We start from the raw sequence: 70641 nt of genomic DNA, 5'->3' as shown, positions 1-70641 counted from the left end.
GCGCTGCCGCCCAGGCCTCTAATAGACGCTTAATGTTTGCAATTTAAAGACGGCAAAATAGCTGCCAGACGCCCGGCGCTGTTTATAGCACGCCAGGCTCATCACGGCTGCGTTTGGCCTATTTATTACATGGCCTTTTAATGCTAGGTCCTGAGAGACACCTGGGGGTGCCGGCCATTCACTCAGCCCGGCTGGATGGGAGGAGGGAGAGGCAAACAAGACGCGGGTTCGAATCCCCAGAGGTTCTGTCGGGAGATGCCTCTCTGGGACCGAACGCAGACGTGCACGGGAGAAGGTTTGCCGAGCAGCCAATAAAACGAAAGAAGAGAAAATGGCTTGGTTGTGGCTTTGGAGCCTGTGTGTGTGTGTGTGTGTGTGTGAGTGTTTGTGTGTGTGTGTGTGTGTGAAAGAGAGAGAGTAAGGGATCAGGCCATTTCAAAGCAGCAATTTCATCCTCTGCTTTAGGCTGGGCGAAAACCAGTCGGTCCCACCCACAGAATCAATTTGAGCCTCTCATAGAATCATAGAATAGCAGAGTTGGAAGGGGCCTACAAGGCCATCGAGTCCAACCCCCTGCTCAATGCAGGAATCCACCCTAAAGCATCCCTGACAGAGGGTTGTCCAGCTGCCTCTTGAAGGCCTCCAGTGTGGGAGAGCCCACAACCTCACCAGGCAACTGATTCCATTGTCATACTGCTCTAACAGTCAGGACGTTTTTCCTGATGTCCAGCCGGAATCTGGCTTCCTTTAACTTGAGCCCGTTATTCCGTGTCCTGCACTCTGGGAGGATCGAGAAGAGATCCTGGCCCTCTTCTGCGTGACAACCTTTTAAGTATTTGAAGAGTGCTGTCACGTCTCCCCTCAATCTTCTCTTCTCCAGGCTAAACATGCCCAGTTCCTTCAGTCTCTCTTCATAGGGCTTTGTTTCCAGACCCCTGATCATCCTGGTTGCTCTCCTCTGAACACGCTCCAGCTTGTCTGCGTCCTTCTTGAATTGTGGAGCCCAGAACTGGACGCAATACTCTAGATGAGGCCTAACCAGGGCCGAATAGAGGGGAACCAGTACCTCACGTGATTTGGAAGCTATACTGGCGCGGCGACTTTCGCACCCGACTCCCTCAAATGCGTGGCGGTTTAGCTCGTCTTTCCCTCTAATTGATTTGGGAAACTGTGCCGAAAGCCTTCAGGGGGGGAAAACTACTTAGAAATATAAATAGAATTTCTTTAAAATGAAAATAAACAAATACTGGGCGAGATGGAACTCCGTGATACGCCTTGTTCCAAAGCGCTTTCTACTGAGAGCTCATAGTCTGGTGGTGCAACAGAAGCCTTTTATGTAGAAGGCTCTGGGTTCAATTCCTGGCATCTCCAAGGAGGGCTTCGCAGCTTGCTATGTTCACATTTAAAGTCAGCCCTTTGTCCGGTACCATGAGGACTGGAACCTTTATTTTTAGAGGAAGGATGACAGCTCAGTGGTCGAGGCCCTGTGTTGCACACAGAAGCCTCCGATTTTCAACTCCCTGACTGGCCTTCTTCAGACTGGCGCTCTCCAGCTGATTTGAACTGCAATCCCCATCATCCCTGACTTTTGGCCTAGGACTGATGGGAGTTGTAGTCTGACAACATTTGAAGGGCACTAGGTTGAAGGAAGGCTGACGTGGGGAGGGCAGCTGTTCAATGATGATAATGATAATGATGATGAGAAAGTGCTCTGCATAGGCTGAGAGGTACCACACTTCCCATATTGCAAGACTCAGCACTGCTATTGAAAAGACTCCTCCTCTGCCTTTGTCCCTGGAGTAGACAATATCTAGGTTAGTTGGACCAGTGCAGTAGAAGGCAGCTTTTTCCACATTGCTCATGCTTGGGTGGCTTAGGCCATGGGTTCTATCAATGCTCTACACTGTAGCTTGGGTAGCCACTTTCTGCTGTGGGTCAGATCTTTAGCAGTTTTCTCAGGGAAGCATGGCAGGAAGAGATAAGCACTACGGAAAGCTTCGAGTGGGACTGCAGGCCAGACAGGGTTGTTGTGCACATTGCTCCAACAGGGAGCCGCTTAAGACTGAGCCTTAAAAAAGAGTTTGGCTGCTTTTAGGCTGTTTGGCTACACCTCCACACTGACTGGGGCTTTTTCTCTTAAAGGGACCTGGCTTCGTTTAGCAATCACAAGCTGCGACAACATGAGGTCGGCTGTGGCATGGGAGTGTTCTCATGGCCAGGGGTTCTCAGAGTCTGAAGAAGCAACCTCCTCTGGACACAGAGGAGCCAGCATCTGGGATCTCTCCAGGGAGATGTATTTTGGGTAGGAGGAAACCTTTCTGGGACTGAATTCTCTTCCTGAACTGTTCTTCTGAGAAGGAAGGTTTGGGGTGAATGCATTGGTAACCTCAAGGCTGGATTACTGCAATGTGCTCTATGTGGGGCTGCCCTTGAAGCTGCTCCGGAAGCTGGAGCTAGGGCAGAATGCTGCAGCTCGGCTGTTGTCTGGAGCTGCCCTTTTCCAGCATGTAACTCCTCTGCTGAGGGAACTGCACTCGCTGCCTATTCGCTACCGGGCCAGGTTGACGGTTCTTGTACTTGTGTACAAAGCCCTAAACAACTTGGGACCAGGATACCTGAGAGAGCGCCTTCTCCCTTACCAACCTGCCCGGTCACTGAGGTCATCCGAGGACCTGCTCCTGGTGGTTTCACATAGATCCATCCTCCGACTGGCGTCCACCAGGGGAAGAGCCTTCAGCGAGGTGGCCCCCCTCCTGTGGAACTCCCTGCCTCTGGAGGTCAGGCAGGCACCAACTTTGTATTCCTTTCGGCGCCTCCTGAAAACGTCATCGTTCCGGAAGCCTTCCCTTAATGACCAGACCACGGTTCACTGTACATTTTGCTTCTTTTAAAATCTGTTTGAAAGTGTTTTATTCCGTGTTTAGTTTATTTGGTCTTCCGCACCGCTCTGAAATTTTGGAACGGGGAGCAGTATATAAATATTGTAAATAAAATAAATAAATAAATAAATAAAGATGCTTCCAGCTTCCATTGGCTCAACTCAGGCAGTCACTGCAAAATACAGCTTGGAAGGAAAACATCAACCCAGAAAGAGGCGGGTTTGAGTCTGCACGACGAAACCCCGGTTGGCTGCGTTTCTATTACCGTATTTCTTCGATTCTAAGGCGCACTTCCCCCCCCCCCATAAACATCTCTAAAAACGGGATGCGTCTTAGAATCGCGGGTGCGTTTATCATTTCTAAGAATCAACGCTTTTTTTCTGTTGGTGGTACTGAAATGAGTGTGCGTCTTACAATCGATGGCGTCTTCGAATCGAAGGAATACGGTAGTTAGCTGTCAGGGTGCCGGCTAGGCTTGCTCATTTTTAGCACCGTTTGAGGCAGATGAGCGCGGAGAGAAAAGAACAATTGTATCACCCACCCCTCTGCCTCCTTTTTCTTTCTCATCCTTTTGCGATTTGCTAATTGACAGCTTGGGGAAATAAAATAAATCAAATCCCAGGAGGTATTTTCGGTTTGCCATTGTGTGTGTCTGTGTGGTTGGTTTTTTTTAAAAAAAGAAACACCAATTATTCTTTCTTCCAGCGTATGCATAACACACACCCCACTCTCTCTTTCTCTTTAAAAATTATGATTATTTAAGTTTATCTCTTGAGGTGTACCTCATCTAAAGCCTAACCCTAGATCTTTTGGACAGGCTTTGTTGCAGCTAAGTTTTAAACCGAAGAATTTTAAGATGCTGTGATTGTTATTTTAATATTGTTTTGGTTTTATATGCTCTTTTAATTAATTTTATGTATTATATTATATTTGGTGTTGTTTTCTGCCTCGATCCAGAGGGAGAGGCAGGTAATAAATTGATGAGTATGATGATGATGATGTTAATTGGCCATTTTGAAAGGCAGAAAAGAAAATAAAGGAAGAAATAGGAAAAAATATAGAATCATAGAATCATAGAATAGCAGAGTTGGAAGGGGCCTATAAGGCCATCTAGTCCAACCCCCTGCTCAATGCAGGAATCCACCCTAAAGCATCCCTGACAGATGGTTGTCCAGCTGCCTCTTGAAGGCCTCTGGGGTGGGAGAGACCACACCTGGGTCACTGGTTCCATTGTCGCACTGCTCTAACAGTCAGGAAGTTTTTCCTGATGTCCAGCTGGAATCTGGCTTCCTTTAACTTGAGCCCGTTATTCCGTGTCCTGCACTCTGGGAGAGCCCACAACCTCCCTAGGTCACTGGTTCTACCGTCGCACTGCTCTAACAGTCAAGAACACCCCTAAAATTTTTCTATTTTAAAGTTACTTTACAGCGATGGTGGGCAAACCACACGGCCTGCAAAAAAAAATCAGCGGTTTGGTGGAAAAGAATAAAATTTCCAGCAAACTTGCTGCTGGAATTCAATGGCAAGCTCTCTATGGGGGCTGGTGACTCTGATTTTGGTGGGTCTCTGAATCCATCCTGAGTTTCAGTCAGAACCGGCCAGAATTCTAAAGGACCCATCTGGACTATTTTTGGGCTATGGTTCATCAGCATGGATCGCTCCTTTAGGGTTCTGGCCAGTTCTGACTGAAACCCAGAATGGCTCCAGAGCCATGCCAAATTCAGGGTCACCAGCCTCCACTGCAAACCAACTTTTGATTTGTTTTGTGCCACCAACTTCCAGTGGAGTGTGGCAAGTGGACAACGGAGCTTCCAAAGTGGCTCACCCCTGTTTTTAAGCAATAAGGGTTGGTGCATAATGGGCATGTTTTATGTTGGGTTGCCAACTTATCAAGGGGAAAAAACCTCAGCCTGGCGTGATCTTTTGCCTTTAATGGCAGATTTGTATACCAGAAAAAAAAATCCAGATGGGAAAGTTTTTTGCTGCCTAGAGAGAAACATGGCTTAATCACCTGCTAATTTTGGCCCATCAAAGCACAGTTACAGTGGCTGTCTGAATAGTTGGCAACTCTTAGGCTTAAGCTTGGCTGTGCCCCAAGCATAGAAACGTTGTCTGGATCCAGAGTTTGGTATCAAGCCCAGCTAAGATACTAGTGCTGTAGAGATAGAATTCCTGGGACCACCCTGGAGATAATTGATGAAAGGTCAGTATTTACATTTACAGTGCAATCCTATGCATGCCCGTACTGGGGAACATGGATCATAGAATCATAGAATCATAGAATAGTAGAGTTGGAAGGGTCCTATAAGGCCATCCAGTCCAACCCCCTGCTCAATGCAGGAATCCACCCTAAAGCATCCCTGACAGATGGTTGTCCAGCTGCCTCTAGTGTGGGAGAGCCCACAACCTCCCTAGGTCACTGATTCCATTGTCATACTGCTCTAAGAGTCAGGAAGTTTTTCCTGATGTCCAGCTGGAATCTGGCTTCCTGTCACTTGAGCCCGTTATTCCGTCTCCTGCACTCTGGGAGGATCGAGAAGAGATCCTGGACCTCCTCTGTGTGACAACCTTTTAAGTATTTGAAGATAGCTCTCATCTCTCCCCTCAATCTTCTCTTCTCCAGGCTAAACATGTCTGCACCGGGTGGACATTTTCATCAAACATGTGTAGGGTTACACTCTAATCTTAGAAGGGGTGGTGGAGAAATGCTTTTTCCAGTGGTGCGAATGGACACTCTGGGTTCTTGCCGCTAGATTTGAGCTACAGGCGAAGGTGGGGGAGGAAAAAAAGCCGGAGAATGGAGCCCCCCCTTCGTTGTAAACAAAGGTTTATTGAAAAGGAGATAATCCTTGTTTCTCCAGAGTGATACAGAGAAGTTTGTACTGCTGTAGCATGCAGGAGACGCGCATATTTAAAAGATGAAAGGTCACGGGAAGAGGAGGCGCGTAGGTCACGGGAGAATTCATCATTCCAGCCTGCTTCTCACCCCGATGGCCTCGTGTTTCCCACACTCTTATTTACAGTGTGCTTATTTTATTTTATTTTTCTCCGTGGGGAGGAGGCGTAGACCCGGGGAGCAGGAAGGAGGCGGTGGGGTGGAGGCGGGGAAGCCAACTGGTGTGCATCAATCTCCCTGGCTCTCCCTGAATCACACCCCACCACCATACGCCGGCTAAATTCACAGCTTCCGGTGGTGAAGGCCTGTGGCTCCGATTTCAGTAGAGCCGTGAATCCATTGCTGGTTTCGGTCAGAGCCACCCGGAATTCTAAAGCATCTCTCCAAGGTGCTGAGCTACATTTGGGGACACATTTGGGGACACTCCTTTAGAATTCCGGCTGGTTCTGACCCAAACCCGGAATGGAGTTGCAGCCCCAGCGAAATCGGAGGCACCAGCCGCCACTGGCTCCACCGCCTTCTCCCCTCCCCCACCCCCAATGCATACATCGGGGACAAAGCAGGACACTGAAATGTGTGACTCCCCCCACGGCATAATAAAATATAGAATATAATCTGGATCGGACACCGGCTAGTTTCCAAGGTGAGCCCTGTGTCGCAATACGCCCATTGAAATCCCCATTCAGTCCAATGGGTTGACTCTATGTAGGACTTGCATTGGATACGATCCCAGAGCTCTGTCTAGTCCAGCCTTCTGTTCACACAGCGGCCGACCAAATGTCCCAATGAGAAGCCCACAAGCAGGAGATGAAGGCGTTGGTCATCAACCTTTTTTTTTTTTTTTAGTCCTCTGAGATACACTGCCTGTGACCAAGGAGGCTCCATTTGGCAAGGATAAAATCAATGCACCGCTAGGTGAGGCCTAAACAGAGGCCGAAGAAAATGGTTCCGTTGACCAAAGTGCTCATTTCAACCCTCGGGGGGTGCCACCCACAGGAGAGGTTGAAACCGTTTTTGGTCTGGTCGAACTGCCATGGCCTTCTCTCTCCTTTGACCCCCCCCAACCTGTTTTTGCCCAAATAATTATCTCGAGAGCTCCTCCCTCTGCTCCCTCCATAGGTCAAGTTTGAAACCAGCTTTGAAACTGAGCCCTCCAGGTGGTGTCGGACTACAGTTCCCATCAGCACAGATGCCTGGCCCTGTTGGCTGGGGCAGATGGGAGTTGGATTCCTCCACGTTGGCTCAGAAGTAAGCCCCAGCGAGTTCAACGGGTCATAGTCCCAAGTCTACGCAGTCTACATAACCGCCCTCGTTTTGATCGCACCGTCTTATTTCGTGCTTACAATAACCCTGAAAGTTAGGCCTGAATGATCCCACCGACGAACCTGCCCCTGTTGAATTTATGCCTGCCCAGAACGACCATTGGGAAAAAGTAGTGAACCAAGATAAGACTGTAAGTTTGCAACTCCAAAAGCCCTGAATTTGGCTGCTGGAACAATATTGTCATCACTGCTTTCCACGTTTCTCCGATCTGTACGCAAAAGCACCGAGATCAGGTTCTACGCCTGTTGTCCCTTCCAGGACTTTTGAAGAACTGCTGGCAGAAATCCAAGTAGGGCAGCTTTCCCTGTTGAATTTCTGCCTGCATGAAAAGTCGCATGGGGCATTTTTGTGGTGGGGGCAGCGGGGTGGTGTCCACTCCGACGTGAGGAAACTTCGAAGAGGGCGTGCAGCCTGAGAGCGTGGGCAACCTAGTTAAAATCATTGGTGCAGGAAGAATCCAAAACAGGGACCTCACCTGTTGCTCTTCCACCTGCACGAAACCGATTTGGGACATTGACGGAGGGAGGGAGATAAAGTTGGCATGCCATTGCTTGCCATCAGCTACAATCCATTCCATCACCACCACCCAGCCATTTCACGAAACTTGACTCAACGTCTAAGAATGGGGGAAGAACGTTATACTATTCTTTTGCGGGGATGGGCAGCCATTTTCACCCCACTAGGCTCCAAAAGTTGAGAGATCTTCCATTCTCAAAAACAAAGATGTCCCCTTCCTGGAACCGAGGGTCCAAGGCATATATTCATGATGGGCCCTGTTGGGGCCCTGATGGGGCCCCAAGCGTGCCACCTGCTGGCACCGTGGCTAATGGCCCGGCTCTACCCTTAGACAGTAGATTCCGGGTTGTATTTTTTTTACTGCCAGAAAGCGGGAGAGGTACTTAGGAGGGGTTTTTCCCCTTTCTTTTTGGGCCTCAGTTGGCAAAATAATTTGAGCGGCCTAAGCCAGCATGCGCCATGACTTGTGTGTGTGTGTGTGTGTGTGTGTGTGTGTGTGTGTGCTGGGTGAGGCGATGCGCCATTTGCACAATGTTTTGGCCAGTGGAAGCTGGTGGCCCCGATTTTGATGGGGCTGTGAATCCTCCCTGGATTTCAGTCCTTAACCAGCCAAAACTCTAAAGGAGCTGAGACCCAGCATCCAAATATCTTCCGCACCTCGGACAGCTCATTTGTGGCGTTCTGGCTGGTACTGACTGAATGGATTCACAGCCCCACCGAAATCAGAGACACCAGCCTCTACTGGTTTGGGGCGATCAACTCCGCCCACTCCTGCTTCATTGACATGCTGGCACAATTTTCAAAGGGGATAACTGCTGGAGAGCGCAGGTTTAACTCTTTCTGATTCACAGGCTGCAATACCCCCACCCCGCAAGACATTTCCCCTGCATGGCAATTAATTAAGTGGGGTTCCTCTAGGGTGGCCGTATGAAAAGGAGGACCGGGCTCCTGTCTCTTTAACAGTTGCATTGAAAAGGAAATTTCAGCAGGTGTCATTTGTATATATGGAGAACCTGGTGAAATTCCCTCTTCACCACAACAGTTAAAGCTGCCCTCTTTTAAATCTGGTCACTCTAGTATAGCTCCTGCAGCTTTAATTGTTGTAATGAAGAGGGAATTTCACCAGGTTCTCCATCTCTTCAAATACTTAAAAGTATTTCACTCTTCAAATACTTAAAAGGTTGTCCCACAGAGGAGGGCCAGGATCTCTTCTCGATCCTCCCAGAGTGCAGGACATGGAATAACGGGCTCAAGTTAAAGGAAGCCAGATTCCAGCTGGACATCAGGAAAAAGTTCCTGACTGTTAGAGCAGTATGACAATTGAACCAGTGACCTAGGGAGGTGGTGGGCTCTCTCACACTAGAGGCCTTCAAGAGGCAGCTGGACAACCATCTGTCAGGGATGCTTTAGGGTGGATTCCTGCATTGAGCAGGGGGTTGGACTTGATGGCCTTGTAGGCCCCTTCCAACTCTGCTATTCTATTCTATGACACCTGCTGAAATTCCCTTTTCTTTGCAACCGTTAAAGATACAGGAGCTCTGTCCTCCTTTTCATAGTGTCACCCTAGGTTTCCACCCCCCAAAAAAAGGTTTGGGTCAAGGTGCAAACCAATGAATTTATTTCAGTCGAGATGATTTGGGTGCGAAATTAATTGGTTGTGTTTCTTTGCCTCCTGTGAAATGCAAGTAAACCCTAGTCATTATTTCTAAATTCCCATCTGTAGACACAAATTCGCATGGGGAAGGTTGCATGCAGATTTGTGACCGGTGGGCCTGGAATCTTCCAGGCACCAGGCTATGCCCCTGCTTGAAGGATCAGGCCTCATGAATCAGAGAACAGCTGCTGTTCTCTGATTCCAGCAGGGGCTTCCCAGGTGACGGCTTGGAAAACCCGCAAGGAGAAAGGACGGGCCTCTCTGGTTGTTTGTTCCCCGCACTGAATGTAAAGAGGAAGACTGCGGCAGGACACAGAAGCTCCATCTTGCTGTTGTAGCTCATGGGGGTGGGGGAAGCTCAGAGAATCGGCACGCAACCTGATATGAAGGCGCTAACGGGAGCTGGGCAGGGTGAGCGGCTTAAAAGAAAAGGAAGACGTTGTGCTTGTCACTGGTATGGGAACAGCAGCGTTACTGTCTGTCACACACCCATTGCCGTGCGACTCCACAGCGTCTCACCGACTGGAACAAAAGCTCTAGTTCTCAGTAGCAGGAAAGCCCCCTCTTCCTTTTTAGTGGTTAACATTTTTTGACACCATTTTTGGTTAAAAAAAATGTGCAGTTCATCCATCTTATTAGGCACAGCTGATGCGATGCTTCAGGGTTTCAAGTAGGGCTGTGCTCCGCTTCTTCTCGGACCGGAGAAGCGGAAGCGGATTGGGAGTGCTTCGCCTCCTCTTCAGGCGGAGGCGAAGAGGATCGGGGGAGCAGCAGAGCGTCGCGGAGCGGAGCGTGGTGAAGGCGGATCCTTTGCCTTGATCCGGAGCGCCGCAAAAAAGGTAAGGGGGGGTTTACTTGGCCCTGCTGCTTCCGCCGCCGCCCATGCGGTGACAATGGCAGAGCCAGGTAAGGGGGCAAGGGGGAAGGGGGGTCTTACCTGCATCTGTCTGTGGCCCCGCGGCTGCTTCAACTAAACCCGAGGACTCAGACAGGAAGTCCAGGCCGCTGCGGCCTGGTCTTCCTGTTTGAGTCCTCAGGCTCAGTTGAAGCAGCCGCAGGCCGTGGACGGACGCAGGTAAGGGGGAGGAAGGAGGGGGTGGTTACCTGGCCCTGCTGCTGCCGCCGCCTGTGCGGCAACAGCGGCAGAGCCAGGTAAGGGGGCAAGAGTTCTTACCTGCATCCGTCCGCAGCCCGTCGCCGGCTTCACTAGAGCACGCGGCTCAACCTGGAAGTGTAGGCCGCAAGTGGGGCCTACAGTTCCTGGTTGAGCCGTGGGCTCTAGTGAAGCTGGCGGCTGGTCGGGACAGAAGCAGGTAAGGGGGAGGAGGGAGGGGGACTTAGCTGGCGCCGCCCCCCACCGCTGCAGAGCTCCGATTCGGAGGTCGAGCTCCGCAGCGGAGCGGATCCTAGGCAGATCAAGGCAGGGCGGAGCGGGCCCGATCCGCAATTTGCAGATCGGGAGCGGGGCGGAGCAGGGGGCCCGTGCACAGCCCTAGTTTCAAGGGGTGCAAAAAGGGAAACCCGGAACGGCGAAGAAAAGAAGCTGTTTGTCCAGCATCACATATGCGGTGCTGTCTTTTTCAAACCAGTGCCTGCCAGGGGTTTGGATTACAACTCCCATCATCCCTGACCATTGGGCAGGCTGGCTGGGGCTGGCGGGTACCAGGTTGGAGAAGGCTGATTAGGTGTTTGTGGGTGTGCATGCCCCCCAATGTGCTGGACTACAGCTCCCATAAGTCCCAGTCAGAATGCCTGAGGGTTGGAGATGATGGGAACTGTAATGCCAAAGAACTAGAGGGCACCGGCTTGAACATATGTGAGTTGAGGATATTGAATGGCAGGGATTTTGAATTCCATTCCGGTGGTGGGAGGGGCCAAAGTTAAAATGATACCGGCACATTTTCACTTCAAGCTGCCAATAGCGAAGACTTAGAAGGATTTCGACCATTTAGAATCGCCAGGAAATAATGAAAGGACTGGTGGTTGGGGGGGGATAGAGGGGGGGGGTTAGGGGAAGGGGCATGGCCTGTGGTTTGACCTGCCCCCCCAATTTTACATCCTCTGGTGTCAAATATTTGGGCACAGCTCAGAATTGTGAGGTGATTGGTGAAAGTGGTTGTCAATCCTGGTTTAAAGGATAGTTTAGGCTAGGATTGTCCAAACCTAGTTTCCCCTAAGTGTAGAGAGCCTCGTGTGGCGCAGAGCGGTAAATCAGCAGTTTCTGCAGCCGAAACTCTCCCCACGGCCTGAGTTCGATCCCAGCGGAAGCTGGTTTCAGGCAGCCGGCTCGGGTTGACTCAGCCTTCCATCCTCCCGAGGTCGGTAAAATGAGAACCCAGTTAGCTGGGGGAAAGGGAATCACGGCCGGGGAAGGCAACGGCGAACCACCCCGCTATAAGGCCTGCCAAGAAAAAGTCAGCGAAAGCTGGCGTCCCTCCAAGAGTCAGTAATGACTCAGTGCTTGCACGAGGGGTTCCTTTCCCTTTCCCTTTCCTAAGTGTAGACAAAACTCATTCTTAGAAAGTCATTCACTCTGGGTTTATCTGCCCTTAAAGTGACCTAACAGCCCGGGAAACCGGAGAGGCCTCAGTTTCCTTGTTCGGGGAGCCATGGAATTGTCCTTTTGACCCCATTTATAACAGCACTTAGCATTCCTGCCATAGTTTAGAGTGTCCAGGGCAATTTACAACAACCCTATGAGTTGTTGAGGGTGTGTGGGTGGTGAAATTCGGACTCGGATCAGGGTTCCATTCTGGTGCAAAGGATTCTTCCATCTGATCACGCCACTGTTCCTGATGCAACCCTTGCTTGCCCCAAATCTATCCGCCCCCAAAGGAGGGCACCCATCACATCTCTGCGTGAGTCACAACGCCCGGGGCTTTCATTCCCCACCTCAGAAGAAATGCTGACTTCAAAGAGCTAATGAAGACCTGAAAAAGGTGGCATGGTTCTAATGAAAGAAGAAGTAACCTTTTCGCCTCATCCGTAGTTAAGGACAAATCTGTCTGTTCTGGGTTCCCTCTGGGTCTCGTTTTTCCAATCTTAGGAAAAAATTTCTGTCTCCGTTTGTGAATTATCTTTTAAAAAAAAGTATCTGGGAGAAAAATTCATGCACGTCTACTTATGTTTCTATGCCATCGGGCCTGATATATGCGCTTTTGCAAGCTGTTTTTGTGCATACGTTTCTCTCACAGAGGCAATCATAGAATCATAGAATAGCAGAGTTGGAAGGGGCCTACAAGGCCATCAAGTCCAACCCCCTGCTCAATGCAGGAATCCACCCTAAAGCATCCCCGACAGATGGTTGTCCAGCTGCCTCTCGAAGGCCTCTAGTGTGGGAGAGCCCATAACCTCCCTAGGTCACTAGCTCCATTGTCATACTGCTCTAACAGTCAGGAAGTTTTTCCTGATGTCCAGCCGGAATCTGGCTTCCGTAACTTGAGCCCGTTATTCCGTGTTCTGCAGTCTGGGAGGATCCAGAAGAGATCCTGGCCCTCCTCTGTGTGACAACCTTTCAAGTATTTGAAGAGGGCTCTCATCTCTCCCCTCAATCTTCTCTTCTCCAGGCTAAACATGCCCAGTTCTTTCAGTCTCTCTTCATAGGGCTTTGTTTCCAGACCCCTGATCCTCCTGGTTGCCCTCCTCTGAACATGCTCCAGCTTGTCTGCATCCTTCTTGAATTGTGGAGCCCAGAACTGGACGCAATACTCTCGATGAGGCCTAACCAGGGCCGAATAGAGAGGAACCAGGACCTCACGAGATTTGGAAGCTATACTTCTGTTAATGCAGCCCAAAATAGCATTTGCCTTTCTTGCAGCCCTATCACACTGTTGGCTCCTATTCAGCTTGCGATCTACAACAATTCCAAGATCCTTCTCGTTTGTAGTATTGCTGAGCCAAGTATCCCCCATCTTGTAACTGTGCATTGGATTTCTATTTCCCAAATGTAGAACTTGGCATATATCCCTATTAAATTTCATTGCCTTTTTACACCCGTCTTCACCAACCTAGTGACTTGTAGGTGCGTTGCACTACGACTCCCAGAATCCCCCTGCCAGCATGGACGGAGCTGAAGCAATCATGACAGGCTAGAAACGGCGTTTCCCCCTTAACTCTGTCCTTCACCACATCAGCCAGACGGAAGAACAAAAACGCAGAGGAGAAAGGCAGGAAGGAAATGGGAAAATGCTCCCTTCCTTCCTTCAGTCCCAGCCTAGAAGTGCGCCATGACTGGATCAGCCCCGCCTGTTTACACTGCAAATTAAACTGGTTCAGAACCGGGTTGATCCACCGCAGGTCGGAACCGAACGCCCCCAATGGGAGCTCGGATTCGTTTCCCAGAATTCTTTGCTGGGGTGTATGTGTGTCAGAGCATGGAAATCGGGGAGGGGTAGAAGGGGACACTTTTTCAGCCTGTGGGCCATGTTCTGGTGGCAGGAGAAGCCCAAAGAGGAAAGGGGGAGGGCCTAAGGCAGAAAGAGGTGGAGCCAAAACGAGCTCCCCAAAATAGACCAGCATGAAAGCTCAAAGTGCCGGTAACGCAGCCTCAGGAGAGGCATTCCAGCCAATCAGAAGGGTTGCAGAAAAGCCAGGCGATTGGCGGTTGGGGGAAAAGGGGGAGGGGCCAAAGAAAAAGGGTGTGGCCATCTGAGTAACCCAATTGCATCTCCAGCTGGGCTGGATTTTGCCCTGGGCCTGAGGTTTCTCACCTCTCTCTTAAACTGAAGCTGAAACCTCACTGTCCGTGGGAATCCTGAAAAGGGGGTACCCCAGGCCCCATTTTGCTTGATTTCCCAGCTGCTAGCACCGTTTGAAAGGCCTCGACAGCCCACGTCAGGAGGCAGAGGACCTTCCGAGCCAGCTTTCCTTCCTGGGGTAGCCCAGGATATGAGGATACGACGACAGGACGTTTTGCCTGTGTGCGCCCGGTGGGTGCGCAACTGCGCACGTGCGTATGAGTAAGGAACACATTAGAACTTCACCCCAAAAGGAGAGGGCATCAGAAGGGGAAAGCAGAATGGAGCCTGGTTGTTATTTGTTTCCCAAAAACAGGCGCCACGCTCCAAACGCCCCAAAAGAAATAAAAATGGGAGGGGGAGGGGGAAGGAGGGAGAACCACCAGTCAGGATCTCCGAATCCCTTGTGCGCGCCTTTCCGGAGCTCTCCTAGCAGCTGACGCTTCTCTCTCTCGTTTATTTTGCGATCGCCGTTCCATCCGGTCCCTTAACAATAATAATTATAATAATCGCTTTGCCGGAGTGGGCGGAGCAACATCCGTGCCGGCTCCGCCCACCCCCTGTCAGAAAGGAGGGGGGAAGCCTCGCCAAGGCAAGGGAGAGTCCGATGAGGAAGCGCCAGGATGAAGTAAAACCCCAAACACGCACACACACACGCAAACGCACACGCACGCACACACAGAAGAGGTCCCCCCCTTTTTGCGCCAAACAGTATCTCCCCGGTGACCCGCTCACCCCGACAATCCGTAGGCCCTGGAGGGGGGAACGCGCCTCCTCCTCCTCCTCCTCCTCCTCCTCCTGACGTCCCTCCCCAAGCGGGAGCAAGGGTCTCTCGTTGTCGGTTTTTTCCTGATCCGCCCCTCCTCCTCTCCGCCATGAAACCCCGCCCCCTTTTCCCACGAGGAGGGAGGTTACCAAACCAAGCCACGCCCCCCTGGGATGGCTCCTTATTTGACAGAGGAGGGAGTCCGTTCGATGCCCGTGTACTTCAGCAGGTGGCTCAAGTCCGCCAGGGTGTGTTGAGGTGCCAGCGTGGGCGCCCGCTGAGACCGGGCGTACGCCGCCGGGCCTTCCCCGCTGTTAAACGTGTGGGTGCGCTTCAGGTGTGCGCTCGCCTTGCTGGCGGCGTTGTTGGGATTCGAGTTCAGCTTGTCAGGGTTCCACTGAGCGGGGTCCCCCGTCTCCCCGCCCGGGGCTGATACCACCCGCCGCCGGTCCGGGCTGTCGTGCGGCGTGATGGGCAGCTCGCCGCCGTAGGAGCTCCGCGTCCCACAGGGCCGGTGCAACGGTGCTTGCTGCTGCTGGACACTCCTGGGGCCGTCGCCCCCGCTGACTGGCAGGTAGCGCATGTCCAACGAGAGGTCCGGCCCCTCGCCCTCCAGTTCTTGGTCCATCAACATGGAGTGGCAGGAGATGGGGATGACCCGGCCGGAGCTCAGGTGGTGCGGAGGCATCGGGGTATGGCCGGCGTGGAGCAGGATCACCGAGGACGGGGTCTCCCCGCCTCGCAGGGAGGCGTTGATGAGGTTGTGGCTGTACTCCCAGGTGCAGGCCTTGGGGCATCGCTTCTGTTGCAGAGGGGTCTGCTCCGGGGTCGGGAGGACCCCCGAATCCAGGTCGTGCTGGCTCACCTTGAGGAGACCCTTGGGCCACCCGTTCTGCATCAGCGGGGCCAGCAGGTTCTCCGGCTGCCCACCGCCGGGGCCGCCCCGGGAACGCCGTTCGCCCAACCGGCTGACGCTCACCACCGACTCGCTGTGCGACAGGATGTTCTCCTTGTCTTTGCGGCGGGCCATCTCCTTGCGGTCCCGGTGGCCGATGAACCAGCAGACGCTGAAGCCCGAGATCACGGCGCCGATGACGAAGGCGGCCACGGAGGAGATCACCAGGAGGTTCACTGACACCAGACCGTCCGGCTCATCCACAAAGCTTTCGGTCACCAGCCCTGGGAGAAGGGAGAAGGCGGTTAGGGCTCTGGCAGGAACTTACCGGCTGTCGAAATGTCGACTGAAGGGCCAGGCTTGGGGTCAGGTTAGCTGAAGGATCGCCTAGTCTTGTAGGTATCTGCCCAGACTCTAAGAGTATCTTCCCTAGGAGGGAGGGTTACAACACCTGGGATTGTTTAGCTTGGGGAAAAGGAGGCATAACAGAGGTGTACAAAATGATGCCTAGTGTGGAGAATGCAGACAGGGAGACATTTTTCTCCCTCTCTCATAATACCCTCCCTTCTCGATCCTCCCAGAGTGCAGGACGCGGAATAACGGGCTCGAGTTAAAGGAAGCCAGATTCCGGCTGGACATCAGGAAAAACTTCCTGACTGTTAGAGCAGTACGACAATGGAATCAGTGACCTAGGGAGGTGGCGGGCTCTCCCACCCTAGAGGCCTTCAAGAGGCAGCTGGACAAGCATGTGTCAGGAAAGCTTTAGGGTGGATTCTTGCATTGAGCAGGGGGTTGGACTCAATGGCCTTGTAGGCCCCTTCCAACTCTGCTATTCTATGATTCTATGATTCCTGTGGGCGGGGGCAGCAGCTTAGCATTGTCCCGAAGCGCTCCGAAGCACTTCAGGATGATTTGCACCCGAAGTGGCGCAAAGCCCTAATGGAAATAAGGCATGGTTAGGGTTGGGGCGGGCCAGTGACATTTCCTAAGAGGTTTAGGGACCTTACTGGTGGCAGATAGTAGCGGTCCTTCTGAGTCCCTTTCTAAAAACGTATTTCTGTATTTATTTATTGCTGATGTTGGAGCAGACACCATTTCCCCCGCCCCCCTTGCAACGGACATGGACGCAGCGGGGAGAGCTGGCAGATCCTTTCCGGAGCGCCATCACCCGAATCAAAACAGCGTGGAAAAATCAGAACAGGCGAAGAGAAGTGTCATCACGCGAATCAATTTGGTTTGCGGAAATTCATGCAGGCCGAGAAGGTTCCGCTTCTCCTGGTGCGGAAAGCAGATCGGGGAGTTTATTTCTGCATGGCAGGCCTAAGTGGCGTTCGTGGCAAAATCTGGATTTTCCCAGTTCATGAGCCCGGTGCTTGGCTGCCGTGCGACGCTTGACCTGCAGGAGCAGGAGTGATGGACCTACCTTCACAGTCGCCAAGGTGGGAAGTCTTGACCCCGCTGATGTCTTGCACAAACGCAGCCCTGTAAGTAGATCAAGAAAGTAGAGCGGGATGACCAGCATTCAACAAAGCGGAGGAAAGGTTTAACGGCCTCGATCCGCAAGGCCGTAGCAGCAGGAGCTCAAAGAACCTAGGAAGGGTTTGCTTTGTTAAATGGTTTGGAAAGGAAAGGAACCTCTCGTGCAAGCACTGAGTCATTACTGACTCTTGGTGGGACGCCAGCTTTCGCTGACGTTTTCTTGGCAGGCCTTATAGCGGGGTGGTTTGCCGTTGCCTTCCCCGGCCGTGATTACCTTTCCCCCAGCTAACTGGGTACTCATTTTACCGACCTCGGGAGGATGGAAGGCTGAGTCGACCCAAGCCGGCTGCCTGAACCCAGCTTCCGCTGGGATCGAACTCAGGCCGTGGGGAGAGTTTCGGCTGCAGAAACTGCTGCTTTACCACTCTTCTAGATTTTCATAGCTCCTCCTCCTTGGTTTTCTCCCCTCCCACACATTTTTTCTCCTGGTCTCAGTCCATTTCAGGGGTCCTTTAACAAAACAAAAAACTGGAGGACTCTGGATTGTCCTGAGAAATTCTGGAACCAAAAGCCACCCTACCCGGCATTAACCAAACACTTTAAAAAGTCACTCTGGCCTTTTCTGGAACCAAAAGCCACCCTACCCCGCATTAACCAAACACTTTAAAAAGTCACTCTGGCCTTAGTAACACAGAATTGTAGGGTTGGATGGGAAGTCAGAGGTCATCCAGTCCAACCCCCTGGAAATTATGGAACTGCAGTATCCCTGAGTTATGGAGGTCGGGCTTCTGCCTGAAGACCTCCAGCGAAGGAGAGTCCACCACCGCTTCCCAATGCAGACAGCTCATGCCGTCAGGAAGTTGCTTGTAATGTTCTGCCGAAATCTGCTTTCCCGCCATTTCCACCTATTGATTCTAGTCCCGTCCACCGAGGCAACGGCGGACCAACCCCCTCTGTCTTCTGCGTGATGGCCCTTCAGATATTTATTTGAATGTCGTGTCTCCCCTTCATCTTCTCTTCTTCGGGCTAAACCAGCCTTCTCCAATGTGGCACGCTACAGATGTTTTGGATTTCAACTCCAGTCAGCCTCAGTCAGCATGGTCAGGACTCCTAGAGGTTGTAGTCCAAAGTATCAGGAGGGCTCCCAGTTGAGGAGCCTGGGCTTAATATACCCACACAGAGGAGGGCCAGGATCTCTTCTCGATCCTCCCAGAGTGCAGGACACGGAATAACGGGCTCAAGTTAAAGGAAGCCAGATTCCAGCTGGACATCAGGAAAAACTTCCTGACTGTTAGAGCAGTGCGGCAATGGAATCAGTGACCTAGGGAGGTTGTGGGCTCTCCCACACTAGAGGCCTTCAAGAGGCAGCTGGACAAGCATCTGTCGGGGATGCTTTAGGGTGGATTCCTGCCTTGAGCAGGGGGTTGGACTCGATGGCCTTGCAGGCCCCTTCCAACTCTGCTATTCTATGAGTCTATAATTCAACTACTCTTCACAGGACTTGGTTTTCAAACCCCTCATCATTCTGGAGAAGGGCTGTAGCTTGGTTGGTAGAGAGTATGCTTTGCATCCAGAAGATTCTGGGTTCGATTCCCGGCAATTTCACATAGGGTTGGAAAAACCGCTGCCTGAGCCTCTGCTGCCAGTCAGTGCCTGAAATACAGAGCTAGGTGGACTGAAGCTTCCTGCGTTCTTTTGCATTCTGGATACCTTCCTCTGGATATGCCCCAATTTGCCTTACTCTATGCCATCCACCCGCATGGTGCCGCCTAAAGCAGGTCGCTTCCCCTTGCTGCATGGCAGGGCCGGTCCTTTTGAAGCAGGAACTCCCAAGGCAACCACACTCCTTCCCATTAAAAAATAGAGGACCGTTTCCTCGTTTTCACAGAACAAGCAGTCATCGGGAACGGGAATGGTATGATTGAACAACCCTAGCAAGGATCCTGAGAGGTTTATGCCATGGACCATTACCTGGTGTTCTGTTCTAGGAAGACACACGATCCTTCAGGTGTCCAACCACAGTAAGGGTCACGGCTTGCCAAACAGTTCCTGAACGACAGAAAGCAAAGAGGGTTGGTCGGTTAAGGAGGTTAGTAAAAGTTCATCAGAAGGTACCGTAAACCGAGGGGGGCTGTGTGACACACCAGGAGAGAGAGAGGGAGGAGGGAGGGAGACCATTCCTAAGGAACTTTTGGTGGGAAAGAAGCCGTTATATATTTTCATCGGGAGTGATCCGTGCCTTTTGGTAACTTCCTGTCTAGACTACTGTAAGGTATTGTCTGTGGGGCTGCCCTTGAAGACAGGCTGGATTTCCAGTTCATTTCTGGGCTCAATTCAAAGTGCTGGTTTTCTCCTATAAAACCTTTCATGAATTGGGACCACAGTATCTGAAAAAAGCGTCTTGTCTGGAGGGCACTAGGTTGGGGGAAGCTGATACATTTCTTCCATCGCATTACCGTATTAATCTGCTTTTTTTTGCTGTTTTTTTAAAAAATCCACACGGAAATCCAGATTCAGATACATCTTTTTGGAACGGATTTCTCAAAATCTTCAAAGATGCATTTTGAGCCTTGGACTCCATGGTAAAAGGAGCAGAATGAGCATGAAATTTAAGTATAACTGCGTTCGGATCCACAGATTAGTCCGGGGGGTGGGTGGGAGGCGTATAAAGTCATTTTTTATCCGAACGCACAAAGATTGAATCTCAATGCTACACAGCTGCGGCCTTACGTTCGTCTCGGAGGTTCAAGTCACCTTCATTTTTTCCACCATGCCCCACCCACAATTGCAAATGGAGTTGGCAAAACGTAGGCAACCTTTGGCTGTTTTGGACTACATCTCCTATCAGCCTCAGTTGGCATGGCCAGGGATGATGGGAGATGTAGTCCCCAAAGTCCAGAGAGAACAGGTTCACCTACCCCTGGGATGCAGGCATTTTTGACCACGTTCTCAACCGTGCTAACAGCTCTTTCGGGGGAAGTCAGGAGAGGTGATGGAAAGTGTTGGATGGGGGAAGAGATATCTTTCGGGGTTATTCTTCTGCTGCAGATCGTAGAATCATAGAATAGTAGAGTTAGAAGGGGTCTACAAGGCCATCCAGTCCAACCCCCTGCTCAAGGCAGGAATCCACCTCAAAGCATCCGTGACAGAGGGCTGTCCAGCTGCCTCTTGAAGGCCTCTAGTGTGGGAGAGCCCACCACCTCCTTAGGCTATGGGTTCCATTGTCATACTGCTCAAACAGTATGTCAAACAGCCAGGACGTTTGTCCTGATGTCCAGCTGGAATCTGGCTTCCTGTCACTTCAGCCCATGATTCCGTGTCCCGCACTCTGGGAGGATCGAGAAGAGATCCTGGCCCTCCTCTGTGTGACAACCTTTCAAGTGTTTGACGAGTGCTCTCATGTCTCTCCTCAGTCTTCTCTTCTCCAGGCTAAACATGCCCAGTTCTTTCAGTCTCTCTTCATAGGGCTTTGTTTCCAGACCCCTGATCATCCTGGTTGCCCTCCTCTGAACCCCCTCCAGCTTGTCTGCGTCCTTCTTGAATTGTAGTGCCCAGAACTGGACGCAACACTCAAAATGAGGCCTAACCATTGCTGAATAGAGGGGAACCAGTATCTAGAACACTCCTTCTCAGAGACACCCCCAAATTTGGATGATCTGCCCACCTTTGCCAAACTGCGGTGACCTTTCATTCTGCGAGAAGCCTGCTCTTTTATTTCCACCCCCCTTTCCTTCAGTCGTGTTTTAAACTTTCCTGCTGATCTCGTCCAATCCTGTTCCCCCTTCCCCCCCCCCCCAGGCCAGGTATTAAACGGAGAACTTGTGAATAATGCAGACTTGTATCTCTGGCAATTAGGCGAGGAAATGTCGCCAGCACTGCAGAGGGTGGTGATTCCCGCTCGGTGGGTGACAAATGGTTGTAATATAGCTAGGTGGCAGGACGCCCTCCAGCTTTCTGTGGGAAGTGGCTGAAGACCTCGCCGGCACGCACCAATGTAGCCCGTTCCGTCCCCGAAAGTCAGCCCCCGTGGGGAACGTCGTGGGAAACGCTGGCAAAATTTTGCGGGGAGGGGGAATCCGACGGGGGTTATTTTTATTGGGAGTTTCATTGAGACCGTTATCCCTTTAATTGGCAACTTGGCTCCCGCTAATAGCAAACATGGGTGGCAAGTGCTGATAGGAATGGAGCCGAAATTACCCCACTGGGAAACAACAGGGAGGTGTCAGCATGTGTGGAAGGAGGGGCGGGGGATGACCGTTCATTTTGCAGCAATATATATATATATATATATATATATATATATAGTCTAAGTCTTATAGGATGACCTTACGGAAAGGAAGACAGTAACAGTTGCATAGAAAAGGGCATTCCTGCAGGTGTCTTTTGCATGCATGCAGCATCACGTGAAATTCCCTCCTCATCACACCAGTTAAAGATGCAGGAGCCCTGCCTAGCATGACGAGATACAAAAGAGGGCAGGGCTCCTGCAGCTTTAACTGTTGTGATGAAGAGGGGATTTCTCCAGGTGCTGCAGGCATACAAAGGACACCTGCTGAAATTCCCTTTTCTACGCAACTGTTAAAGATACAGGAGCCCCTGTCCTCCTTTCCATGGGGTCACCTTACCCCATTGATGGCTCAAACCTATCCCCTATACTAGAGGTGAGGACTCTCGATCCCCAGGATTAAATCTGGCTCTCCTGGCATCTCGACCTCCGTGTCTGGCTGTTCTCTGCTGGAAACAGAATGATCAGTTATGGGATCATGGATGAAACAATCAACCAATACCAAGAATTGCTTCTGGCCACACGTTGACATCTCAACCTAGTGCAACCGAGCTGCCTGGCTCTTAAACGTGGACAGGCTCCTGGCATCTGGCGTAGCTGTGCCCACCTGAAAGGTTACACCTTGTCCATCTGGGGCTGATCTCCACCCCCAGATTGGTGGAACAGGAATTTGATGAGAGGGGGAAACGGGACCTGCTGAAAGACATACTTTTCCTCTTCCCTCCTCTTCGCTTTTTCCTTGTGTGTCGTGTCTTTGTAAGCCTGTGCTCAGGGACTGTCTAGTACATTACTTATTATAAATAAGCTGCTCTAGGAGCATATTTAGGCCGATAAAATGAGATTAAAAACAAACACGTTTTAAGTCAATACACAAATCAGGCGCTCACTTCATACAGCCGGAATGCTGGTGGCATCTGGCCACGGGGGCGCGCACCACGCAGGGAGGGAAGGCCAGCAGCAGCGAGCCGGTGGCTTTGTCCAGTTCCATGCTCAGGAGTTTCCGTTCGTCCACGTTATCCTTGCCGCACCTGGCGGAAAAGATCAAGACCTCCATGTCAGGATCGAGGGGTGAGTCAAACCAGGGCCATTGCTGTCGGCGTGAGGATGTGCAAGTTTTCAGAGTTACACAGAGCTCTTCCCTTGCTCCAGAATTGGGTTGGATCCCAGCCAAGGCGGGTCAGGGCCGATTCGGAATCTCCGAATCGCCCCCCGAAGCAGGTAGGGGGCCTAGTGCACATCACTTTTTTTTTTAATGTACTTCTTCTATTTGGTCTTTCAGTATTCCAACTTCTAGACTTACTTGTCACTCGGGTAGGTCTCAAACTCCTCCAGAAGCAAACTGTGGCTACTAGCCCGGAGGGTCGTGGCGCTGATGTTGGTGCGGATGAGGAACTTGAGCACCGTGCCCGTGTCGGAGGCCAGGAAGACCACGGTGTGGTTCTTGCCAGGCCCTGCCGCAGGGTCCACCACGATCTTGCGCAGCTGATACCTGCTCCAGGAAAAGGGAGAGCACAGAAGAACCACACGCGTTAGCGGCGCGCGGCGTGGGTCAGTTAAGGCAATTTGTAGCGGAAGAAACAGACAGGCACACACAGAGAGAGAGAAACAGAGGCATACAGAGATATACCCGGGGACAGACACAAATACAGACACAAGCACACACAAACGTACAGACACAAATGTATAGACATGCACAGAGGACACACACAGAAACGAAGACACGCATACAGACAAAAACACAGACCCAAACACCAGACATCTGGACAGGAAGACACACACAGAGAGAGAGAGAGAGAGAGAGAGAGAGACATACACAAACAGACACAGAACACACACACACAGAAAGACACGCAGACACACATGTACACAAGGATAAAAACACAGATAAAAGCACACAGACGCACACATACGGACAGGCAGACACACAGAAAGAAAAACATACAGACAAGCACACAGAGACAAAAACAGAAATATAAACACACACACACACAGAGAGAGAATCATAGAATCATAGAATAGCAGAGTTGGAAGGGGCCTACAAGGCCATCGAGTCCAACCCCCTGCTCAAGGCAGGAATCCACCCTAAAGCATCCCTGACAGATGCTTGTCCAGCTGCCTCTTGAAGGCCTCTAGTGTGGGAGAGCCCACAACCTCCCTAGGCAACTGATTCCATTGTCGTACTGCTCTAACAGTCAGGAAGTTTTTCCTGATGTCCAGCTGGAATCTGGCTTCCTGTAACTTCAGCCCGTTATTCCGTGTCCTGCACTCTGGGAGGATCGAGAAGAGATCCTGGCCCTCCTCTGTGGGACAACCTTTTAAGTCTTTGAAGAGTGCTATCATGTCTCCCCTCCATCTTCTCTTCTCCAGGCTAAACATGCCCAGTTCTTTCAGTCTCTCCTCATAGGGCTTTGTTTCCAGACCCCTGATCATCCTGGTTGCCCTCCTCTGAACCCCCTCCAGCTTGCAGACATGCAGACAGATACAGAGAGACACAGATGTCCCCCACCTCAGAGACATGCACAGACACACACACACACACACACACACACACACACACACACACAGAACCAGCCGCCCCGGACACAGACAGACCTGCACACAGGGACAAAACCACAGACATGCACAGACTCAGCGGCTAGCTTGTTCTTCACCCCTCTGGAAGGAGGAGAAAACACACAAGCAATTGCAGAAAAGTTTTCTGCTGTCTCATTAAAGCTGCAATCGCTCCCCACCCCGCCCCGGCCTCAAAAATCAATTCGGGCTCTTTTGTGTATGAAACTAGCAAAGCCAACAGCGCTAAGAGAAGGTGGAGGCCAGCTTGCGCGTCAGGATGGGGGGCCGGTGGCGTTGCGGCAGGCCCCCTGCGGGTGTGCACACGCCATTGCAACCGCGCACGTGCGCGCCCCGTTCCTGCAGCCGCCGAGGGCTTGCATCCTGGGGAGAAGTTTCGCTACGCCTTGCCGGAAACACAGACAGACAACACCCCCGCCCCAATATCGCCCGGCGTGTATTTCTGGCTTGAGAGACGACAGGAACGGCGCTTGATTAATTTCACATAAAACAGCAATTAAGACCGATTTAATTAGAACCAGATTGTCTTGGCTGCAGTGCTGAGGGAAGGAGAGGAAGCTTCAATTCCCCTTCCGCAGACGCAGAACTGCATGAGGTGTCCGCACAAGACTGGGGCGTAATATACGCCTGTCTCCAACGGACAGTGGAATCATCAGTTAGATTAATCAACTAAAGACCTCTGGGATTGACAGAAAGGCTGCTCTTAACCGAGACCTTTGAAAACGGCTTCATTATTTTTAAAATCCACGCCCTCTGCTGCATGCGAATTTTAAAAATACAGAATGCTTCTTCTAAAGTGATGCCGGGGTCATGAAGCACTTGACTGCATTGGTGTCATTTTGGAAGAGGCATTCTCCCCTGCACGCAAAAGGGTAGAGGGAATGCGTCCTCTAAGATAGGAACGCAGAACCTCCAACCCACGGGCTGGCTACCGCCCACGACGGCTCCTTCTCCAGGCCCCACTCCTTCTCCCAGCAGGGGAAAGCTCTTATCTCCCATTGGCTGACCAGAGATAAGAGCTTTACCCTGAGGCGCAGGGAGAAAGCGAGGCTTTGCCACAGTGCGGGAGGGATAAGCTCTTATCTCCAGCCAGCAGATGATCAGAGATAAGAGCTTTACCCTGCAAGGGAGGGGGAGAGGCCTGCGAGGGAAGCTGCTGAGTGATTCAGTCTTGCTTACTTCTGAGGCTCGTCCGGCTTACTTGTGAGTAGACATGAGGCTTGACCTACCCACTTCTGAGTACAGCATCCCCCAAAGGTGGCTGTCAAAACTCTTCTTGAAGACCTCCAGTGAGGGCGAGCCCCCCTCCCAGCTCATTGGTCTCATTGTCAAACCGCTCTGCCCAATAAGAAGCTTCTTCTAATGTTCAGCCCAAATCTATCCTCTTGTAACTTGAGCCCTTTACTTCTTGTTCTGTCCTCCGGGATAGCAAAGTGCATCATTCCCCTCTTCTATGTGAGAGTGCTTCTGGGATTGGAGGAGGGCTATACCACGCCCCCCCGCGCCTCCATGGCCAAAGCACCCACACGTCCCTCTTCCGAAACAAACTCGGCTTGCTCTGCTCTTATTTATTCTCACCAGGGAGCAACAAACTTCTAAACCCTCCCAAGGCTCTCTCCCGCTCTCACCGGGTCATGGTCCGGACGATCCAGGGGGCGTTGCCCAAAGACGGCACCGCCTCGTCCATCAGGGGGTGCGTCTTGACGAAATTGAGGATCTCGTCCGGAAAGAAGCTGGAAGTGTTGTAGCGCATCCCCGGAGCTGCGCAACTGCCCGGCCTGGGAGGCAAAGGGGAGGCGGAAAGGGAAGGTTGGGAGACCATGAACAGCATGAATTGATGGAGCAGGGTGAACCCACGGACATTCTTGGCCATCGCCCAGGGCTTCACATCTCTTTCCCATGTCACAGCGCTCTCTGCTCAGCCGACTTCTTCCCCGTTCCTTTAACCCAGTTAAGGGGAAGTTGTTTGTGATGGGGGGTGGGTGACCCCCATGTAGCCTTCCGCGGGCCAAATTACATCAAGCCGCCTGAGTTCGATCCCAGCGGAAGCTGGTTTCAGGCAGCCGGCTCGGGTCGACTCAGCCTTCCATCCTTCCGAGGTCGGTAAAATGAGTACCCAGTTAGCTGGGGGAAAGGCAATCACGGCCAGGGAAGGCAACGGCAAACCACCCCGCTATAAGGCCTGCCAAGAAAACATCAGCGAAAGCTATCGTCCCTCCAAGAGTCAGTAATGACTCAGTGCTTGCACGAGAGGGTGGGGTCAATCCCCCAACATCCGGGCACCAGATCACACTGCCTGTTGTCAGGACACAAGGTCACCCCCCTCATTTCACCCTAACTCCGGTGCCGGGTGGATCACCCACCCAGAACCTTGGCCGGGGACTCAATTTTGTGGTGCGTCATCTCCCTCCTGTTAGGAAGTACCCGAGCCTCTGGTTTATCCGGACTGTTCCTTAGAAAAGATGAAAGCAAAGCAATTGCTCTATTTATGGGCAACCACCTCTGACGTCCCAAAAAAAGAAATGACACTGCCTTTCAGTGCACTTTGGAGTTGTTCATTTAATCCCAAAGCATGACGTCTAACCCACCGAGATGCAGGACATGGGAGTTTCCGTGGGATCATGCAACAAGGTTATACACACACCCACACACCATGCAAACTTGAATGGGGGAATGAGTTGATCAAATTCCTGGTCTGCTCATAGAATCATAGAAGAGTAGAGTTGGAAGGGGCCTCTAAGGCCATCTAGTCCAACCTCCTGCTCAATGCAGGAATCCACCCTAAAGCATCCCTGACAGATGGTTGCTGCCAGCTGCCTCTTGAAGGCCTCTAGTGTGGGAGAGCCCACAACCTCCCTAGGTAACTGGTTCCATCGTCCCCCATAACAGGCAAAAAGTCATTGGATCGGAATACACAAAGAATATAAGACAAGTCCGGTTGGATTATCTGTTCCTCCAGTCTCTACTTCCATAGTGGGGAGTTTATGTAACTTGGGGATTTGGAGAAATCCGCCATGGTGTAAAATGGGTCAGGTTTCTATGGGTCCAACCCACAGATTGCACCCTGGACTGGTTTATCCCGACTCACGGATTCTGTGGACCGTGGTGTTTCGTTTTGTTTTAAACAACTTTCTGGAATTTTAGGCAAATCTAGCTGTAGAAAAATATGTATTTTTTTTTAAAAAAAAATCAGCCCCAAATGCACAAAAGCGTAAAAATGTGCTTCTGGGAGGGAATTTCTGCATTTTTGTGGGGGGGGGGGGAGGGGGAGTTGTACATTTTTGCAAGTGCAAAAACGTGCACTCCTGTCCTGCTTGTGTTTTCCCCGTTGACATCTGGTTGACCACAGTGCGAGCAGAATGCTGGACTGGATGGACCCTTGGTCTGATCCAGCAGGGCTCATTCTACGTCCTGGTGTTCTTGTGCTCATTTGATTCTGTATCAAGTTCCCTTTCCTGCTGATGGAGCTATTGTGGTGTTTGTGAGCATTCCGTGACATCACACAAGCCCTGCTAGATCAGCCCAAGGATTCATGTGGTCTAGCATCCCATTTCCCAAAGTGGCCACCCCAATACTTCTGGGAAGCTCCCAAGCTGGACATGCAAAGAACCATCCTGACCCGATGTTGCTGGCTCTCAACTTATAAGTCCCATATTAGTTTTCATGACAGACAATCCATTTGGAACAACTGTTCTACCCACCGTGGCTTGGGTACCAGCTCCTCCGGCACTGGAGTCCAAATGGACTCGGGGGATTTCTGCTCCCGGAAACGCCCTTCAAAGACAGAAGCTATTTGGGCCATGTCAAAAGCGCAGACGGCCGAGCCGGGAATGCTGCAAACGGAGAGAAAAGGAGCCATTGTTAGGTTCTGGAAATAAGAGCTTCCGAGAATCCACAGGCAGTGGAGTCGTGAAGCCAGGGCCTCGTGTGGACCATGCCCCGGCAGTTTTTTATTAGCAGGAACATGGACATCGTCGGGCCCTCTGCTCAGAATTCCCCGTGACCTCTCAGCTGAGCTGCAATCTTCACAAGTAGCTGGGAGGAAAATGGCCCAATTTATATACTGTTGTGATGCAAAATATTTTGGGTGCGGCTGTTGGAGATGAAGAATGGGTTTGTTGATATGGATGGGAAAAAAACACCGGACTGAATTTTTGGACTCTCTTCAGTGGGGGGATGTTATGACAAGCACCTACACTTCAAAATTGACACCATGCCTGGTTTCCAAACTGCAGTTAATGCTACAGTCTGAGGCATGTTCAGACAGAAAAAGTCCTACAACTCCCAGCTGTCTGGGGCATGCTGGGAGTTGTAGTACTTTTTCTGTCTCAACATGCATAGGATTGCACTCTAAGGTACTGAGCAAGACAAACGCTTGGTTCATAACTGACCTCTCCAGTGAGAGCATGAAATGGCTTTCGGTTAGCTGATCTCTTCCTGCCTCAGTATCCCCATGGGAAAAACTGACCTACCGTACACGGTTGTTCTACAGATTCCGGCCATATCATTTATTCATGTATTTATTTAATTTCAATTGTACCCTGCCTTATGCAATGAAAACAATGCAACAAAATGCAAATGTTCTATTCAGGAAAAGCTGTGAAGAGTCTAAAGTTCTATGTAGGCTTATTAATAATTATTATTAATTATGGCTTACTAATAATTAATTAGGATAATAATTATTTACTGCTATGATTCACTTCTACTGATGATGACGACGACGACGATTCTGGAGCCCAAGAACATGAATACAGGAGATTGTCAGATGTCAAATTTATCTAGCACAGAGTTGTTTATTTATTTATATTATTATTTATTATTTATTTATTTATTACATTTTTATACCGCCCAATAGCCGAAGCTCTCTCTCTGTTTATACTGACTGGCTGCAACTCTTCGAGGTTTCACACAAGCATCTTCCACTTCCCTCCTTGGAGAAGCTGAGAACTGAATCTGGAAACCTTGGCATTCAAAGCCGGTGCTGTACCACTGAGATACGGCCTGTCCCCAACAAATTTCCCCCGGGCTTTCTGGTCAAAACGCCCTATCCCATAAATCCCTGATCTACGAGGCTGCCTGTGGTTAAGGCTGAAGTAAGACTCTGCTGTTGTTTTATACTTTGAACGGTTTTAATTTTTGTGAACCGCCCAGAGAGCTCCGGCTATTGGGCGGTATAGAAATGTAATAAATAAATAATAAATAAATAAATAAATAAAATATGCTTAGAAGCTCTGTTATCCCTTAAGCTTCTCCCTGCAACACCAAATGTGTAGGGGAGCTAGTTGTAGTAACGCAGCAACGGTGAGAAGTGTTGTCCCTCGGCTTGGGATAGAGCAGGAAGGAGGAACAGCTGAGCCTAAGTGTGTGTGGGTTCCTTCATAGAATCCTAGAATAGCAGAGTTGGAAGGGGCCTACGAGGCCATCGAGTCCAACCCCCTGCTCAATGCAGGAATCCACCCTACAGCATCCCTGACAGATGGTTGTCCAGCTGCCTCTTGAAGGCCTCTAGTGTGGGAGAGCCCACCACCTCCCTAGGTAGGTTCCTTCATAGGAACAGGCAGAAGCCAGCTGCAGGCCGCAATCCCTAATTACCACCATCCCCATATAAGATACGCCAGAGCCCCTGAGCGGTGCTGGAAGCAATTGTCGTACTTTTGTCCTTGTTCCTTGCATACCAGCTCCTGAACCTTGCCTGAACATAACTTGATCTTGGACTGGACTCTTGACAACTTTCTGGCGCATTCCTGAACTCAGTATTGCTTGACCCGGTTTCTGGCAGATACTTTCGGCTTTTGACTGTTTATTGATGTTTCCAGCCTGCTTATCTCACGAGCACTGGTGATTTACGACGATCATAGAATAGTAGAGTTGGAAGGGGCCTAAAAGGCCATCGAGTCCAACAATGAGTCCCTCTACACAGGTTCATCAGTGAGGACACCACATATCCCAAAGAACCAAATTCAGTGAAGGAGGAACTTGGCATGTTCCCAGAAGCACTCTCTCCTCCATCATTATCAGCATCATTATTCTTTCGTTCCCTCTTGCAAAGAACCCTAGGTAGTTTACATAATCCTCTTCCTCTCCATCTACAACAATCCTGTGAGGTAGATTAGGCTGAGAGTCCAAATTTGCCCGGGGAGCTTCATGGCCAAGTGGGGACTTGAACCTGTATCTCCCAAGTCCCAGTCCAATGCTCTAACCACTACACCACACTGGCTCCATTACCTAACAGATCTTTATCAGTGAGGCTGAAATGCCCCCCTGCTTCTTCTGCCAACCCAACCCCTCAGCTGACCTGTTGGTGGGTGTAGAGAAGACAGCCAGCACCACGGGTCTCCCGTCGATCTCCAAGATGTCCGTGACCGACTGGATGACGTTGAAGTAGAAGTGCGAGTCGCCCGGCACTGAGCAGTTGAGGCGGGCCTTGAGGAAGGATGTCCACTGTTTCTCTAGCACCCGCTGGGAGCCTCCCATGTCACTCTTACATACCCGGGCCACCCGAGAAACTACCACCTGGATGGGGCAGGTGAGGGGGGGAAGGAGACAAACAGGGCAGGAGTATTGAATCATAGAATCATAGAATAGCAGAGTTGGAAGGGGCCTACAAGGCCATCTAGTCCAACCCCCCGCTCAATGGTTAGGTGGTAGTCCATAGCTCTTGCTGCTGGCCACAGAGAGGGTAGAGAGCAAGGGAGAAGAATATCAGGGCTGTAGGCCACGTCTGGCCAACCAAATTCGGGGTAATCCATGGGACCATGCCCTCTTTTTCTGGCCATACCTCTTTCCTCTGATCAGGGCCGGCCTTAGGATAAACAGCACCCTGGGCCAGGAGTGCCTTTGATTCCACCCAGGGATCATCTTTTACAGGGCAACCCAGGGGGTTTATGGAGCCTGGTACAGATGTGATGTTGATGCCCCCTTGGCTCAGCTTGGTCCTCCTTAGCTCAGCTTAGTGCCCCCCTTGGCTCAGCTTGGTCCTCCTCAGCTCAGCTTAGTGCCCCCTTGGCTCAGCTTGGTCCTCCTCAGCTCAGCTTAGTGCTCCCTTGGCTCAGCTTGGTCCTCCTCAGCTCATCTTAGTGCTCTCTTGGCTCAGCTTGGTCCTCCTCAGCTCAGCTTAGCGCCCCCCTTGGCTCAGCTTGATCCTCTTCAGCTCAGCTTAGTGCCTCCTTGGCTCAGCTTAGTCCTCCTCAGCTCAGCTTAGCGCCCCCTTGGCTCAGCTTGATCCTCCTCAGCTCAGCTTAGCGCCCCCTTGGCTCAGATTGGTCCTCCTCAGCTCAGCTTAGTGTCCCCTTGGCTCAGATTAGTCCTCCTCTGCTGAATTTGAAGCTCAAATATATGGCTGGTTTGGGCATTTTAGCCCCACCCCTTTGCTTTGCCTCTGCCCCTTTGCTTCAGCCCCACCCACCACTGGAGTGCAGCTTCCGAGAGCATCTCTGAAAGAGAATTCGGTCCCAGGGCTGAAGGAATCCTCCATCCCCGGCCTCCAGGCTGTTTCAGCCTGTATCTTTTCAAGGCCTTCTTCAGTGGGCTCTAAACATTCAAAATACATACTGTAAAAACTGATAGGGACAACAGGTAGTAGTAACCTGAGAAAGACATTCTGTTGATAAGAAGATTTTTGCAGACATCTTCTTACAAGTAAGATATGATATATATTCTTTGAGAAGAACGGTTTTGTATGTATGTAATGAAATATTAATATAAATGTTTACAAGAAGGCCTTGAAAAGATACAGGCCGAAACGGGCTCTTCAACCTACAAATAAAAAGTTCAGCATCCTGAGAATTTGTTACTCCATTTTTTTAACCTGATTTGGGTGCTTTTCTCCCCATTTTTGATTAATGACAACTGTGATGGAACCGCCAGGCTTAACTCAGCGATTCCCCAGCCAGAGAAGGGGGGGTCTGAGTCAGCCAGCCCAGACACCCGCCCCTTCACTGCCACTTTTTAACTCTTTGGGAGTCTAGGTTCTCAGGGAACGACACCACACGGGAGATAGGGACCAAACACTTTTATTCTTCACACAAACACTTCCTTAAGGGTCCACACATTAAAGTTAACATGTAAGAGGTTTGGGGGGGGAAACACGGACAAAGGAATGACACACTTCGGACAGCAGGGACTAATACCTCCGCCTCCCCCTTTCTGCACACTCAAGCCAATTGGATTCGCACTCACTCCCCACTAGCCACCCACCAGCCATAACTCTGGCAAGGTCCCTTGCCCACTTGTATCCAAACCTATCTAAAACAAAACAAACACTTAACACTGCGACTCGCTCACTTCGACTCGGCTCCACGCCACTCGAACTAGACTCCTTCCCTCAGCGGCCATGTGGGGCTTCCGCCATCCAGCTGGCCCGGCCTGGATGCTCTCGCTCACCACATGCACTCCCGACACCCACAGGAAAGAGACTGGACCCTTGGGTGACCAAGCTTTTATCTCTTTCTGGGACCCCCTTGTCACCAGACCCACCCTGACCAATTGAAACCCCCTAGCAACCCACACTTCACCTGAAGGGAGGGGGAATGTGCCCAGGCATTGCACAGCTGCAACTTCTTACTCTCCCCCAGTACCAGCCAGGGGAGGCGTTATCAGATGCCAGGTGCTTCTTGCGAAAGCGCGGCCTTTGCATTTAGCTCGCTACTCCCTTCTGGACACAGAGAAACCCACCTCCTTCTCTCCGGGATAATGCAAAGATGTTTTCTTAAAGGGACCATGCGCCTAGCCCATGACAACAACCATCCGGCCTTGATGACAAAACACTGCAACCAACAGCGATTCTGGAGCATTGGTGGAACTGACCTTCTCTAAGTAGTTGAACTCCATCGCGATCTCCCTGAAGAAGAAATACACGTGGCTCTTCCACTCCACGGCGTGGACGAAATATGGTTCTGGATATGGTGGGAGAAGAAGAAGAAGAAGAGGAAGAGGAAGAGGAAGAGGAAAAGAGGAAGAGGAGGAGGAAGAGGAGGAGGAGGAAGAAGAGGAAGGGGAAGGGGAAGAAGAAGAAGAAGAAGAAGAAGAAGAAGAAGAAGAAGAAGAAGAAGAAGTAGAAGAAGAAGAAAGAGGGTAGATAGCTGTTCAAAAGTTTGGAAGATCCCTTCCAAAACTGCAAGGAAGGTTCAAAGCTCCACCCCTTGGACCGCCCCACCTGCTGAAACCGAGGTCATTGGCCTATCTGAGCCAGAGATTCCTTTCAAGCATGGGGTCCTCTGGAAAGGGGCACTGGATAATATGCCCCCACCAGTTCGTGCCATGGTCACGTTTTGCCTAGGCCTGTGCGAAGTCTGAACTGCTTCAGGGGATGGATGTCAATCAACAGCCCCATTCAGAAGACACTTTAAACCACGGCTTTAACCACGGTGGTTAAGCCATAAGGCCTTATTCACCATGGTTAAAGCCATGGTTTAAGGTGTCTTCTGAACACAGCCCAGCTTTCTGGATAAGCCAGTGTGGTGCAGCGGTTGGACCTCTGGACTGGGACTTAGGAGATCCGTGTTCTTGTCCCCATGTGGCCGTGAAGCTCATTGGCTTTCAGCCTAAGCCACCTCACAGGGTTGTTGTGAAGGTAAAATGGAGAGGAAGAGGCCCATGTTGGGCTCCTTGCAAGAGGAAAAATAAGCAGGGTATAAATGAAAAAATAAATTAATAATAATAATAATAATATTTTTTCTCCCTCTCCCATACTACTAGAGTTCAGGACAGAGAAAAGGAAGGGCTTCTTCACACAGCACAGAGTTAAACTATGGAACTCACTGCCACAGGATGTGATGATGGCCACCAATTTGGATGGCTTTGAAAAAGGGGTTAGATAAATTCCTGGAGGAGAATGCTATCAACAGCTACTAGCCCTGATGGTTATGTGCTACCTCCAGTGTCAGAGGCAGTAAGCCTATGTACACCAGCTGCTGGGGAACATGGGTGGGAGGGTGCTGTTGCATCATTTATTTATTAATTATATATCCCACCTTTTTTCCTCTGAGGAACCCAAGGTGGCATACATAATCCTCCTCCTCTCCATTTTATCCTCACAACAACAACAGCCCTGTGTGGTAGGTTGGGCTATGAGTCTGTGACTGGCCCAAAGTCACCCAGTGGGTTTCCATGGCCAAGTGGGGAATCTCGACTCCAACACTTTAGCCACTACACCATGACCTGCTTTGTTGGTCCCAGCTGGTTGAAAGTGGGTCGGCCACTGTGTGAACAAGATGGACCCTCAGTCTGATCCAGCAGGGCTCTTCTGAGACATGATAACACTCTTCAAATACTTGAAAGGTTGTCACACAGAGGAGGGCCGGGATCTCTTCTCGATCCTCCCAGAGTGCAGGACGCGGAATAACGGGCTCAAGTTAAAGGAAGCCAGATTCCGGCTGGACATCAGGAAAAACTTCCTGACTGTTAGAGCAGTGCGACGGTGGAATCAGTTACCTAGGAAGGTGGTGGGCTCTCCCACACTAGAGGCCTTCAAGAGGCAGCTGGACAACCATCTGTCAGGGATGCTTTAGGGTGGGTTCCTGCACTGAGCAGGGGGTTGGACTTGATAGCCTTAGAGGCCCCTTCCAACTCTACTATTCTTTGATTCTATGAAAAACTTCCTGACAGAGCAGTATGACAGTGGAATCAGTTACCTAGGGAGGTTGTGGGTTCTCCCACACTAGAGGCAGCTGGACAACCATCTGTCAGGGATGCTTTAGGGCGGATTCCTGCACTGAGCAGGGGGTTGGACTTGATAGCCTTAGAGGCCCCTTCCAACTCTACTATTCTTTGATTCTATGAAAAACTTCCTGACAGAGCAGTATGACAGTGGAACCAGTTACCTAGGGAGGTTGTGAGTTCTCCCACACTAGAGGCCTTCAAGAGGCAGCTGGACAACCATCTGTCAGGGAAGCTTTAGGGTAGATTCCTGCATTGAGCAGGGGGTTGGACTCGATGGCCTTGTAGGCCCCTTCCAACTCTGCGATTCTATGATTCTATGATTCTATGGTGTTCTTAAATGTCTTCATCAATGGGAAGGAAAGGTATTTTTTTTAAATCATAGAATCATAGAACAGCATTTAGCTCAATGCTAAATGAGAAGGAATGGATGGATCCGTACCTTTGAACCATTTGGAGTCGTGCTTGACGGTGCGCAGGGTCGGGGTGTCTCCGAGGCTGCGGTAAATCACCGCGTCGATGGCTAGGAAATCCGTCACCGTGGCGGTGAACAGCATCCCCCCTGTCACGGAGAGCGAGAGCGAGAGCGAGAGAGAGAGAAGAGGAGAGAGAAGGAGAAGAATGGATGAGCTATGCTGGCACGGAGCGAAAGGGAGGGGAGCGAGAGGCGCAGGGGTTCGTTAATAACACCACGTGGGGGGAATTGGAGCTCGGCCCGCGGGACTTAAAATGGGCGAAGGAAAAGAGAAAGCAAGCGGGTTGCGTGAAGCGATGGGGAAGGAGGCGAAATGAGGACGGAGAAAAAGTCGGATGGATCGGGTGGGGGGGGAAGGAGGAAAGCAATGAGCAGGAAAAGGTGTAGAGTGAGTAAGAAAGAGAGAGAGAGAAAGGGAGGGAGAAAGAAAGTTTAATAACAATTAAGGGTCAAACTTAAAAGATATTTAAGAGCTAGAAGGCGGGCAGGCTATTTGGTCGGCTGTTCTGGTGTCCTGATGTCATCTTTAGCGCCGCGGGATGTCACGGAGTAGGCCAACGTGCCCATTTTACAGATGGGCGACTGAGCCTAAACGCGTAACGAACTGCCAAACTTAGAAGAGGATGAAGGGCCCGGAAAGGGGCGGAACTCCCTAGGACAGCCTTCCTCAACCTGGGGCGCTCCAGATGTGTTGGACTACAACTCCCAGAATGCCCCAGCTGGGGCATTCTGGGAGGTGCAGTCCAACACATCTGGAGCGCCCCAGGTTGAGGAAGGCTGCCCTAGGAGGAAAGGTGCGATGCCACTACCTCACACACAAGGCTTTGACGTGCCCACCTCCCTCAGGCTAAGCACCCCACTTAAATACCGGAGGAAGGGGTAAAAAGAAAAAGTATAACCTTTCCCTTATAGCAGAGGGAAAAGGTAAGGAGATTTGGAAAAGGCTTTTCTGTGAATAGAGCAGGCTGAAGGTTTCATGTAATGCGTTATTATTTATGAACCAATAGAGCAAGGGACACAACCAAACTGACACACGTGGTTTTATGGTAGCAAAATAAAGAAAATGTTTATTGTTATTTACAGTTCTTAGTTCTGAGATATTGTTATCATGATATTGTTATCATGAGGGGAGACATGATAGCACTCTTCAAATGCTTGAAAGGTTGTCACACAGAGGAGGGCCAGGATCTCTTCTCGATCCTCCCAGAGTGCAGGACACGGAATAACGGGCTCAAGTTAAAGGAAGCCAGATTCCAGCTGGACATCAGGAAAAACTTCCTGACTGTTAGAGCAGTGCGACGGTGGAATCAGTTACCTAGGGAGGTTGTGGGCTCTCCCACACTAGAGGCCTTCAAGAGGCAGCTGGACAAGTATCTGTTGGGGATGCTTTAGGGTGGATTTCTGCATTGAGCAGGGGGTTGGACTAGATGGCCTTGTAGGCCCCTTCCAACTCTGCTATTCTATGATTCTATGATTCTTTCAAATTCTATTCAACTCCTGCCTGTTCTTAAGAATACTGGTAGAAACAAATCTAATAACAATCCTTAGTCCCTCTGATCTTCTTTTCACTCACTCCTCACACAACTCCTGTCAAGAAATCACACAGCTAAACACATCTACCCTCCAAACACAATCGCCCACCGAAGCCCCAGAACCACTCAGCCCCCCATATATAGACTCCTCCCCTTTTCCGCAGCATCACCAGCCACACCCACTCAGTCCAACGTTGCGTACTCTCTAGACATAATCATCCAGACATACGCAAGGGAATAGAAATGTCGGTAATGCCACATACTCCCCACGTCTTTTAAAACCCGAATACGGCACGGCCGTGCTTGACACAGGGTTTTGGGAATCTAATCATTTTTTGTATAACCATACAGAGATACTTAACTGTCCTGTAAGGGGGGGGGGGGAAACAAGTTATTAACAATATCCGCTCGCCAAAGTTATAGGCTCAAATGCCAGACCATGAGCTTCGTACTAAATTCAGGTTCAAAAGTCTCATTTTCCAGCTGCGCTTGCAGACTCCCTCTGAGATGGATCGCCGTGCAGATAAAAGTCGGAAAGGAAACTTGTGCATACCCCAACAGGAAACAAAGCTTCACAAAAGTCACTGGGTGATTTTGTTCCAGTCTCCCCCCGACCCCCCCCCCTCTCTCAACCAAGCCTACCCAACAGGGTCGTTGTGAATATAATATTGCCAAAGGGGGAGAAGGAGAGATACCTCCACTGCTGTCTTCACTTCTTGGGAGAAGGGGGTATAAATAGAATTAAAGATATTAAATAGAGCAAGTGTGTGTGTGTATGTGTGTGTGTGTGTGTGTGTGTGATACTTCCCGCCCCACCACACTGACCTGTAAAGAGAGCGACATTGGCGTGTTTCGGATCGTAGGGGCACCGGGCCATGCCGCTGATATTATCGCCTATCAGCTCCAGGGCGTCCATCTGACAGAAAGAGAAGACGGTAAGAAGACCAGCGGACCTCTATAGTGGCTAGAACGTTGAGCTGGAACTTTTTGGAGGGGGAAAGACTACAACTCCTATCAGCCCCAACCAGAATGGCAAATGATCAGAAATGGTAGGAGTTGGAGTCCAAAACTCCTGGAGGGCCCCGGATCGCCCACCCCTGTAGTCTAATTTCAAAATGGGCAGCAAAGGAACCTCACTGACCCTTCCTTCTATCTCTCATCTTCAGGCATGAGTGCCGATCATTTTGGAGGCAAAATGGCCATGCCCACTTGCAAGACGGAGGGGTGAGCAGGTTCGGGGGAACCCAGTGGTTTGCAGAAGTGCGCCCCGCAAAATAGGTTTTTTTAAAAACAAACAAACCCTGAGACGAATATATCAAACATCCCAATGAGGACTGAGCTAAGGACAGAAAAAACAGGATAGAGGGGAAGGCAAATTGAATGGAGCAGGGTTCCCCCAAACTCGTGGTCTCTGGAGGTGCTGGACTTCAACTCCCATCATCCCCAGCCAGCATGGCTGAGGATGATGGGAACTGAAGTCCGACACCTCAGGAGGGTACGAAATTGGGAGAAGGCTGGGACAGATTATCCTGGAATTGGCCACAAATGTGGAGGGGAGATGGAGAAGTTTCTGTTCTGGTCCCATTGAGGAGAGACGTTGCTTTGAGTAGCAGCCAGGAATGTATCTGACACTCCGTGGAAGCTGGTGGCTCTGAATTTGGCGGGGCGGTGAAACCATTCTGGGTTTCAGGCAGAACCAGCAAGAACTCTAAAGGCTATCCAAGGTGTTGAACCCTATCCCCCAAATACCACCTGTCAGGGATGCTTTAGGGTGGATTCCTGCATTGAGCAGGGGGTTGGACTCGATGGCCTTTACTATTCTATGATTCTATGAAATAGGGTCGGCACCTTGGAGAGCTCCTTTGGAGTTCTGGCTGGTTCTGTGTGAAACCCAGATGGCGGATTCACAGAACCGCCAAGAACGGAGTCACCAGCCTCCACTCCCGCCCTGGGTACAGCTCGGATCCCCTGCAACTTACGCTGTAGTTGGCACAGACGGGGTTGAAGGCGTTGGTCCCACACACAAAAAGCATGTTGTTGTTGTGCAAGAGTAGCACTTTGATGAAATTCCGGCATTCTGCCTAGGGAGGAGAAGGGAAGCGATGAGGCCTGCAAAGTGAAAGGCACTCCTCACATGCTCAAGCGTCCGTAACATTGCGTGGCCGGCTCTTGGGCCGAGACGGAAAAGAAGTCTTAAGAGCTACAGCCCAGCACCTCCCTGCCTCCGTTGAAAGCTGGATTCTTTACTCCACTCTTTCCCCACTTTATCCATCGCACCAAACGATGTTCTGGATTGCTAGAATTCTGAACTAGAAACCCCCCCCAAATTTGCACAGATTTCCTCTATAGACTAAAGTGGGCTGATCCAGTCTACTGAAGAAATTTGCGCAAATTCGGAAATTGCTAGAATTCTGAACAGGAACCCCCCTCAAATTTGCACAGATTTCCTCTATAGACTAAAGTGGGCTGATCCAGTCTACTGAAGAAATTTGCGCAAATTAGGAAATTGCTAGAATTCTGAACAGGAACCCTCCAAATTTGCGCAGATTTCTTCTGTAGACTAAAGTGGGCTGATCCAGTCTACGGAAGAAATTTGCACAAATTCAGAAATTGCTAGAATTCTGAACAGGAACCCTCCAAATTTGCACAGATTTCCTCTATAGACTAAAGTGGGCTGATCCAGTCTACTGAAGAAATTTGCGCAAATTTGGAAATTGCTAGAATTCTGAACAGGAACCCCCCTAAAATTTGCACAGATTTCCTCTATAGACTAAAGTGGGCTGATCCAGTCTACTGAAGAAATTTGCGCAAATTAGGAAACCGCTAGGATTCTGAACAGGAAATGCCCCCCAAATTTGCGCAGATTTCCTCTATAGACTAAAGTGGGTCGAACTGGTCTACTGAAGAAATTAGCGCAAATTAGGAAATCGCTAGAATTCTGAACAGGAACCCCCCAAATTTACGAAGATTTCCTCTATAGACCAAAGTGGGCTGATCCAGTCTACTGAAGAAATTTGTGCAAATTAGGAAATGGCTAGAATTCTGAACAGGAAATCCCCCCCAAATTTGCTCAGATTTCCTCTATAGACTAAAATGGGTCGATCCAGTCTACTGAAGAATTTTGCGCAAATTAGGAAATCGCTAGAATCCTGAACAGGAAATGCCCCCAATTTTGCATAGATTTCCTCCGGGGACTAAAACGGGAATGATTCAGTCCACTGAAGAAATTTGTGCAAATTAGGAAGTTTGTGCAAATCGAACTGGGAAGGGGAACAGAATGAGTGTGTGCTTCCCAATTTGCGGATATTTTCATCAGACAAGTGCTCCAGCCATTCTTGAACAATTTTTTTAAATTGCTTTTTTTTTAAAAAAAAAAATCTTTTTAAAAAAACCAAAAACACATTATCATTATTTTTGTTACTTCCTTTTAATAGCAAACCCAGGTGGTGAGTGCCAACAGACATGGACAAAAGCTGGGCCCATTGAGGAATGAGAGCAAGAGCTATCAAGAAGCTTGTGGGACCCAGAGGTTTGCAAAGTACAGAAGAGTCTAACCCCCAATAAACCCCAAAGGTTCACCCCTGCCCCCCAACTCAGCTTAGTATATTTTAGCTCGGGGATGACTGACAGCCAGAAAAGAAAAATGGAAAACTGGAACAGGGTAATGAGCCTTAACTTTATTTGCTTGAGTGTCTTACAATGTATAGTTGCCTGGCTGGCTGGAATCCCCTGTGGGGGAGGGGTCGCCTTTCTGAAGTTGTAGCTGTGCTGCAGCATTTGGTTGCAGCGCGCACTGGTAGAACTGATGGATCGATTTCATTTATTGCATAGTTCTATCTACCGCTTGCCAGGGGGGGGTCCCGAAGCAGAGAAAAGCGCAACATATAATGATAAAAAGACAAGGGGAAAACCCCCATCACTGGTCAACTACAGACACACAGGCTGGGTCAGCCTTCCGGGAACACCGGCATGAAGCAGCGGGTCTGCAGCAGACCGCTAAAAATACAGATGGAAGAGGCCATGTCAGAGGGGAGGGTGTTCCAGAGGGTGGGCGCTGTGACATTCGGGGCGCAATCCTATGGATGTTTAGACAGGAAAAAGTCCTACAACTCCCAGCATGCAACAACCTGGCTGATGCATGCTGGGAGTTGTAGGACTTTCCCCCCCTGTCCTAACATGCATAAGATTGCATCCTAAATGCAATCTTATGCAATCTCACAGACCCTGAGATCTGTGAGTTCTAGATGGGGACAGAAAAGGTGAGGCGATCTCTAAGGTCACCTGGTCCTGAGTTGTTTAGGTTTTCATGTGTTAATGCTGCGGCCTAATTGCTCCCAGGCTCTCTTGCCAGGCAAGCAAGTGGCAGCCACGGGGAGGAGAAGGAGGAGGAGTGTCTGGTGACAACGGTGGGGAGAAGGCAGGCTCATTGAGGGAGGGGGCCTCACACAGGCTATTAGGGCTCCGCTCCGCTCCGATTCAGATCACGAATCCGAAGCGGAGCGACCCGATCCGCCTCTGCCAAAGGCTGAACTAGATAGGGTTGGGGGAGCTGCAGATCAACTGAGGGCCGCGGCCTGCTGTTCCGGTTTGAGGTCTGGCCCTCAGTTGAAGCCTGCACTGGACCGCGACGGAGGCAGGTAAGTGGGGGGAAGGGGGACTTATCTGGCTCCGCTGCTGCAGTCTGTGCAGCGACGGCGGCAGAGCCAGGTAAGGGGGGATGGGGGCTTATTCGGACCCCATTTTGACCCCCCTTCCCCACTTACCTGCCTCTGCCGACTGCCACAGAGCCAAGTAAGTAGGAAAGGGGGGGGGGAAATCTCGAGCCGCCCCTCCGGATCTCGCTCCGAAGCAGAGCGGGGGAGGGTCGGATCGACCCGAAGCGGATCGGCTCGCTCCGAAAGTTGCAGAGCGGGCCATGAAGCGGTTCGTGGGGTCCGTGCACAGCCCTAGAGGGTATCTTGCCCTCAAAAACCTAGGGATGCCACTTGCCACTGTTTCCAGATGACACCTCCCACCGAACACACAATCACAATCCAATCCACCAGACGATTCGGAGCTGGTAAAAGGCGCTTCGTTTTAGCCTCCACCCCCCCCGCTCCCTTTTGGAATGCACAGAGCAAATCCCTCTGTATTCCTTGACAACATCCCTGTAAAGTTGGCCAGTATGGTTCTTCCCAAGGGTCTCATGGGGGCAGGGCTGCTGCATCCAAGGAAGAATCGGGCAGGCTCGGGCAGGATTCGAATTTGGAGCTTTCTGGTTTGTAGCTCTGTCTGCAAGCCATTCCACCAGCAACAACCCACCAACCAACAAAAAACTAACGAACATGTAAGAGCACACCTGCTGAGCCTGGAATGAAGACCCCGTATGAAAAGAAATTCTGCCCCTCCATCCTTCTCCCCGCTCAATGCCTGCTGTAGCGCAGACCTTTGTATTTCTATTGTAGATTTTCATCGCCTCTCTCCGCTTTCTCCCATCCAAGCACCCCTTTTTCTCTCTGTTTCCATGGTTTCGGAGCAGGCCGGCACGGAGAGCAAAAAACCCCAAGTCTTTGAGGAGCCGGGTAGGGTGTTTCTCTCTCTGTCTCTCTCTCCCGCAATCCCTTAATTTCTAGCGTTCTCCTGAAACTGTCATCTCTGCCAATTTGGAAGGCCCAAAAGGCGGCGTTCTGACCATCCAGAAACGGAAAGCACTTCTGAAAACCGAAAACGGGCCCTTGCAAATTACGGATGGCGAATGCATGTCAAAGGCAGTAGGGCCAGGGGCTAGCTAAAAATGGAACAGCACCAGAACCTCAGGGGTCCAGCGGTCTGACGCTGAGAGAGGTCCTCTCTTGTGATGGTGCCAGACTCAATCTGCAGCAACTCTGGCCAATTTGAGGATTTTCTGGTTTGTGTGTGTGTGTGTGTAGGGGGGGAATTTAGCGGCCTTTGGCTACCTATCTCCAAAGGGAGGGCAGGTAAGAAATAATAATAATAATAATAATAATAATAATAATAATAATAATAATAATAATTTCTCAGCCTTAACTCCCCCTTAATAATTCTGATCCTACCCTACAGGGTTGTGGCAACGCATGTAGAGGTAAAATACATGATGGATTTTGGACATTAGATCAATGCACCCAAAAGCAAGATCTAGAGCTATCAGTAATCAGGCTCCCAAACCAGGCTCCGAATGAGCTTTGGGTGGGGTGACCACATGGAAAGGAGGACCGGGCTCCTGCAGCTTTAACTGTTGCGACGAAGAGGGAATTTCAGCAGGTGCTGCATGCCTACAAATGACACTTGCCGAAATTCCCTTTTCTATGCAACTGTTAAGGATACAGGAGCCCTGTCCTCCTTTCCATAGGGTCACCCTAGCTTTGGGGGCTTGGAGGGGCAGTGTGGCATAGTGGTTAGAGAGTTGGACTGGGGAGATCCTTGAGAGCTTCCAGGAGTGCAGGACACGGAATAATGGGCTCAAGTTACAGGACACCAGATGCCGGCTGGACATCAGGAAAAATGTCCTGACCATTAGAGCAGTACGACAGTGGAAGCAGTGACCTAGGGAGGTTGTGGGCTCTCCCACACTAGAGGCCTTCAAGAGGCAGCTGGACAACCATCAGTCAGGGATGCTTTAGGGTGGATTCCTGCACTGAGCAGGGGGTTGGACTCAATGGCCTTAGAGGCCCCTTCCAACTCTACTATTCTATGAAGTCAGATCCGGTCCTTAGAGGAGGCTGCCTGCTGTGTCCCTGGGTGAGTCACAGCCCTGCCCTTGGTTCTGTGCAATCAAGGAGCCTCATTGCTCTAAAGGTAAACCTGCCAATTCTGTCTAGGGAAAGAAGTTCGCTGCTCCAGAGGGCAGGTCTTCCACAACCCGTTGTCCTCCAAATGTGTTAGGCGACACATGTCCCATCTTCCCCATCTGGTGGGAGTTGCAGTCTGGAACACCTGGGGAGCAGCCGTTTGGGAAATGATTCCTGAGAGATTCCGGTCCCAGCTGACTTTACCACCCGGGCCGGGCACAGCTTGTCCCAACGGGTTCGGGGTGCTACGTCAGAAGGACGCAGTAGAGATGGAAGCAGCCTCTGAGCACGCGCAAAGTGCTTTCGTCGTTGAAAAACCGCAGTTGACCCTGGGAGTTCACATTTTGAAGCCGCCCTCTCTGCCCCCTCCCAAACCTCCCTCTTTCTCTGCCTCCGGGGAAACTTCTGCTCACACTGGGCGCCTGGTGTTCGCACGCCTCCCAGCTCCCTGCAACCATTTTATATCAAATGTGATTTATTAGGAGGCTCGTATAATTGGTTTTGTAATTAATTATTTCCGGTCTGTTGATCGGAACAGACACATCTCATAATCGGTGCGAAATCCAATTTCCAGATTCTATTAACGCCTCCCTGGGCTGCGTATGTGGCAGAAGCGTCAACGCTTCCCACGGGACCAGCGATCGGACTCTGGACCAGAGCAGGAAAGCTCATGGGATCTTGGGGGGGGGGGGGCGGAAGGGAAGCATATTTGCAGCTGGGAATGGGTGTGTGCGAACACCTTGCAGCTGAGCTCAGTGTATGTGAAGGCACCTTAGCTTAGCTGCTGATGCTTTCATCTAACCATTTCAAGTTTAGCTGAAAACGGAGAGGACATCACCCACCCACCCATCCCAAAATAGCTCTTCCCTGTGATAATTCAGTGGGACAGTCTATGTCATGGGGCAAAAATACTCTCCCGTTCCTGAGTTTTGCAACTGCGGTGTTGTTACACCGTGAAACCTGGTCCCAAGATCCCTGATTGTGTCGATGAGGTAGGAAGAGCATCCCCTGGTCATGTTCTGCACCCTGGACTCCTGCCAGTTGCCCGACCCTGACGGGCGTGTGAGGCAAGCCGCCAGACTCTGGGCGCCCCGCAAGAGCACGCATCTTTCTCTTTTTTGGGCCTGCGAACCATAATTTGCGCAAAACTGCAGCTGGGAATATTTACGGAAATTGCGGCCCGAAATAGCACAAATTGCGTAACTTTGCAGAAGCGCAGGGCTGTTTACGCCCGCCGTTCCGCAGCGGCGATGTTGTGCAGAGCCCCAATTTCCGTAAAGATTCCCAGCTGCGATTTTGTGCTGTCAAGGATAAAAAGCACTTTGGTTGTAAGGCGACTCTGGTTTATTGTGCGCAATACAGCTGTTTGGGGAGAGTCCTGCAGACAAAGAACATATCTGCCGGCATTGTGAAAAGCAGTAGGGCTGTGCACGGACCCCCCCCCGATTCATTCGGCGCCCGATCCACAAATTCCGGATCGGGCCCGCTCTGCCCCTCGTTGATCCACCTATGGTCCGCTGAGGAGCTCCGGATCTGAATCGGAGCTCCACAGTGGCGCTACCGCCACCAGGTAAGGCCCCCCCTCCCTCCTTACCTGCGTCCGTCACGTTCCGGCAGCTGCGTCATGTTAAGCCGAGGCTCAAAGCAGAAGGGCAGGCCACAGTTGCAGCCTGGTCTTCCGGTTTGAGCCTCAGCCTCAGTTGAAGCCACCGCCGGACCGCGACAGAAGCAGGTAAGCCCCCCTCCCTTCTGCCCCCTTACCTGGCTCTGCCGCCATCATCACACGGACTGCAGCAGCACCAGGTAAGCCCCCCACTTACCTTTTTTTCGGAGCAACAGATCGAGGCGAAGGATCCGCTTGGTCTCAATCTTCTCCGCCTCGATCCGCAGCCCCCCCGCGACCCGCTTCGTCTCCGCCTTTGTCGGAGGCGAATCAGGTCGCCTCGCGATTGCTTCTACGCTCCGAAACGAAGCGGAGCACAGCCCTAAAAAGCAGGCATATTTATACACAGCAGCATCTTAACCGATGAGCAGCGAATTGGGATTTGCACATTAAAAAAAAAAAACCCCTGGGAAAATGCAGGTTTGTGCAACTCAGCACACACTGAGACGAGCCAGCTTCCGAAGGGGTGTGTGTGTGTGCCGAGCTGGTGAAAATGCACCAAGTTCCACCCCAAACCGGATTCTTCCACTATCCCTAGTAAGTAGTACAGCATAAATTTTGATGGCAATTTTTCCTGTCTTCTGCTGCTTGTAACTTCGCTGTTTCTCCTACAAACGGCATGGAATTTGCAGACATTCTACTATTCCTATTCCTGCCCCCGGGCATCATAATTGCCAAATTTCAGGCAGATAAACCAGAGAGCCCCCATTTGGGAGGCAACTAAAAGAGGAAAGAAGAGAAAATGAAATAACATCCTACAAGTGTCTCGTGATTTGCAACGGAGGCCCAGTTTGCCTTCTGCTGCCTATAACTTTGACATTTTCCACCAGGACAGAGTGAAATTAGCTTACCTCGTGTTTTCCCTTCATCCGACAGATGTTGATATCATGTTGGTTTGACGTCCAGGTTAGTTTCTGTGTGAAATCGAAAACAACAGAGGAGTTTCAGATTTTAAAAAGGGTGGCAAAAGGATCTGTACATGCAGACAATGGTGCAGCCCTGAAACATAGGCATGTGAAAGGGGTGTGCCGGATGTGCCCAGGCACACCCTAATGTCTCAAGCAATAAGCGTCATATTGAGGGGGGCATTGAGTAGATATAATAGGGATAAATGCCAAGTTCTACATTTAGGAAATAGAAACCAAATGCACAGTTACAAGATGGGGGATACTTGGCTCAGCAACACTACAAATGAGAAGGATCTTGGAATTGTTGTAGATCGCAAGCTGAATATGAGCCAGCAGTGCGATATGGCTGCAAGAAAGGCAAATGCTATTTTGGGCTGCATTAATAGAAGTAGAGCTTCCAAATCGTGTGAGGTACTGGTTCCTCTCTATTCGGCCCTGGTTAGGCCTCATCTGGAGTATTGCGTCCAGTTCTGGGCTCCACAATTCAAGAAGGATGCAGATAAGGTGGAGCGTGTTCAGAGGAGGGCAACCAGGGTGATCAGGGGTCTGGAAACAAAGCCCTATGAAGAGAGACTGAAAGAACTGGGCAGGTTTAGCCTGGAGAAGAGAAGATTGAAGGGAGACATGAGAGCACTCTTCAAAGACTTGAAAGGTTGTCACACGGAGGAGGGCCAGGATCTCTTCTTGATCCTCCCAGAGTGCAGGACACGGAATAACGGGCTCAAGTTACAGGAAGCCAGATTCCATCTGGACATCAGGAAAAACCTCCTGATTGTTAGAGCAGTACGACAATGGAACCAGTGACCTAGGGAGGTTGTGGGCTCTCCCACCCTAGAGGCCTTCAAGAGGCAGCTGGACAACCACCTGTCAGGGCTGCTTTAGGGTGGATTCCTGCATTGAGCAGGGGGTTGGACTAGATGGCCTTGTAGGACCCTTCCAACTCTGCTATTCTATGATTCTATGATTCTATGATTCTACAGTGGGAACGGTCCACGAGCTGCCCTCTGGCTGTTCTGCTGCCGCCACCCCTGACAACATACCGTTGCTCCCGGCCTCATCTTGATCCGGGCCCTTCTGAGAAGTCCTGATCATCCCATTTTTTGCCATCTCGTTCCCCACCCCCCAATGATTTTTTTTTAAAGCGCTTGAAAATTTTCAAAAAGAAACATCTTTGAAATGAAGTCCTTGATGAAGAGTGCAATTTAAATGTACCACCTGTACGCATCTACTGGAAAGATGATAAAACAAATGTTATCGCTGTAAACTTTACTGGTAAACCTCCAGATGGGGGGAGGGGCAGGACTTGGGAAGGGGGAGGGCACCAATGGAGGGAACCCAAGCCTCTGGGGACCAGACAGAAACCCTCCACAGGCCAGATTACACCCACAGGCAGGAAGTTGCAAAATCCTGCTGTAAAGGGACCAGCCTTTGCATCACAACAGTTAAAGCTGCAGGAGCCCTGCCCTCTTTTTAAATCTGGTCACTCTAGTATAGCTCCTGCAGCTTTAACTGTTGTGATGAAGAGGGAATTTCCCCAGGTTCTATATATATATATATATACAAATGACACCTGCTGAAATTCCCTTTTCTATGCAACTGTTAAAGATACAGGAGCCCTGTCCTCCTTTCCATAGGGTCACCCTAGTCCTGCCGCCCACCCGGCTTCGGACCTTTCCCCCACTGCAGTAATGGCAGCCACCATGCTGATGGCGACCTTAGAGGCCCCATAAACGCCCTTGCGTTTTTGGGGGCCTTTAAGGCCATCATCGGTTCAGGGTGCAAAGCGCACTTTCCAGACACCCTGGAAAGTGCGCAATTTCCCTAGACTTGGAGAAATTGCGTGCTTCTACTCCGTGCCGATGGGGTCCTTAAAGGAGCGGAGGGAAAGGGCATGATCTGGAAGCCGGGGCAGACCCCCTGCCCAAATTCTCTTGGGGAAGCACTCAGCCATGGGTCCATTCCAGCCCTGGGAGCATCCACCTGGGCCCAGGAGGGCTAGACGCAGCCCTCACAGATGTTCGCTGCCTCCCTATGGTCGTCACCGTTTCCCCAAGCTCAACAGCAAAAGATTGGCTTCAGGACCCCTTCCTGCTTCAGGGTTTTCCACTTACCCGATGGTAGCGCATCTCGCCAGCTGAGGCAGGTTCCAAGCTGATGCGGTACAAGCTATCCCTAAGTTGGAAAAAAAGAAGGGAGGGGGAGAGAAAAAGACAAATTGAGGGAAACCCCCAGGAGAGGGAAGCATTCTTCTGCTTTTTCAAGTTTGCAAGGTTTCCTTAAAAACAAACGTCTTCGTATTCCTCCGGCTTGTTTGTTTCTTTAATTTACCGAAACAACAGCGCAGCGCCGGGTTCCCGGAATACGCCAGAGCGATCGCGGGCACGAGGAAGCGAAGCGTGAATCGGCAAAGCCCGACTCTGCCGAAGTCCTCCGAACTCGAACGCAGAGGTTGCTCTGCTCCAGTCTGGGAGCATTGTTTCCCCCCTTCTTTTCACGGGAAACCCCGTGCAAATTGTTATGCACGGTTTCCCAAATGCAGGCGCCAGTTCCGTATGTCTTTGAAACGTACGCGTTCTCCTCCCATTGATGAAAGTGCATCAAGAACATAAGAAGTGCCCTGCTGGATCGGAATCATAGACTCAAAGAATAGTAGAGTTGGAAGGGGCCTACAAGGCCATCGAGTCCAACCCCCTGCTCAATGCAGGAATCCACCCTCAAGCATCCCTGACAGATGCTTGTCCAGCTGCCTCTTGAAGGCCTCTAGTGTGGGAGAGCCCACCACCTCCCTAGGTCACTGGTTCCATTGTCGTACTGCTCTAACAGTCAGGAAGTTTTTCCGGATGTCCAGCTGGAATCTGGCTTCCTTTAACTTGAGCCTGTTATTCCGTCCCGTTATTCGACCTGAAACTCATTTTGTCCCTGGGTGTATATTATGAAGGGTGTGTGTGAAAAAAAGATGCAGAAGGCTTTGAGGGAAACCAAAGCAGAGGGATCGTTGTCTAGACCTCATTCCGTTGGCCAAGGTCTCAGCAAAGCATGCCGGAACAATGGCCTCGCTCTTCATCAAATCTCTCTCGGGACTCACAAGTCCCTTGCTCACAGGCCTATTTCTTTCAAGGTTAGTGCTTTGATTCTCCAAATCCTGGGGGAGAAGGGAAAGGGTGTCGTGCCCCAATAATGCCGCAGGCCAGGGTCCCAAATCCAGCGGTGAGGCAGCGCAGTGTAGTGGTTAAAGCCTTGCACTGGCATTGAGGGGATCACCACCAATTGGGATGGCTTTAAAAAGGGAGTTGTATTATTATTATTATTATTATTATTATTATTATTATTATTATTATTATTATTATTAATTTTGTTCTGTTTAAAGGGTAAAAGGCAGCATGAAATCCGGGCACAGAGGATTTGGGTTGCCCTGCAATGCCCCCCACCCCCAAGAATGGATGTTCCGGGGGGGGGGGTTGGACATGGGAGGAGGAACGCCTCCTCCCTTATGTACCTGCCCAGACCGTAAGATCATCTACAGGAGCCCTTCTCTGTGAGCCCCTGCCAAAGGAAGTGAGGCAGGTGGCTACTAGGAGGAGGGCTTTCTCCGCTGTGGCACCCCGGTTGTGGAATGAGCTCCCCAGAGAGGTCCGCCTGGCGCCTACACTGTATTCCTTTCATCGCCAACTGAAGACCTTTTTATTCTCTCAGTATTTTAACACTTAATTTTAACTTAATTTTAAATCTGTTTTAACTCTGTATTTTAATCTTATATCAATTTTGCTGCGTGGTTTTATCCTGGTTGTGCTTTTAATACCGTATTTTGTAATTGTGCTTTTAACCTGTTGGTTGTTTTACTGTGGTTTTAATTTTTGTGAACCGCCCCAGAGAGCTTCGGCTATTGGGCGGTATAAAAATGTAATCAATCAATCAATAAATAAATAGTGGTGACAGCACTGGGAAATGTTAGGGTAACGGCATTTGCCCAAAGTTGCCGTGGGCTGGCATGGGGCTTGAAACCTTGAAGCTCCTGTTCTGATGGTACAATGACACCGTCGCACTGCTCAAACTTCCTGACTGTTAGAGCAGTGCGACGGTGGAACCAGTGACCTAGGGAGGTGGTGGGCTCTCCCACACTAGAGGCCTTCAAGAGGCAGCTGGACAACCACCTGTCAGGGATGCTTTAGGGTGGATTCCTGCATTGAGCAGGGGGTTGGACTAGATGGCCTTGTAGGCCCCTTCCAACTCTGCTATTCTATGATTCTATGATCAGGAAAAACTTCCTGACTGTTAGAGCAGTGCGACAATGTAATCAGTTACCTAGGGAGGTTGTGGGCTCTCCCACACTGGAGGCCTTCAAGAGGCAGCTGGACAACCCTCTGTCAGGGATGCTTTAGGGTGGATTCCTGCATTGAGCAGGGGGTTGGACTAGATGGCCTTGTAGGCCCCTTCCAACTCTGCTATTCCATGATTCTATGATTCTATTTCTCTCCCCCGAGTCATCTGAAGCAAAGCCTAGGAAAGCTGAGGCTGCCTGCTGCTCCCGGCCTAGCGAAGGCAGCGCTCTGTTTACAAATGGGACGGCCGTGCTTCATTACCCTACCATCTGATGCGCGCAGCCCGGAGTTTAAAAGTCCCATTAAAAAACGTAAATAGATAAAAATTACATAGCCAGAACCAGATTTATGATGTGCGAGGCTCAGGGTGGGATGCCGCAGGCAAGGCTGGTGAGGGGGGGCGGGAGAGGACGGGAAAACGGGAGAGTCAACGGAGGAGAAATCTCTATCCGTGCCTGAAGGGGAATCCCGAGAGGTTTCCCGCGGAAAAGGGTTTTAGCGCTCTCTCGGGGAAAACCCTGAAATGGTCACAATTTCAGCTGCTGGTTGTGCCGGCTCTACCCACGGAGGTGTGGGGGCATTGTCCGAGGTGCCAGATTTGGAGGGAGAAGCTGGCTTTACTGGACACGTCGATTCTGGTCCTAGGAGGGGCGCTTCCAGCCAAGGGGTTTTCCCCATGAAGGGGGGGTCACCACTCTCACGCCACCGAGTCCGGGAGATGGGGGAGAAGGAGCCCTGTTGCGAGAGACGCAACAAGGCACTAGGCTTCATCGCACATGCTCTCCAGAGAGGGGGATGATGGGAACTTATGGTAAACGCTCGAAATCTCCCAGCTGACCCGCCATCGCTAATTTACTTTGCTTTCCTCTTTTTTGTTTTGGTACTTCCGGTGGGCTGCAGGTTGCTATGGCGATGCAGCAGGCCGCAAGCTCAGCCATGCTGGCTGCAGACTTGGGCTTCAGGCCCCTTTCGCTCTAACAAAGATTTAATGCTTTGTTAATGCGGTCACAACTATAGCTCGGAGTGACGGCTGTCACTCCCACCTATACGCACCCATTTGCACAGACAGGCATGGACATACTGGGTCCATAAAGGATATTATAGAGCTGGAAAAAGTGAAGAAAAGGGCAACTCAAATGATGAAGGGGCTAGAGGGAAGGTGACATCAACTGGGATTATTTAGCTTCAGGGGGTGGGTGGGAAAGGCTGAGGGGAGACATGATTGAGGTGTACAAAATGATGCCTGGTGTGGAGAATGTGGACTCAAAATACCAGAAGCCCAAATGGGTCATCCCATGAAGTTGGTTGGTGGGAGATCCAGGAGAAATAAATAGCACATAGTTAAATTATAGAACTCACTACCACAAGATGTGGTGATGGCCACCAATTTGGATGGCTTTCAAAGGGGTGGTGGTGGATAAATTCCTGGAGGAGAAGGCTATCCATGGCTAGTAACCCTGATGGTTGTGTGCTATCTCCAGTATTCGAGGCAGTAAGCCTGTGTGCACCAGTTGCTGGGGAACATGGGTGGGAGCAGGGCCGGCGCTTCCATAGAGGCCAGTTAGGCGGCCGCCTAGAGCGCCAAGGTAAGGGGGCGCCAAACGGCGCACCCGGAAGTCGCCCTCCCACTCCCAGAGCCGCTCTGGCTGAGTGAGGGCACCTTCCGGGTGCGCCGTTCCGAAGCCTTCCGCCCTGCTCCCCAGAGTCCCTGGCTTGGCTTCAGCTGGGCGCCCGCCCTGCAGCCGAAGCCAACCTAGGACACTGGGGGGCGGGGATGGGCGGCTCCATGTTCTGACTTCCGGCGCACGCTGGACTTCAGAACGTGGAGCCGTCTGAGTGGCCCCCCCCTAGCTTCCCGGCTTGGTTTCGGCTGGGGGCTCCCAGCCAAACCCAAGCCGGGATGCTGGGGAGAGGGAAGGAACGGCTCAACGTTCTGCCCCCGCCCCCTTACCTGCCTCCATCATGGTCCATCGCAAGCTTCAATTGAGGCCCCAGTTGAAGCTGGAAGAGAAGGCCGTGGCGTCTTCCGGCTTCAAGCTGGAGCCTCAATTGAAGCCCGTGATGGACCACGATGGACACAGGTAAGCCCCCCTCTCCCCTGCCCCCTTACCTGGCTCTGCTGCCGCACAGACTGTGGCAGCAGCGGCAGAGCCAGGTAAGCGAAACTCCCCCCACCCCCTTACCTGCCTCCCCCCTGCCCCCTTACCTGGCTCCATTGCCGTCACCGCACGGACTGCAGCAGCGGCAGGTGAGTTCCCCTCCCCCCACTTACCTGAACCACTTCACCTCGACCCGCAGCCCCCTGACCCGATTCGTCTACACCTTTGTTGGAGGCGAATCAGGCCACTCCGCTATCGCTTCTCCAAAGCGAAGCGAAGCGGATCACAGCCCAACTTTGGATGATTAGGTCACACAACCTGGGCGAAAAGTTCCATCTCCCACGCTGGACGTGATGGGCCCTTGGTCCATCTGACCTACCACTGGCAACTCATGCGCACACAACTATTATTATTGTTATTTATTTAGAGTATTTTTATCCCACGCCTCAGCCAAAAAGGCTCTCGGAGCGGCTTACAATTGATTAGTAAAGAAGACAGTCCCTGCCCTCAGGCTTACATTCTAACTAGCCCTTAAGTTCCAGTCCTGCTGTAGCCCCAAGTCGCTACACATCAAGACGTACAAGAATTTTGTTTCAGAACTCGTCCCTGAAATGCAAATCCATCTTTGGGGGGCCAAGCTCACCTAGTCCTGAACTTACGTTCGGAAAATGCACTGGTTAGGGGAAAAAATGCGCATTTCCAAAAGAAAAGACTACATATTCCCACTCTTTAGTTAAGGTGGGAAAGGTCTGTGTTTTGCGTGCACCTAAATGCACATTTAACCCACTTGAACAACACCCAAAAGCTCTCCTTTGGAAACAATCCCTCCATCCCGAGCGACGCTCCAAATTTCTGTGAAAAAAATATGCTAGACCTGTTGACGTCTCAGCAGCGTCCGCCCCAAACGGTGGCACAGTCGGGACTTACCTGTCTCCTATGAACAAGGTCCTATTGAATGTCAGTATCCGTTGGATGTTGAGGCGCTCCGCTCCGCCGTCTTGGCTGGAGAACCGCCCTACCCCGTTCCCCACGAAGACCGAATACTGCTTCACATCTGTGGGAAACCGGGAAAAGACAGGTAGGGGACATAGGCGGGCGCAGCACATTTCGTTAGGGTGTGCAGCCAGGGAATTATTTCTTTTTAAAAAGTGTCCAGTTCTGGGCTCCACAATTCAAGAAGGATGCAGACAAGCTGGAGCGTGTTCAGAGGAGGGCAACCAGGATGATCAGGGGTCTGGAAACAAAGCCCTAGGAAGAGAGACTGAATCAACTGGGCATGTTTAGCCTGGAGAAGAGAAGATTGAGGGGAGACCTGATAGCACTCTTCAAATGCTTGAAAGGTTGTCACACAGAGGAGGGCCAGGATCTCTTCTCGATCGTCCCAGAGTGCAGGACACGGAATAATGGGCTCAAGTTAAAGGAAGCCAGATACCAGATGGACATCAGGAATAACTTCCTGACTGTTAGAGCAGTACGACAATGGAATCAGTTGCCTGGTGAGGTGGTGGCCTCTCCCACACTAGAGGCATTCAAGAGGCAGCTGGACAACCATCTGTCAGGGATGCTTTAAGGTGGATTCCTGCATTGAGCAGGGGGTTGGACTAGATGGCCTTGTAGGCCCCTTCCAACTCTGCTATTCTATGATTCTATGATTCTATGAATACTCAGTGATAAGTATCATCAGCTCCAGCAGAGGCCGAGTGGCTGAGGGGTGGTGGCGGCTCCTAGCAGAGAGATTCCTTTTTGCTCCTTCTGCCTGGAACACTGGTGCTCTCTCAGGGGCAGCAGTGCTTCAGTGCAGTGGTAGAGACACCGGAGAGCAGCCAGAGAACCATTCCCTCTGGGTCTGGATCCTTACTCAATGGCCCCCTTAATTCGGTGCTTATTACTCAAGAGGGCTGAGCTCCCGGGTGTGTGTGAGCAACACCATGCAAGAAAGCATCACAGGAACGAGCAGAGTTTTAGGCAGAGCTCTGCAACGTTCAGTCTGCCGGCTTGCTCCAGGGAGGCCATTCGGTTCCTGGCCAAAAACCAAATTGTCTGCCGGTGTTCTGGGGAGTGGGGACGAAATTCTCCAACAGTTCAAGGACAGCAGGTCAAGGACAGTGTTCAAAAGATACAATGAGAATGTCGTTTTATGAGAAACGTTAGCCCAGCTGTCTGTTAGCCCACTCCCTGACCCAAAGCCCACTTACAGTCATCAAGGGCTACAGTGATTGGGCTGGGCTCTTCGGGGAACAGCGCGTGCGCCGACCCCTCCAACAGCAGCAGCAGGACGAGCGGCAGACAGGGGGGTCTCATGGCGTCCACCCGCAAAGCGCCCGTCACACCTGCAAGGGTTCGAGACAAGAGAGGTGTTAATTCTGAGTTCTGGTCTAGTCTGAGTTCGAATTTGCACGGAACACAAAGCCATTGGGAGCCAACGGCTGCCATTTACACGGAAATCTGAGCCACCATTTTTTCCTGCAAAATGGCGGCTCGCTGAGGGTACGGGCAGCAGCCGGGCGCTGGGGCGCTGAGCGGCGGCTTGGAGAAGAGGGTCTAGGAGGCTGGGGGAGGAGTGTGCCAGACTCCGCCCCTCCTCTCGGACTGCCACAACACCCCTAGTTGTCTCCTTGGCTAGCGAATCCAAAGTGACAACGGCCCTCCCCATAGGCACGTGCAGAAATCTGCCACAGATTCAAATGCGTTTGGGTTTCTGTTCACCCAACCTGTGGAGTCTGCTTTTTCTCAGTCACACCGATTTCACGGACTTGCGGGGCCATTTTTCATTCTGAGGGAGGGGATTTATACTATTGCGCACTTTATTTAGGGTGGCCCTATGGAAAGGAGGACAGGGTCTCCTGTCTCTTTAACAGTTGCACAGGAAAGGGAATTTCAGCAGGTGTTGTTTGTATGCCTGCAGCACTGGGTGAAATTCCCTTATCATCACAACAGTTAAAGCTGCAGGAGCCCTGCCCTCTTTTATATCTGCAAAAAAAGGGAAGAGAAAACCCCTACTGTAAGGGGGGTTTCTATATCTGATCACTCTAGTATAGCTCCTGCAGCTTTAACTGTTGCGATGAAGAGGGGATTTCACCAGGTGCTGCATGCATACAAAATACACCTTTTTATTTTATTTTATTTTATTTATTATTTACTATTGTACTTACACCCCGCCGTTTTCCCACCAAGGTGGTGTACATAACCCTCCTCCTCTCCATTTTATCCTCACAACAACAACCCTGTGAGGTAGGTTGGGCTGAGAGTCTGTGACTGGCCCAAAGTCACCCAGTGGGTTTCCATGGCCGAGTGAGGACTAGAACCCGGATCTCCTGACTCTCAGTCCAACACTCTAGCCACTACACCACACTGCTGAAATTCCTTTTTCTTTACAACTGTTAAAAATGCAGGAACCCTGTCCTCCTTTTCATATGGTCACCCTAATTTCATTTACTTATTTATTTTAAACATTTCTTGGCTGCCTTCCCAAGCCGAAGCCATCACAAGACAGCTCGCATCAAGAAAATACATAAAAACGGTTGCAACATTAAAAGTAATAAAAACAGAATCACAAGAAAATAGCCAGAAACCCGGCAAGAACAACAGCAGCAAGAACAGGACTCATCATGGCAAGGCCAGGGTAAAATAAAATGTTTTCAAGGCCTTCTTAAAAGCCTGCAAGGATGGGGCATGGAGGACCTCTGATGGGAGTTTATTCCAGAGGTGTGGGGCCACCACAGAGAAGGTCCTCTCCTGTGTGAACGTCCGCCTAATCGCTCTCACAGGTGGGAAACTGAGAAGGGCCTCTCTTTCTGAACTTGAAGTGTGGGCAGGCTGATGTAGGTGGAAGCGGACCTTCAAATAACTAAGTTCTGACCCACATTTAGCCTGGAAGTGTAGGAGCAGCTCAGCTCAGCTCAGAATTTGCAAAGATCAAATCCCTCGCGCGTTGCTAGTGGGACACAATTGCAGCTTAGAAAAACCAGAAGAGTGCGCAGATACGCAGGAGGAGAGAGAATCTGGTCTCTTTCCCCCTCTCTCCTGCTCATTTTCAAAAGACCAGGACGCAGAGGCTTCTAATGAAATCAGAAGACCTAGGGCAAACAAAAGGAAAATGTTTCATCAGGGGGCGCATAAACTACTCAGAGAATTCGTTGCCCCAAGATGCACGGCGTTTGATGTGCGGCGGCCGCTTGGTGAACATCACTCGTAATGGCAATTCATTATTGAGCTTTATTTGACGGGCGGCATGCAAGTGGCATTTTGAATATCTGATAGCTGTCAATCTACGAGATCCCGTAAGTGCTGCCTGATGTCCAGCCTGGTGTGTTCAAACTCTTTCTGTTTACAACCTCTCTCTCTCTCTCTCTCTCTCCATCTATCTTCCTTCTTTCCCCCTCTTTCTGCCACCCTTGTTGTCTTTCTCTTTCTGCCACCCCTTTTCTCTCTCTCTCTTTCCTCCACCCCTTTTCTCTCTCTCTCTCTCTTTCTGCCACCCTTTTCTCTCTCTCTTTCCAACACCCCTTTCTCTTTTCCCCTCTGCCTTTCCACCACCCCTTTCAATCTCTTTCTACTACCCCTTTCTCTCTCTTTCCTCCACCCCTTTTCTCTTTCTCTCTCTTTCTGCCACCTTTTCTCTCTCTCTCTTTCCAACACCCCTTTCTCTTTTCCCCTCTCCACCACCCCTTTCCCTCTCTTTCCTCTACCCCTTTCCCTCTCTTTCCTCCACCCCTTTCCTCTTTCTCTCTCTCTTTCTGACACCCTTTTCTCTCTCTCCCTTTTTCAACACCCCTTTCTCTCTTTCCACCCCCCATTTCCCCCCTCTCTCTTACCATCCTTCTCTCTTTCTCTCTCTCTCTTTTTCAACACCCCTTTCTCTCTTTCCTCCACCCCCTTTCTCTTTCTCTCTCTCTTTCTGCCACCCCTTTTCTCTCTCTCTCTTTTTCAACACCCCTTTCTCTCTCTTTCCACCACCCCATTTCCCCCCTCTCTCTTACCATCCTTCTCTCTTTCTCTCTCTCTCTTTTTCAACACCCCTTTCTCTCTCTTTCCTCCACCCCCTTTCTCTTTCTCTCTCTCTTTCTGCCACCCCTTTTCTCTCTCTCTCTTTTTCAACACCCCTTTCTCTCTCTTTCCACCACCCCATTTCCCCCCCTCTCTTACCATCCTTCCCTCTTTCTCTCTCTCTAGACAGCGTCAGTCAGTCCCAGACATTTTGCAAAGATTTGGTTTTGCTCTTGGACAAAGGGATTTGGAACCTAACCTCTCTACAAGTCCTAGTAATCCTGTTATTCTAAATCACCTCAGCTGCTTTAACTAACACACTGCCCCGGGTGCATTGGTGGTGGGTAGTATATAATGCTCTAAATTAGTTAAATCTCATCCTCATTCCAAACGTGCTGTGAGCTCTAACACGCCAATCACGGCAAGACCAGTTCTCCAATAAAAACCATTGTTTTTATACTGTGTATGTTTTTGATGGTTTTAAATTTTGTATACTTTTTAATGTTCACTGTTTTTAACTTTTGAAACTGCCCAGAGAGCTTCGGCTATGGGGTGGTATATAAATGTAACAAATCAAATCAAATCCATCAAATCCAATAGGCTGCCTTTGTGAATAAATTAACATGTAATTAATTTACAACTCCTCCCTCTCTCTCTCTCTCTCTCACACACACACACACACAGCAACAGCCCTTCTCTTCTCTTCTTTCCAAGGAAAGGTTTTGTTAATTTAATGTTATGAGTGTTCATATGCTTGGCACATGAACATCTCCAGAGAGGCAGTCACGGTAGCCTGTTGCAGGGGGGAAAAAAACCAAGAGAGAGTCTTGTGGCACTTAAAGACTGACAAATTTATTCCTCCATCCGTTTCTTGTGAATGTAGTGTGTGTGTGTGAGAGAGAGAGAGAGAGAGAGACAAAGGATAGAAAGGAGAAGAAAAATACAACAATAATACAGAGAGATCTGGTCCTCACAACCTGCTTCAGAGTCTGATTTGGAGCTTCTGAATTGGCCCCGATATACCTCACCCTGCTTCAGATCTGCTCCGACCCACTTCGGATCCGAAGTGAGATTCATACATCTGAAGGAGGCTAGGAAAGCCGGGTGTGAAGCCAACCGGGAGTCCATTGGACTCTCCCCCGTTTGCCCCCAAGCCCAGAAATGGCTCTTTACAGCTGTCATTGTGAGCAACATTAGTTCGATGACAATACAGAGCCCTCATTTTCCTTAAAAATGATGGCTGTCATGGCTGCTCGCATGCCTTGGCAGATGGGGCAATGGCTCACCATTTTCCTGGATTCCTCCAAAGTGTTTCTGGCCTGATCCAACCAGCTTCAGATGGCTTCATCTGATCTTGATCCAATCCAGATTCGGATTGAAGCAGTACAAATTGGCCACTTTGGGTTAGGGTCGTGGGCTCTCCCACCCTAGAGGCCTTCAAGAGGCAGCTGGACAGTCATCTGCGAGGGATGCTTTGAGGTGGATTCTTGCATTGAGCAGGGGGTTGGACTCGATGGCCTTATAGGCCTCTTCCAGCTCTACTATTCTATGACTCTATGATCAGAACAAGCAGGAACGGCACTGGATATTGGGTGAAAGGGAACAGGAGAGAAACAGCCTGAATTAGGGGGGCATTGCAGCTTTTCACCTGGAAATACACCCTCTCCCCATGTCCCCTCATAAGTGTCCTCCAGACACCGGCTGGGGGTGGGTGGGTTATGTGATTTGCAGTCCAATTCATCTGGAGGCCTGCAGGTTGGAAAAGGCAGGGTCTGTTCTACGATTCTATGATTCTATATTTGAAGAGGTCCTAGCCATGTTGTAAGTCCCAGGCCTAATCTACACCAAGCAGGACATTGCCCTATGGAAGCGGTACGAAAGCGGGATATAAAAGGCAGGTATGGGCTCATTAGCACCCCTGCTTTTTATATACCGCTTTAATACTGCTTTCATAGTGCAATATCTTGCTTGGTGTAGATTAAACCCCAGAGCCTTCTACTATTCGTGTGTCTCTGTGTGTGGTTTTTCTGAGGTGAGAGTGCAGAAAATCACAGAAGTATCTCCTGATTTACCAAGACTTCCTGCCCGTTCCTGCAGCAAATAATAAAATGTACGGATTTTCTTCGCTGTTATTCTGAGTCAGTCATGTTGTCTGCTTCCTCTTTCAAATGTCTTTCGTACAAGCGGGGAGGAAAAAGCGAGCCTGGCATTTTTGAAAATACCAAACCCAAAATTCCATTGCAAACCCTTAAAAACAACACCACACTCACACACACACACTCAAAAAAAAAAAAAAAATCCTTCCAAAATGCAAAGGAGAGGAATGACACGGAACGCAAAAAGACAAATCCACAGAGTTTCATTTGCATATCAATTATCAGGAGATCATTATCTCGGCTGCTATGGCAAGTTAAAGCAGACCACTTTCAAAAGCCGTCGTCTGACGCTGGCGGCTGTGACCTGACCTTCACAAAACCGGTTTCCCTTTCCCGTCGCTTCGCAGATCTAGCCGGATTTCGAATCGGGGCTTGTGGGCTGTTATTTCCCTGTCAACTCTGTATTTATTTATTTATTTGTATTTATTTATTACATTTCTATACCGCCCAATAGCCGGAGCTCTCTGGGCAGTTCACAAAAATTAAAACCATTATTATTATTGGTAATAATGTAGCCATTATTATTATTATTATTATTATTATTATTATTATTATTATTATTATTTGCATTTGTATATCGCCCCATAGCTGAAGCTCTAAGCAATATACATAAGGTTAAAACACTGAAAAACAATATGCAAAAATTAAAAACCGCAAAAACATACAATATACGCATGCATTTAAAACCACTATAACAACTCTAAAAAAAAGATGAGCCCAAAAAACAGACCCAGGCTCATCACATGTTTGCTAAATGCCTGGGAGAAGAGAAAAGTCTTGACCTGGTGCCAAAAAGATAACAATGTTGGTGCCAGGCGAGCCTCGTTGGGGAGATCATTCCATAATTGGGGGGCCACCACTGAAAAGGCCCTCTCCCTTTTCGCCACCCTCCGAGCTTCCCTCGGAGTAAGCACTCGGAGGAGGACCTTAGATGTTGAGCGCAGTGTACGGGAAGGTTCATGTCGGGAGAAGCGTTCCATCATGTATTGCGGTCCCAAGCCATGTAGGGCTTTATAGGTTAAAACCAGCACCTTGACTTGGGCTCAGAAACGTATAGGCAGCCAATGCAAGCGGGCCAGAAACGGTACTGGAACGGTAATGGAAACACACAGACACACATCTGGATCTCAGCTGCTCTGAGCCCAGGGGATAGAGCGGGATATAACTCACATTGAATCAATAAGAAGAGCTCAGTTTGAGACTTTCGGGTAGATAAACGTTAGCCGTATGGCCATCTGGAAAGGGGGATGTAAAATGGGTGGGTGGGGAGATTAGGTTGCTGAGGGTCATGCAAGGGGGGGGGAAAGAATGATTGTTTTCCCAAAATAAATTTTAAAAAAACTGCCCAAGTGTTGTTGCCATAACAAAAGCAGGTGGAGAAAGGGCAAGAAATTCCGCCCCAGCATCTGGGGAAGACAAACGAGAAAAGGCGTGCAAAACATCTGGTTTTAAAGAAACTGTGGCAGCTCCTTTCCCACTCACAGGAGGAGGTGTAAAACGACGAGCGTCAGCACGAACAACGTGATTCCAAAGCAGACAATGCAAAACTTAGAGGGCAATGAGTCACTGAGGTTTGGGGGAAGAGAAAAGTTTAGCCTCGCACGAATCGCTTCGCTGTGTCCTACCTTGGACCAGTGATGGACAGCTAAAGGCCCTCGGGAAGCTAAAAAGAAGAGCCATAAGGTACCAGTCCTCATGGTTCTGAATAAAGGGTCGATTTATCGAGGCGTATAGGAAGCAGGTGTAGATTGAATGGGAACATCTAGCAAAGTATTGACTACAGTGCTATCAAAAGGCATGTCCTTCAAGTTTTCTCTCTGTGTTTTGCCGCCGCTGAGGACTGATTTGACGGCAAAGATCCCACGGAGAAGCTCATGGAGGCTGTATCCCAGAAGGCGCAGGGTCACAGCACCCCTGAGAGCTTTTCTGAAATGGAATCCTGCCCTCGGGCTGCAAGAGCTGCTGCGCAGAAGCCAAGATTCCAGTCCTCATTGTTCTGAATAAAGAGCTGGTGTCTTAGGAGCACTGGAAGGAGCCATGGTAAGGTTTCAGACAGGGGATCTTTCCCATCCATCGCTAGGGAGCCTGAGGACCCAACCTGGGAACTTCTGAGCTACGGCCCTTAAGCTAAAAATGAGATCCCAGTTCGGGAGGGACGGATTCGGTCCTCGGGCACACCTGACTTCAAAGCCTCCCCCTTCCTCTGAATTAAAATTGGCGTGGCAATAGGCTTTTACACCAGACAAAGTTGGCTTTGGGAGTGGGTCAGAGTAAGCACCCCTCCAACAGGGGGCATTTCTGCACGGGTGACCTCTAGGGCTCCCTAGAGGTCAAAGCTCCGAACCCGAATCGCAGCAGGCCGAGGCACCCGAAGCCAAAGCGAGGTCAATACTGAAGCCCTCAGGCACAACCCTAGCGACATCTGCCTCGCTTCACCTCCAGTTCGGACGCAGGAAGGCTCAGAGAAGCTGTTTGCGTTGCCACGGAACAGAAAAACTCCTCCGAGATCCCCCGATGCAGAGAAATAGCGCCGGACCTGTCCTCCAGGCAGGTGAATTTGAAGCACCTGCTTCCTCTGTTAGTGGGTGCTTCGGCCACAGTAGAGAACCTTCCTTTTAAAAACGAAACAAAACGTTTTCTGCAGAGACCAAGGGGGAGAGGGGCCTTACCTGCGTCCGTCCGTGGTCCCTCGGCTTCTTCAATTGAGCCCGTGGCTCAACCAGGAAGTCTGGGCCGTGCGGCCCAGACTTCCTGGTTGAGCCGCGGGCTCAATTGAAGAAGCCGAGGGACCACGGACGGACGCAGGTAAGGGAGAGGAGGGAGGGGGGTTTACCGGGCCCTGCCGCTGTTGCCGCATGGGCGACAGCGACAGCGGCAGGGCCCGGTAAACCCCACTTACCTTTCCGGCGGAGCTCCGGATCGAGGCGAAGGATCCGCCTTCACCTCGATCCTCTTCGCCACGCTCCGCCGGCCCCCCAATCCTCTTCGCCTCCGCCTTAAGGGCAGGCGAAGCCCCCCGCTCCGCTCCTGCTTCTCCGGTTCGAGGAGAAGCGGAGCACATCCCTACTTCGTAGGCAATGCAGTTTTGAGAAAGTCACACCGAAAACCATCTTTTAAGTCAAAGCAATGTGTGCGTGTGTGTGTGTGTTGTGGGAAGGGGGGGAGGAAAGGAGGCAGGGGGTATCCACAAAAAGACTTGGGCAGAACAGAGGATGGAGACAGAAGGGAGAGAGACAATATCTCTCCCACAAAAAGGTGACAACGAACACGAATCTGTTTATCACGTGAGGCTGAGATGGGTGCTATTTCAAGCCGCCGAGTTAAAAATAAGGGCGGCACACGTTCGCCCACACCCACCAGAACTTCACTGCTTGTTGAGTAAATATCCCACCCCCTTTCTCTCTATGCCTTCCCTCTCCCCCCCCCCCCAAAAAAAATCCTCGCCCCACAGAACGGGAGGTGCCTTCTGGGAATCTGAGATTGCAGAGTTGAACCCCGGAGGGATGAAACTGGATTGCTTCAATTCACAGCCTGTCTTTTTAGGCCAAGAAGAACGTGAGAAAAGAAGAACGCAAGCTATCAACGTAATCCAACGGGAAGCCCGCTGCAGAAAGAGAGGAGCCGAGTGACCACGTGAAAATGAGACCACAGCCATTTAAAAGCTGACATATAACGATCTATAATGTGAGCGCTCATTGGTCCATCTACCTTAGTATTGCGTGTTCTGATTGGCAGCTGTTCTCCAAGGTTCCACGAAGGGGATTTCCCTAGCCTTAGTGCAGCCTTCCTCAACCTGGGGCGCTCCAGATGTATTATTATTTATTTATTTATTTATTTATATAGCACCATCAATGTACATGGTGCTGTACAGAGTAAAACAATAAAATAGCAAAACCCTGCCGCATAGGCTTACATTCTAATAAAATCATAATAAAACAATAAGAAGGGGAAGAGAATGCACCAAACAGGCACAGGGTAGGGTAAAACTAACAGTATAAAAGTCAGAACAAAATCAAGTTTTAAAAGCTTTAGGAAAAAGAAAAGTTTTTAGCTGAGCTTTAAAAGCTGCGATTGAACTTGCAGTTCGCAAATGTTCTGGAAGAGCGTTCCAGGTGTAAGGGGCAGCGGAAGAAAATGGACGAAGCCGAGCAAGGGAAGGAGAGGCCCTTGGGCAGGTGAGAAACATGGCATTAGAGGAGCGAAGAGCACGAGCGGGGCAATGGTGTGAGATGAGAGAGGAGAGATAGGAAGGAGCTAGACAGTGAAAAGCTTTGTAGGTCAACAAGAGAAGTTTATATTGGATTCTGAGGTGAATTGGAAGCCAATGAAGAGATTTCAGAAGTGGAGTAACATGGTCAGAGCGGCGAGCCAAGAAGATGATCTTAGCAGCAGAGTGGTGAACAGAAACCAACGGACTGATGTGAGAAGAAGGAAGGCCAGTGAGAAGAAGGTTGCAGTAGTCCAACCGAGAAAGAACCAATGCCATGAACAAGAGTCTTGGCAGAAGAGACAGACAAAAATGATCGAATATTATACAGGAAAAAACGACAGTTGGACTACAACTCCCAGAAGATGCAGTCCAACACATCTGGAGCGCCCCAGGTTGAGGAAGGCTGCCCTAGTGGGAGAAGATGGAATTTATTTATTATTTACTTATTTAAAACATTTATATCCCGCCCTATATCAATAAGATCTCAGGGCGACGTACAGATAAAAGCAAACAGTATAAAACAGTAAATATACACAGCTAAAAACAAATTAAACCACGAACCAAGTTAAAACAATATAGAATTTAAAAGCAGTAAGACCATTAAAACCGTGAAAAGAATGTGCCATCTTAGTGATTTCAACCGTTAAAAGCTTTGTTTAAAAGCCGTGTTTTCACTTGGCGTCGCAACGAAACCAGCGTTGGGGCCGGTCGGGCCTCCAAGGGGAGGGCATTTCACAGCCGGGGTGCCATCACAGAGAAGGCCCTCTCCCTTGTCCCTTCATAGTGTATGTGTTGCGTTGGTGGGATCATAGAATCATAGAATCGCAGAGTTGGAAGGGGCCTACAAGGCCATCGAGTCCAACCCCCTGCTCCATGCAGGAATCCACCCTAAAGCATCCCTGGCAGATGGTTGTCCAGCTGCCTCTTGAAGGCCTCTAGTGTGGGAGAGCCCACAACCTCCCTAGGTCATTTATGGTGAGAAGGCAGCACATTCTTAGCTTATGATCCCTGATTCCTGAATGCAAGCATTCTTTTTCTTCCCTGATTTGGAAAATGCACATTTTTGAATGAGGGGGAAATGGTCCTTCTCAGAAGCGTGGATCCGAAATACCCCCCCCCCCACACACACACTTAGCTAAAAACGTGAATTTTCCCACTGCGAACGGAACTCGTCTGACTGTTTTGCACGCACAGACGAAATCCTCATCCATCCCAAATCGAATCCGGGGCTTTATGCAAACAAAGCACTCACCCAGCCATTGAGGGCCGGCCGGTTTTCTGAGCCCGGATTTGATCGGGTGCATTTCTCACGGCCTGCTAGTGCGCCCCTGCGCCCGGCTTTGAGAACGCCTGGGGTGGGGATTATTCGCAGTCTCCGTGCGTAGGGTGGGCAGACGAACAGAGAAGCCTGCCGTCCTTGAGGTTGTGAGTCACTAGGCTTTTCTGCCAGAGAGAAGGGAAAGACAGGCAGGGAGGAAAAGGGGAATGATGCTCATTTTAACCAGACTGTCTCGTAGAACTTGTCCTCATGCTTCTTCCTCGCCACCTGTCAATGAAGACTCACAGAGATTTCTCCCTCTTCCAAGTCGGAAAGAGAAAGCGCTTCGTAGAACTTCGTAGAGGACTTCATCAGAGGCGTGCGCGGCACGTTTCGTTAGGGTGTGCATCCAGGGAATTTTATTTATTAATTATTTTTTTAAAGGTGAATATTTATTGGATAGTCATTATTATTTTTTATCCATTTATTTATTAAACACTGTTCCATTGATGCCACGGGGTGTGTTTAGATTCCCTGACCACAGGAGGACTGCTGCAGGTGAAGGAGAAAATGGACATTGGTTGGCTTTGTGCTGGGATTAACATTCAAAGCCCTAAGTGGCTTAGGGCCAGGTTATCGGAAGGAACGCCTCCTCCTATATGTACCTGCCCGGACCCTAAGATCATCCTCAGGGGTCCTTTCTCTGTGAGCCCCTGCCAAAGGAAGTGAGGCAGGTGGCTACCAGGAGCAGGGCCTTCTCTGCTGTGGCTCCCCGGCTGTGGTATATTTATCCTTACATCTACGGTGCAGTTGAAGAATAACACAATTTTGGTTTTATACTACTGATGAAGATAAACAGAAATGGAATACACAATCTAGAGTTACCGTTTAACCATAATCTATTATCATTGTCTTAACATTTCATGAAGACCTGTAGTCATCAGCCAGTGTGGTGTAGCGGCTAGAGTGTTGGACTGGGAGTCAGGAGATCCGGGTTCTAGTCCCCACTCGGCCATGGAAACCCACGGGGTGACTTTGGGCCAGTCACAGACTCTCAGCCCAGCCCACCTCACATATTCCAGCTGGACATCAGGAAAAACTTCCTGACTGTTAGAGCAGTACGACAATGGAATCCGTTACCTAGGGAGGTTGTGGGCTCTCCCACCCTAGAGGCCTTCAAGAGGCAGCTGGACAACCATCTGTCAGGGATGCTTTAGGGTAGATTCCTGCATTGAGCAGGGGGTTGGACTCGATGGCCTTGTAGGCCCCTTCCAACTTTACTATTCTATGATTCTAGGTTCCAGGTTCAATTTAGCATGTTCAACTACCACCACCACCCCGTAACCCTCACCCGAGGGGAGTGTGGTCTGCAGTGAGACCGGGGGGGGGGGGAGGGATTGCCCCTGGCTTGCTCAAACTTTGCCTGCAAGGACATGAGGCCGGGCCAAGCTTTTGGTCATGCGTGCGAGAGTCAAGGGCAGCAGGAGGAGAGGACGTGTCTCGCCCAGGCCCCGCACCTGAGCCCACCGTCCCAGACAGCTAGTAAAAGGCTTCGAGGTAAATGGAAATCCGGCTGCTGGGTTTCCCCGGGGGACCCATCGAGAGGAGAGGCTGTAACTCTGCGCAGGTGGCGAGAACGCCAAAGAGCCGCCAGGGGAGGAGATACCCAGCCTTTAATTATTGCAATTAAATCCTTAATGGGTTTTCGAAAGAGCGGCCCAGGCAGAAAAGAATTCCTATCGGGGCCCGTGGGAAGGAGCTCCATTCCGCCCGGCTTGGCGGGGCGGCGGACACAATGGAGCCTTCCAGTGGAGCGGCCCGGTTGCGGCGATCTGGCAGGCACGGCCCCGGGGGGACACGCATGTGGTGTGAGGGGAATGGGGGAGCCGGCTCCCAATCCCGCTGGGGAACATGGGCAAGAAGTTGCTATGCAGCCAATGTTGTGGTTGTGGCCACTGTGGGCTATATGAGAGAAGACTTTGGCCAGGACCAAATGGGGGGCTAATGGAGCCTTCCCCCCATTTGGTATCTTCCAGATGCGTTGGACTACAACACCCACCATCCCCAGTTGGTTGGCCACTGTGGGCCCAGGATGCTGGACCTGAGAGGACTTTGGCCAGATCCAGCACTGCTCTAATGGAGCCTCCCCCCCATTTGGTGTCTTCCAGATGCGTTGGACTACAACACCCACCATCCCCAGTTGATTGGCCATTGTGGGCCCAGGATGCTGGACCTGAGAGGACTTTGGCCAGATCCAGCACTGCTCTAATGGAGCCTTCCCCCTCATTTGGTGTTTTCCAGATGCGTTGGACTACAACACCCACACTCCTCAGTTGGTTGGCCACTGTGGGCCCAGGATACTGGTGCTGAGAGGACTTTGGCCAGATCCAGCACTGCTCTAATGGAGACTCCCCCCCCTCATTTGGTGTCTTCCAGATACGTTGGACTACAACACCCACACTCCCCAGTTGATTGACCACTGTGGGCCCAGGATGCTCAACCTGAGAGGACTTTGGTCAGATACAGCCCTGCTCTAATGGAGCCTCCCCACACATCCCACCTGGTGCCCTCCAGATGACTTGGACAACAGCTAGCACCATCCCCAGCTGGGGTAAGTGGGGATTGTAGTCCAAGACCTCTGGAGAGCCCCAGGTCGGGGTGTGGAGGCTGTTCTAATATAATGAAGAGAAGTAAAACGGCCAGGGGAAAGCTGGAGAAGAAAGAGAGGAATTGAACGCCGGAGAACCCAAACTGCACACAATGTTCCAACGGCGACGGTGCCATCCATTTACATAAATGCATTGCGAGTTAAAAATAGGAGTTAATCTTCCACCCTTCCTTCCTTAAAGCCTCCTGCATTTATTTATTTATTTCATTTTATGTAATGCCTTCCTCCGCCGCCTTTCAGGGCTCCCAATCTATCTTACGATCACTTAAAAACCCAACCTTCTCATGGCGTCCTCCATTCCCCAGTGGCGGGGGGGGGGGGGGAGGGAGGGAGGAGGGGGGCAAATTTCGCCCATTGTTAATAATGAGGAATCCGAGGAGGCTTCCCACGCTGATATTAGGTGGAATGTTGTCAAAACAAGGAATTACACTTTCCTCCAGAAGCGTTCCAGGTCTTTCAATCCCAGGTGGGGGGTTGCGGCAGCAGGCTCACCCCCCACCCCCCAAGGGGTTGAAACACACCAAGTAGACTTTGAACTGGAGGACGACCCCTGAGCCTCAAACAGCTGAATGGTCCATATTCAAGGTGAACCGAGGGAGGGCCCCCAGAAGGGGTGAGCGACGGAATAAGTTCTCGGACTAAATTCATGCTGCCCCTTATCCTAATTTTCAAAAGCTCTCTGCAAGTGTTTACCAGCAGCCTGGGGGAGAGAGATGGAGAGGAGAAAAAGAAGGGGGATTCAGAGAGAGAGAGAGAGAGAGAGAGAGAGAGGGTGTCAGCTGTCAGAAAGAGAAAGAGACACAGACAGAGGGAAGGGGTCTCAGGAACAGAGTGAGTGAGTGTGGTGTGCCAGAAAGATAGAAAAGAGTTGTCAGAAAGAGAGAATGAGGGACAGTGTCAGAGAGGGGGGGGAGAGAGTGTAAGGGTATCAGAGAGGAAGAGAGAGAGAGAAGAGGGTGTCAGAAAAAGAGAAAAAAGCTGTCAGAAAGAGAGAGTGGTGGTAGGGTGTCAGGGAGAGAGAGTGGGTGGTGGGTGGTGTCTGAGAAAGACAGAAGGAGAAAGAGAGCATGGGAGGGTGTCAGAGAGAGAGAGAGAGAAAGAAAGAAAGAGAGAGAGTGTGTATGGAGAGTGTCAGAGAGAGAGAGAGAGAAGGATTGTCAGAAGAGAGAGTGTAGGGAGGGTGTCAGAGAGAGAGAACGGGAGAATGGTGGGAGGGAGTCAGAGAGAGAGAAAGATTGTCAGAAGAGAGAGTGTAGGGAGGGTGTCAGAGAGAAAGAGAGAGAAGGAATATCAGAAGAGAGAGTAGTGGGAGGGTGTCAGAGAGAGAGAAAAAGAGAGTGATGGGAGGATGTCAGAGAGAGAGAGAGAGAGAAGGAATATCAGAAGAGAGAGTGGTGGGAGGTTGTCAGAGAGAGAGAAAAGGAGAGTGATGGGAGGATGTCAGAGAGAGAGAAAAAGAGAGTGATGGGAGGATGTCAGAGAGAGAGAAAAAGAGAGTGATGGGAGGATGTCAGAGAGAGAGAGAGAGAGAAGGAATATCAGAAGAGAGAGTAGTGGGAGGGTGTCAGAGAGAGAGAAAAAGAGAGTGATGGGAGGATGTCAGAGAGAGAGAAAAAGAGAGTGATGGGAGGATGTCAGAGAGAGAGAGAGAGAGAAGGAATATCAGAAGAGAGAGTGGTGGGAGGTTGTCAGAGAGAGAGAAAAGGAGAGTGATGGGAGGATGTCAGAGAGAGAGAAAAAGAGAGTGATGGGAGGATGTCAGAGAGAGAGAGAGAGAGAAGGAATATCAGAAGAGAGAGTAGTGGGAGGGTGTCAGAGAGAGAGAAAAAGAGAGTGATGGGAGGATGTCAGAGAGAGAGAAAAAGAGAGTGATGGGAGGATGTCAGAGAGAGAGAGAGAGAGAAGGAATATCAGAAGAGAGAGTAGTGGGAGGGTGTCAGAGAGAGAGAAAAAGAGAGTGATGGGAGGATGTCAGAGAGAGAGAAAAAGAGAGTGATGGGAGGATGTCAGAGAGAGAGAGAGAGAGAAGGAATATCAGAAGAGAGAGTGGTGGGAGGTTGTCAGAGAGAGAGAAAAGGAGAGTGATGGGAGGATGTCAGAGAGAGACAGAGAGAGAGACAGAGATTGGTGGGGGGTGTCAGAGAGAGAGAAAGTGAAAGAGAAGAGAATTTAAAGAGAGTAGGAAAAGAGCTCGCAGAAAGAAAGTGGGGGAAAGGTGTCAGAGAGATAGAACAGAGTTGTCAGAGTGAAGAAGAACTGCAATATTATCCTGGACCCCAAGTAGAACTGCTCCAGCTCACTGTTCCAGCCAGTGGGGCTGAAGAAAAAGGGGGTGGAGCCCAAGGGGGAAAGGGGTTGGGCTAAACTAGGGTGACCCTGTGGAAAGGAGGACAGGGCTCCTGTCTCCTTAACAGGTGCGTAGAAAAGGGGATTTCAGCCGGTGTCATTTGCATGCATGCAGCACCAGGTGAAATTCCCTCCTTATCACAACAGTTAAATCTGCAGGAGTTATACCAGAGTGACCAGATACAAAAGAGGGCAGGGCTCCTGCAGTTTTAACTGCTCTGACGAAGAAGGAATTTCATCACGTTCTGCCTGCGTTCAAATAACACCTGCTGAAATTCCCTTTTCTATACAGCTGTTAAAGATACAGGAGATCGGTCCTCCTTTCCAGAGGGCCACCCGATTTTTTAAAAATTATGCTACCATAAACTTTGGGGTGTCCCCCCCACCCACCCAAGCAAGCAAACACCTCAATCTTGTTTCTCCGCAGCTCCATTTTGGCCTCATTCCCGTCGGCACAGCAGCCCTGAATTCAATATTAAAGAGAGTAATGACAGGAGACTAATGCCGTTTGTGAGGGAACCCAGAGAGGAGGCCATCCGTTGAATTTCTGCAGGAACCACTGGCAGGGACTGGCTGC

At 50.5% G+C, this 70641-nt stretch overlaps 1 protein-coding gene across 1 annotated transcript; it reads right to left on the bottom strand.

The window, feature by feature from the left end:
• Positions 1-14656: 14656 nt before the first annotated feature.
• SEMA6B (semaphorin 6B) lies at positions 14657-54767 on the bottom strand. Its single transcript, XM_063147272.1, has 16 exons — positions 54636-54767; positions 53368-53494; positions 48134-48194; positions 45966-46028; positions 38643-38744; positions 37489-37579; positions 35099-35218; positions 32806-32894; positions 30296-30513; positions 27702-27833; positions 25629-25778; positions 22730-22918; positions 22317-22457; positions 19116-19193; positions 17089-17147; positions 14657-15949 (listed from the first exon to the last, which is right to left on the bottom strand). The coding sequence occupies exons 1-16, from the start codon at positions 54739-54741 to the stop codon at positions 14952-14954; spliced, it is 2724 nt and encodes a 907-aa protein (XP_063003342.1). The 5' UTR covers positions 54742-54767; the 3' UTR covers positions 14657-14951.
• Between the last annotated feature and the right edge of the window lie 15874 nt (positions 54768-70641).

Source organism: Elgaria multicarinata, chromosome 23, assembly GCF_023053635.1.
Source record: "Elgaria multicarinata webbii isolate HBS135686 ecotype San Diego chromosome 23, rElgMul1.1.pri, whole genome shotgun sequence".
Classification (NCBI taxonomy): domain Eukaryota; kingdom Metazoa; phylum Chordata; class Lepidosauria; order Squamata; family Anguidae; genus Elgaria; species Elgaria multicarinata.
This window is presented reverse-complemented; position numbering and strand designations above follow the sequence as displayed.

What these genes read in the sequence shown, in the direction of transcription:
- SEMA6B (XM_063147272.1), bottom strand. Translation starts at nt 54,741, where the DNA reads ATGAGACCCCCCTGTCTGCCGCTCGTCCTGCTGCTGCTGTTGGAGGGG. An exon ending in CAGCATTCCGGCTGTATGAA is followed by an intron (nt 19,194 to 22,316) that starts GTGAGCGCCTGA and finishes TCTGTCGTTCAG; the next exon opens with GAACTGTTTGGCAAGCCGTG. An exon ending in CCACCTTGGCGACTGTGAAG is followed by an intron (nt 15,950 to 17,088) that starts GTAGGTCCATCA and finishes CCCTTCTCCCAG; the next exon opens with GGCTGGTGACCGAAAGCTTT.